This window comes from Scleropages formosus, chromosome 24 (genome assembly GCF_900964775.1).
Source record: "Scleropages formosus chromosome 24, fSclFor1.1, whole genome shotgun sequence".
Lineage (NCBI taxonomy): Eukaryota > Metazoa > Chordata > Actinopteri > Osteoglossiformes > Osteoglossidae > Scleropages > Scleropages formosus.
In genome coordinates this window covers 720,559-792,278 of record NC_041829.1, presented here as the reverse complement: position 1 = coordinate 792,278, position 71,720 = coordinate 720,559, and the positions used below count along the sequence as shown (strand labels likewise).

Genomic DNA, 71,720 nt, shown 5'->3' with positions numbered 1-71,720 from the left:
CACACACACACACCCGGGAGCAGCTCAACGCTTCCCAGAGAGAAGGTCCGGGGCATCACTAAGGTTCAACTTCCACAATTTACACAAAAACTGGGTGTCTTTGTATTCTTTGTATCTCTGTATTTGTGTGTACAACTTCCAACACTATGTTTTTACTGCTTGCTTCTATTATTTATGTGTATGTGTGTGCAGCTGTCTGTTACGTTATGTGTAGCTGTGGTTTAGCTCTTGTTGCGGCTCTACTCTGTGTGTGTGCCTGCATATGTGTGTGTGTTTGTCTTAGGGCTTATCTCCCTGATGGTGTGTGTACACATGTGTGCATGTCGCTGTTCTTTGTTGTGTGGACAGAGTCGGAAAGGAAACATACTGGTTCCTTAATGCTTTTCCAGCTGAAGCCTGGGTGCAGTGCAAACTTGTGGTTCACCACAGGAAGACCAGACCAGGCCCAACAAGACCACACACCAGTTGAGGGCGAGTCAGTTGATGAGCTGGAGGGAGCATTTCTATGCACCGCTTTGAGGAAATCTGTTGTTGCTCTCATGTTGTTTGGACCGAGGAAAGTAGTAGGTTCAAGGCTCACCATCACCATGTGTCTTCTCTTGCTCATATTGGCTTTATTGGCTCTACTGACCTGGTCTGTTGTTAAAAAACAACATTTTGGGAAACAATTATTAATATGATACTAACTATTTAGGGGGGGCGCGGTGGCACAGTGGGTTGGACCGGGTCCTGCTCTTCAGTGGGTCTGCGGTTCGAGTCCCGCTTGGGGTGCCTTGTGGCGGACTGGCGTCCCATCCTGGGTGTGTCCCCTCCCCCTCCGGCCTTACGCCCTGTGTTACTGGGTAGGCTCCGGTTCCCCGCGACCCCGTATGGGACAAGCGGTTCTGAAATGTACTAAATATTTGCCAAAAAATTTGTACAATCACAGTGCAAGACTTCCAACACCAATAACTTTGCTTTGATCACTTCCCGTTGTATTGTCTGTCCACCCTCTTTCAGGTGTAGCCCAGGTAGTGTCAATAAGTTGGCATTTAATGCATGTTAGTCTTTTCATTTGAAAATAAATAAGTCCCGTAAATAAATAAGAAGCTATACACGTGTTTTGCTGTAGATTTCAAACCACTTAATTAAGGCATGTTTTTGTTCTTGGAGTCCCCTATCCTTAAATCACAAAATGTTGCTCATGCGTTTACTAGGTTAATTTTACACAACATTAAAATGAGAAATTGTAGGATGGTTCATTTAACTGGTTTTATATGCAATGGTAGTTATTTCTGGCTAATAAGTATTTCAGCTACTTCTTCCAGTTTAATGCAAACTAGAAAATATTATGTAGCGTCAGTTGCTGACTTGCTGACCAACACAGGAGAAGCAATATTCTAGTGAATTTTACCCACTTACACAGCAGCATATTGGTACCTTATCAATTCAGAGTAAGAACCTGAAGGACCTTGTGTTTGCAAGGTAAGAGCACTAACCATTATGCTACCTGCTTCCCTTTGTGAATAAATATAGTTTTTTCACTGTTCAGTGACTGTCAAACAATAAAATCTATTGTGATACAAGCAATAAAATGGATGTTTCACAATTAAATAAAATCGAGTAATAGGTAGTAATGAAGAGGGTGGGCCAGAGTAGCACAACACATATATGTAAAATATATTTCCCTGTACAAGCACTGCTGCCCATCTAATGGCTGCAAAGACCACCTTGATGTTCCACAATATTACTGGAACAATGTTCAGTGGACAGATGAGGAAAACTTTGTTAACTGTAAAGACAGCTGAAAAAAAACACCTGTACATCAACACCAAAACCTCATCCCAGCTGTGAAGCATGGTGGAGGGAGAATAGTGCTGTGGGGCAGCTTTGCTACCCCAAGGCCTGGATAGCTTGCTGTCATTGAAGGAATAATAAATTCCGAGGTGTATCAGGAAATTCTACAGCAAAATGTCAGGGCATCTGCCTGTGACCTAAAACTGAAAAGAAAATGGTTCATGCGTGACAATGATCCAAAACAGGAGTAAATCCATAACAGAGCAGCTCCAACAAAAGAATTTCTTCATTTAGAAAAATCAAGTCAGAGTCCTGACCTCAGTCGCACTGAAATGCTTTGGCATGATGAGAAGCAAGTTGTTCATAGAAGAAGTCCAAAGAGATCCAAAGATACATGAATTGACCTTTATTTTTTCAACCATTTCTTTGATAAAAATGTGGAAATGTAAAATGCTGTGTGTTTTGTTTGTCAGATAAAATTTATGTGTGTGTGTGTGTGTGTGTGTCAAAATGTCTTGATTTATTTATACAACTTAGAAAAGGGTCAGATGACATTTTAGGAGTCTTCCAGGCAGAAATCCAGATAAGTTTGAAAGATTCACACATTTCAACACAACTGTACTTTATTGATTTAAATCACTTGTGAAGAAACACCAGATACACACACACACACACACACACACACACACACACACACACATACACACACAGTCTGAATCCACTTGTCCCAAGCAGGGTCACAGCGAGCTGGAGCCTAACCTGGCAGCACAGGGCACAAGGCTGGAGGGGGAGGGGACACTCCCAGGACAGGACACTAGTCCATCACAAGGCACCCCAAGCAGGACTCAAACCCTCAACCCACCGGAGAGCAGGCTCTGGCAAAACCCGCCGTGCCACCGCACCCCTCGAAACACCCGATAACTAAATGTAAAAAAATAATACAATGGGCCAATGCAAAATTCAGATTTCTCGAGAAAACAAATTACTTCTGTGTAAGGAAGCCCATGAAGTGCACCAAATTGTCGTTACACTCAAATGCAAATGTTTGTCTTGTTTGTTTGTTCTGGTAAATAATAGAAAAAGCAACTGAAATGGTAATTACTTGCTGCTTGCCCATGTTTTCGGAGATTGCTTTTACAGGTCTCTCAGTCCATATTTGGTCTCAGACGTGTATTTTGAAGTGGTTAATTAGATGTTTCCTGTATCTTCCACTGCAGAGGATGTCAATTCTACAGGGTGAATTAATATAGCAAATAGCAATAAAAAATATTTCCTGCTCTTCGTCCTTCCAAAGCAGCTGTAGCTTGATCCCCGGTCTTCCTCTGCTGTGAACTGGCTGCAACGAAAATATCCCATAATATCATACTTAGGAATCCGCCAGCAATTCCCATATGGTAAGCTGAGCTGTAGAGAAAGGAAACAAGAAGAAATATGCAGCATGACAATCACTAGAACATTCTGCAGCCCTGATCCAGCCCCACCGCAGCGGTGGGTCCTTCTCCGGGGTCTCGGCTGCGCTCTGATGTCATGCTGCAAACATCTCAACCAGGCGCTTCAAAGTCACGGCCACACTCTACCTGGACAGAGGCCACAGGCTCCGGAGTCGAGGCAACGCCGCCACCGCCGCCGCCGCCGCTGCCGCCTTGGACGTTTCGAAAGTCATGTCACCGAACGCAATGATTCATCCCTCATCCTTTCCGCGTTTCAGGGCCAGTTCCGTACCTACCAATGTTTCTGGCGCAAGGCGTCAAAACTTCTCATCCGCTGTGTCTGCAGTACAACGCAAAGTCAAATGTGTTGAAAAAACATCCAAACGGTGCCCTGAAACAGGCCATAGGAGCTCCAGAGTTTGTTTGCTGCGTTGAAGGTTTCCAGTTGCGGGGGTGGAGGGAACCAAGGGAACTGGCCCCTCGGCTGCAGTCACAACAGACACGCTGACAGGATATAAGGCAGGACATATATCAGCCTCCGCTGACAGCAGGTTTTCCCCCAGCGAGGACCTGGCCATGGTAGAGTGGGAAATGTGATCATTCTGCCACAAAACACCTTTGGTAGACCCCAGAATTGAGTTAGATTTCGAGGACCTGCTGTGAGACCAAAAGCCAGTATCTGTTATGCAGAGTTCAGGGAGAACATCAGTGTAATGACAACAACAAGAGTACATTTACATAGCAGACACTTTTCTCCAAAGTGACTTCCAATGAAATCTATGTATTGATATCATCCCACCTTATTCACCAGGGAAACTTGCACTGCTAGATACACTACTTACAATGGGTCACTCATCCACACATCAATGGAACACACACACTCTCTCTGTCACTCAGACACTATGGGTGAACATCAACAGTATGTCTTTGGGGTGTGGGAGGAAACCAGAGCACCTGGAAGTAACCCACACAGCAGCAGGGAGAACATGTAAACTCGATAAGAAACATTCACCAAACTCTTCTGGGGATTTTATATCAGCTGATGTTTGTGAGGAAGGAAAACCATCTGTAGCACAAACTTAGAAAAAACTGGTAACCATAAAGCACCAAAAATGAATCAAAATAATGTTTCTACTCCTAGCTGATATTGACCGTTTGTCCATAAAGCAGGTATTGTACTGGTGAGGGTTGTGGCCTTGCTTCTGGGGTCAAATCCCCCTCTTGCTATATTACCCCCGATGAATACTATTTACCCTGTCTAAGTAGACTAAGGATACTGTGTTTTATCAATGGGCCAATCACTGTAACGGTACTTGATATCTGGTAAATAAAGGCTCACAATAAATCTAAGAGCCACTCATTTCTCTCTGTCGCTGTCATTTATTTGGGTTAAGGTTTCAGGGATTTTTCAGAACTTCCTAATCATGACTTTGCTTTGTGCTAAATAACGCCTCATCATCAATAAATGATGAAGAGACCATTTCCTTGGAGCCCGACGGCAGCTCACGGTTTCCTTTCCAGCCCGGCCTCGGTTCAGCTCTCCGTCTGGCCGTGAGGAAGGTGAGAACTTGCCCATTGTTGTCGCACCTCGGGAAGGGCTAAGGTTACGACCCGCTTCTCTGCTGTGACGTGCGCTCACTCACACACACACACACACACACACACACACACACACACACACACACACACACACACAAGACTTTTTTCCCAAATATTGCAGTTATATGATATGCTTTGACGCAACGGAAGCCAACCTATAAGAAAAAGAAATGACAGTTATGACAATTATTTTTATCGAGTTGCACGCAGCCGCCTGTGTGAGTGGACTTTCTGAGCGGCGTGTCTCCTGTGCTCATGTGGAGACGCTTTCCGCAGGATTCACCTACGTTTCCTCAGTAGCTGCATGAAATCTGCAACCTCCCATCCTTCCTGCAAGGACACACAGTATTTACTCTTCTGCAGTCAAAAAAGTCAACTGTCTGTCCACAGGTCACATGACGGGTGGGACACTCTGGGTTGGGGACACTGCGGGTTGGGGACACTCTGGGTTGAGGACACTCTGGGTTGGGGATACTCTGGGTTGGGGGCACTCTGGGTTGAGGACACTCTGGGTTGGGGATGTGTTTGGAGGACTTACTGACCGAAACAAATCTCTCCAACGGTCTAGTGACACATGTCAGAGATGTGCCCTTTTCAGCTTCATGTAACATTATGATTCAAACAAAGATGTTTTTCTATTCCACTCTTCTACATTTTGCTGTTTCCAAGCTACTTCTTTACATTTCTGCAAACAAACTTGCTCAAAAAAACCAATACCTGCTGGTAACCTTTTTCTGCAGGCCACCAGCAGACCATGTCAGAACTGTAGAGCTGAATATTTTTTTAAAAATGAACGAGGATACATGTATGAGTGGAGATGTGGGTATCTGAGTGTGTCTTCTGGGCTGTGTGTTGAGGAGGTGGAAGACCATACCTGATACCAAGGTGAGCCTCACTGAGCTGTTCCACTGAGCTAGGGGGGTGAGACAGTCGGAGCACTTCCACCGGCCTTACGTGTAGGTCCTGCCTGCTCTTGCCGCCGGTTTGCACAGCTCCAGCAGCGCTGAGGGACCTTCACTACCCCACGAAACGCAGAACTCACGCTGCTCAACGCCTTGCGCTGTTTCCGGAAAGGTAAACACTTGCGTCTGTTTTTGGGATCGACAGGAGGGGCCCTTTGGCATGAGCCTAAAAGCAGTGGGCCCACTGCATGAACCAGCCCTGTCCAGGGACCTGAGAGATGGAGGGACGCCTAAGGCTCCCAAGGTTAGAGCCTTTTAGCAGACATCTCATTTCTTTGACAGACCTTGTGATGTTCCTGTGTGGAGATGTAGTAACTCATCCCTCCACACTGAAGATGCGGTAGAACCTACCTGTGCGATATCGGCGGAGAGCAGTGTGGTGACTCAGTTCACAGGGCTGCTTCCTGTCGAAACCAAACAAGGACTCGAACTCCAGACCCACCAGAGAGCAGGACCCGGCCAAACCCACTGCGCCGCTGCACTCCCCTTTCACCCAAATATAAGTAAATTTAACTTGATTTCATATAATTTAACTTTGTTTATTTTGCTGAAGGGGGGTGCGGTGGTGCAGTGGGTTTTTGGACGGGTGCTGCTCTCTGGTGGGCCTGGGGTTCGAGTCCTGCTTGGGGTGCCTTGCAACAGACTGGCATCCCGTCCTGGGTGTGTCCCCTCCCCCTCCTGCCTTGCACCCTGTGTTGCCGGGTTAGGCTCCGGCTCGCCGTGTCCCCGCTAAGGACAAGCGGTTTCAGACAGTGTGTGTATGTGTGTGTGTGTGTATTTTGCTGAAGAATTTGTTTTCGGGTCAGTATCTTGTCAAGGGTTCTGCAGCTGGAGGTGTGAAGACGGCGGCTATCTGAGGTGATCAGCAAGGGGAAACATAAAGAGCGGCGCATCAGTCTTGTAACATCTGGTAAACTTGACTTGAGGACAATAATTTTCTTTTACAAGTGAGGTCCACATCCTGCTCAGGTCTCAGCAGAGCTCAGCAGTGTCTGAAGGCACCAGCTCTGTTTTGATCTCTTATTGGGTGGAATTAACACGTAGCTTTCACCTTACGCTAATAACAGCCCACGCTCATTGGAGGGCCAGCAGTAGCGCCGACACACATGCGACTCATTACAGTGTGGGGGTGAGGGCCGGGAGCCGAACGCCGCTGGGGGGTGAGGGCAGCTGTGCAGGTGGAGTGTATGGCCGACGCACGCCGGGGCGTTGTGTTACCGACCGCGTCACACGCCGCTCACGCCAGACCTGTCCGGAACACACCACACCGCCTCTCATGGAGGTTTTCGCCGGAGTGCCGGCCTGGGAACATGCTCACAGCCCTTCGTGATGAGCGGGCGATGATGAGAGGAGAGCTGTTCTGAGTGCATCTCATGTCAGTAGCGCCCAACTAAGAATGTCATCGTGAATAGCGAAGAGTCAACATGGTTGAGCTGGAAAACAAGGAGCCGTTGGTTCGCATTCTTTGGAGCTCGATAGTCTTGTTTGCTCCTCCTGCCCGTGTCCAGTAGAGTCCAGTGATGTGTGCAGTGGAGTGTCCAGCAGAGTGTCTAGTGGTGTGTCCAGTGGAGTGTCCAGTGTAGTGTCCAGTGGAGTGAGTCATGTCACAATGCAGTCATGTGACAATAAACATGTCCTGACGCTGGCAGACAGAAGAGTCTCAGGTGTGACCCCCCCCCCCAGGGCTCTGCGGAACCGGTTTAGGGGTGCGAATGGGGGCCCGTGGGTGGCCCGGAAAACTGTGGACAGTGTGAGGGAGGGGCGGGGGTGGGCCGTGCGGGCCAAAAAGGTTCTCCTGTTGACTCGGTGACAGCAGGGAGCTGAGTAATGCTTCTCTGACACTCGAGGGGAAGTGCGGTGGGATAGCTCTGTGACTCACCGTGGAGTCACCGGGGCTGGTGACACGATGACCGACCGCGTGCACCGAGCGGAACAGAGGCACACGCAGCCTTCTCCTCTCTCACTCTGACTCACTTTGGTTTCAGTTTGCTGCCCTCGCAACCCCAACTCCCCGGCCTGTTCCCGTCCCCCAAGGCCCCACCCTCTCCGGAGCCTCGCCGATGACCTCATTTTAATGAGGCACAGACCCACTTGGTACACCGCACTAGATCAGCATGAAAACAAGCTCCAGAGAGAATGTGCCAAAAGCCACAAATGGCTCCTCTTTTGGAACTGGGCAGCAGGTGGCGTAGTGGCTGGAGCTGCTGCCTTGTGCTCGAAGGACTTGGGTTTGCGTTCCACCTCACGCTATGGTAGTCCTGAGCAGGGTCCTTACCCTGGTTTCTTACCGCAAGAACTAGTCTTTATATAAATGTGTAAACATGGTAAGTTATTGCAGATAAAAGTGTGAGCTAAAAAAATAAATCAGATTACAGGAAATAATGGAGAGAAATATAATATTTAATTTAATTATGCATTTCAGTGTATCTACATAGGTCATTTGGAAATTTGTGCTTCAGCTGAATATTTTAAAGACAAGAAACATGTCGGATTGTAGTATTTTCTCGCTGTCTCTTCTGGTTTTATTTTATTTCCAAAATGACTGATCTGTAAAGAGTTTAGTATTTCTGGTGCAGTGCTGGGACCGTCTCTCCCACCTAGGGCCCCAAGTCTTTGCCCACTACCTGTGTACCGCAGTACCTGGCAGCAGCACCCAGAGCCCCCCCCACCTGCACATCTGGAACACACCTCTGTACCTGAGCACACAGTAAGAGCACTGCTGGACTGATCCTCGGTAAAGACTGACAATGTTTTCTTTTGAATACCATTTACATTTCCGTTCATGCATTTGGCAGATGCTTTTTTGTCGCTTTGTCGATGTAAAATTCAGTAAACAAACATGTATTTGCCAACATACAAAGAGCTCACATGCATAAACACGTGATTATTGAAACACAGCTTGCTGTTTTCAGAACCGTCGTGTCATTTTGTAATATTCTAATATCTGCCAATATGTGATATACTGTATGAATACTCAAGAGTTGTATCTGAGTGCATACCGTGTTGGAATATGAATATGAAAGCACCAGGGGGTGAAGGAATAATTTATGGAGACTTCAGGAGCGTCAAAGATGTGGGTGTCTAAAAAACGGGTTTTGACATTCCTTTTGAGTGCTGCTAAGGAATTCAGCAGTTCTGAGGGAGAGAGGGAGCTCAATTCCAGCACATCCGAGCCCAAACTGAGAACCTACGGACTTTGGTTGCTGGATTCCTTATGTGATGACCACCAAGCGGCTGGAGCTGGAGGAGCACAGTGCTCCCGCTGGGCTGTACCAGGGTACAGATCCTGTGACCATCTTGTAGAGCATAACTAGTCTTGCATTCGTCTTGCATTTTTGCACCCTGCACTGCTTGCACTCATAAACAAAAAAAAATGTTTTTTCTCCAATAAATTAGAGGGATAACCATTTTAGTGTCACATGAATGAAAGGGTGGTTCACCTTCATTCTGAGGTCAAGGCTACTATCATAAAATTCTGGAGCACATCCATTTCTTAGGTTGCACACTAGAACTTTCTGCATATTTTAAGGACTCAAATTTGACTTTATGGTCCAGCGGAGCAGCCTTACACGCGGTGTAAAAGCATCCATGTCGACCTCTGTGCGGGACTGGAGTGGACTGGCTGAGATGTTCACCTTGTATTTTCACAGCTGGCCTCAGCACTCCGACAGCCCTGTTTTTTCCCTCAATCGACTGCAGGACATAATCATGAATCATAAATGAAGCATTTAAAATTGTAAAGACAGTTTCACACCCAGCTGCCCAAGTAATATGTACTGGTCCGGTGACTGAGTCCTGGCCTGGTTCTACAGCGACAGTAACAGACCTCCCATTTTGGGGATCTGCACAGCTACCATTTGGATGACCTGGAAGATGCTGCTCCACAGCAATAGCCATTGCTCCATTCCATTCCAGTCCCCGAGCTTCCATCCTGCTGCTGTTACATGTGTGTGCTTCCCGAAGCTCGCGCTACATTTAAATATTTAGCAGATGCTTTCCTCCAAAGTGACTTCCAGTGAACTCTATGTAGTGTTATGAGCCCACACACCTTATTCACCATGGTGACTTACACTGCTAGGTACATTACTTACAATGGGTCACTCATGCATAGATCAGTGGAACACACTATCATCTCTGTCACTCACACACAATGGGTGAACCTGAACTGCATGTCTTCAGACTGTGGGAGGAAACCAGAGCACCCAGAGAACATGCAAACTCCACACAGAATGAGCAGAGATCAAACCCACGTCCTCTCTCACCACCCAGGCACTGTGAGACAGCAGTGCTACTCGCTGTGCCACTCCACTGCCTGGTGAGTGAATGTTTCGCGGGGCTGCTCAGACATCACCATGAGCCTCGGTGGATGAGCAGATTGTGGTCTTCGGGTGGACGGAGAACGGTGCCACAGAGCACAACCGCACTTTCATGCAGAATGAACCTGGCGGTCCCAGGAAGGGAGGGGGGTGGCACCTTCTGCCCTGATCTGTGTGCTCATAAACTGTAAGATATGCCGCTGCCCTCTGCAAGGAACCGCGGCAGCTTCCCCTGGCCTTCGCCCTCCTAGCGGCGTCAGTTAACCTCTCGTTGCCAAGAGTCTGTGTGAGAGGCCATTAGACAGATGGGAGAGAGGCCGTGACGGGGTCACCCCACCTACAGCTCCCCGTTGCTCGCACACTGCGCTACACACTCCGGGAGGGCATTCACACGTCCGCTCTGTGCGCTGCTGCACTGCTCCATTTATTTGTGCTTCGTTTGCCCCACTGGACGAAACGAATGGCCGCTGTTTCCGATTTCAGCCTTTCCCCCCAACGCACTGCTCTTGTTCGAGGCTTATATTAAAATGGAATGAGTCATACCAAATAGCAAATTCAGACCATATGGGGGGGGGGAGGCCCAGGCCAAAATTAGAAAGTGAAATCCTCGGGAGTCACTTTTAAGTGGAATAGGAGCGCATATTATGCATTCTTCCAGGGATGGTTTTAGGAAGAACGACTTTCCTGAGCTAGAGGTGCAAACCAACGCGCTTCATGCTCCTCACGGCTGCTGTTTGCACGTTTTATTATTGTTTACATTCTGCACAGATGTCCGCTGCCTGCCAACTTTCGCAGGATGCACAGATTTACATAAATGCTCCACATAGGAGTTTGCAACTGCAGTGGCGTTTGGGTGTCAGTTCTAGGCACCAACGAATGTTCTGTACATCTCAGTTCTCGAACCTGCATTTTCTTTGTTTGGCCGATGCTTTTCTCCAGAAGCTCGTGATTGCTAGTGCCTTAACCGCTCTGCCACCATGCACTTCCCCCACTGCCTCTATTCAGGGCTTTGAACCTGATGCATTACAAGCAACAATTTCCAACGGTTAAAAAAACAGGCAATTTAGTCTAAATAAATTCCCTTCACATCCTATACAGTCTTACTGTTTAAGGAACAGTACATTATATACAAATAATATGAAAAGTTTAAGAGACAAACTACACACACACACACACAATAACTGAACCGCTTGTCCCATACAGGGTTGCGGGGAACCGGAGCCTAACCCGGCAACACAGGGCGTAAGGCTGGAGGGGGAGGGGACACACCCAGGACGGGACGCAGTCTGTTGCAAGGCACCCCAAACAGGACTTGAACCCCAGACCCACCAAAGAACAGGACCCAGTCCAACCCACTGCGCCAGCGCACACCCTAAAGAGAAAAACTAGAAATACCAAATTTATTGACAGTTTGATTCCATGTAATTATTTTGCATTCTGTTGATGTTTCATAAATCTAGCATTTAATCTTGAAAACAAACACTAAAAAGTAAAACATACAAAAATAAAATTAAAAAAAATGAAATGAAATAAAATAAAATAAAAAAGAGAAATTCATTGATTTTATTGTAGTCCCACCTACTGGACAATAAGGGTACTGCGCGCAATTCACGGTCGCACTCAGAGGTCCTTCTCACCCTCATTCTAGTGTATTATTGTCAGAAGGAACTTTAAAAAGGGGTTAAATACATAAATAAACCTATTTAAAAGAGTAAAAAATTCAGTGCTTCAATAAACCATTTATTCAATATTCAATATTCAATAAACCAATCAATGCCTGGTCATAATGAGCGATTTCACAGGTGAATGTTTTAAAATTAAAGAGTGACAACTGGGGGGTGCAGTGGCACAGTGGATCTGGCCAGGGCCTCCTGTGTGGCAGGTCTGGGGTTCAAGTCCTGCTTGTGGTGGACTGGTGTCCTGTCCTGGGTGTGTCCCCTCCATCTCCACCCTTGTACCCTGCTTTACTGGGTTAGGCTCTGGCTCACTGTGACCCCACTGGGACAAGTGGTTTCAGGCTGTGTGTGTGTGTGTGTGTGTGTTGATTACTGACTTTCATCACATACACGGATAGTCACAAAATGTGACTGTATTCTTAGTGTTAAAAAAAAAAAGTCTTAAGGAGCTAAAGCCAAAGTTTTGTTCTGTGGTATTATTCACTGAACTGTATAAGGAATACACACACACACACACACACACACACACACACACACACACACACACACACATTTTCAGAACCGCTTGTCCCATACGGGGTCACAGGGAACCGGAGCCTACCCGGTAACACAGGGCGTAAGGCCGGAGGGGGAGGGGACACACCCAGAACGGGACGCCAGTCCGTCGCAAGGCACCCCAAGCGGGACTCGAACCCCAGACCCACCGGAGAGCAGGACTGTGGTCCAACCCACTGCACCACCGCGCCCCTGTATAAGGAATATAAATATACAAAAATGTATTGTACTGGACTTGTTCTTCTCTCTCATTATGTTATGACATGGCTAAACATTATAAGCTTTTTTCACTGACAAAAATGCATTTCTACTGTAACATGTCTTGGCTAGGAAGAAAAAAAAATGTTCTGGATAGTCTTTGTGTGAGGTATGACAGACTGAAAGAAATATTTTGTGCAAAATCACTGCCTGCCTTTCGTCTGCCCTTTAGTGTTCAGTCCAAATAAACCGCTGGAATTTTGAGAGGGGGAGAGGGAGATCTCTACACAATTTTATAGATTTGAACTCAGGCTATAAAAAGCTCAAATGTATGGTTTCCATAATATTATGCAGGGTGTCCATGGCAACATGAACACTGGTGGAATGCCTTGGCAACAGCTTTGAGTCCCAGGCCACAATTGTCAGTGAATGGGCTCAATGGTATGCAAGGGAGCGCTTTAAAGCTTATAGGACCAGATGAAAAATCCTTTTTTAGTGATAAACGGGAGCAGACAATACATCCACAGTGTGCCGTCCCAGTGAATCCATGTCTCAGGTATTTACAATACACAACTGGATAGAGTGCGCAAATGAAAACAGACGTGAACTCTGGTACCAGGAGGATGTGCTGTGATTTTAGGATCCCAGGTTCTCATTGCTGGTTACAGATCACAACAGACATCACTGCAAACTAGCAGGTTTGACGTCACTGACCTCTGGGGTGGAGTCCAAAGAGATCCCTCCCAGATGTCCTGCACTCAGCTGCCCAGAAGCGTCTCGTCGCTTTCTGTTGTATCACAATGATTACAGAGGGCAGGAAGGATAAGAGATACTGTGATACATGTCCAAGGTACAATTTGTTTATCTCACACACCACTTCCCATTTATGATCTGCTGTGATTTATTTTTGAGCATGTTCATCACTCAACACTGCTCAGCATTTAAAGGCCTTGCAGATGCTCTGACTGCATCAGTCATATATCTTCTTCTTCATCTTCTTCCTCCGCTTATCCGGGACCGGGTCACGGGGGCAGTAGTCCGAGCAGAGCCCCCAGACTTCCCTCTCCCCGCACACCTCCTCCAGCTCCTATGGGGGAACCCCAAGGTGTTCCCAGGCCAGCTAGGAGACGTAGTCTCTCCAACGTGTCCTGGGTCTGCCCCGAGGCCTCCTCCCAGTGGGACAAGCCCGGAACACCTCACCAGGGAGGCATCCAGGAGGCATCCGGAACAGATGCCCGAGCCACCTCAACTGGCTCCTCTCGATGCGGAGGAGCAGCGGCTCTACTCCGAGCTCCTCCCGGGTGACTGAGCTCCTCACCTTATCCCTAAGGGTGCGCCCAGCCACTCTGCGGAGGAAACTCATTTCTGCCGCTTGTATCTGCGATCTCATTCTTTCGGTCATGATCCAGAGTTCATAACCATAGGTGAGGGTAGGAACGTAGATTGACCGGTAAATTGAGAGCTTCGCCTTACGACTCAGCTCCTTCTTCACCACAACAGACCGGTACAATGACTGCATTACTGCGGACGCCGCACCGATCCGTCTGTCAACCTGCCGCTCCATTTTTCCCTCGCTCGTGAACAAGATCCCGAGATACTTAAACTCCTCCACTTGAGGGAGCAACTCCCCCCTAACCCGGAGGGGGCAATCCACCTTTTTCCGACTGAGAACCATGGCCTCGGATTTGAAGGTGCTGATTCTCATCCCCGCCGCTTCGCACTCGGCTGCAAACCTCCCCAGTGCACGCTGCAAGTCTTGATTTGATGAAGCCAACAGGACCACATCGTCCGTAAAAAGCAGAGACGAGATCCTGCGGCCACCAAAACAGACACCCTCCGTTCCCTGGCTGCGCCTAGAAATTCTGTCCATAAAGATAATGAACAGAATCGGTGACAAAGGGCAGCCCTGGCGGAGTCCAACATGCACCGGGAACAGGTCTGACTTACTGCCGGCAATGCGAACCAAGCTCCTGCTCCGGTCATACAGGGAACGAACAGCCCGTAGCAGCGAGCCCTGAACCCCATAATCCCGAAGTACCTCCCACGGGATGCTACGAGGGACACGGTCGAATGCCTTCTCTAGGTCCACAAAACACATATGGACTGGTTGGGCAAACTCCCATGAACCTTCCAACACCCTAGTGAGGGTATAGAGCTGGTCCAGTGTTCCACGGCCAGGGCGAAAACCGCATTGCTCCTCCTGAATCTGAGGTTCGACTATCGGTCGGATTCTCCTCTCCAGTACCCCGGCATAGACTTTCCCAGGGAGGCTAAGGAGTGTGATCCCCCTATAGTTGGAACACAATCTCCGGTCCCCCTTCTTAAAAAGAGGGACCACCACCCCGGTCTGCCAGTCCAGAGGCACCGTTCCCGAACTCCACGCGATGCTGCAGAGGCGTGTCAGCCAAGACAGCCCCACAACATCCAGAGACTTGAGAAACTCGGGGCGGATCTCATCCACCCCCGGAGCCTTGCCACCGAGGAGTTTTTTGACTACCTCAGCAACTTCAGCCAGGGTAATGGACGAGTCCCCCTCCGAGTCCCCAGCCTCAGCTTCCTCTACGGAAGGCGTGTCGGAGGGATTGAGGAGATCCTCAAAGTACTCCTTCCACTGCCCGAGGACATCCTCAGTTGAGGTCAGCAGCGCACCACTTCCACTGTAAACAGTGTTGGTGGAACACCGCTTCCCCCCTCTGAGTCGCCGGACGGTTTGCCAGAATCTCTTTGAGGCCGACCGAAAGTCTTCTTCCATGGCCTCACCGAACTCCTCCCAAGCCCGAGTTGTTGCCGCGGCGACTGCCAGATCCACGTTCCATCTGGCCCGCCGGTACCTGACAGCTGCTTCAGGAGTCCCATGAGCCAGGCAGGCCCGATAGAACTCCTTCTTCAGCTTGACGGCATCCCTTACCCCCGGTGTCCACCACCGTGTTCGGGGATTGCCGCTGCAACAGGCGCCGGAGACTTTACGGCTGCAGCTCCGAACCGCTGCCCCGACAATGGAGGTGTGGAACACAGTCCATTCGGACTCGATGTCCCCAGTCTCCCTCGGACCTGGTTGCAGCTCTGTCGGAGGTGGGAGTTGAAGACCTCTCTGACAGGGGCCTCCGCCAAACGTTCCCAACAGACCCTCACTATGCGTTTGGGCCTGCCAGGTCTGTCCAGCTTTTTCCCCTGCCATCGAATCCAACTCACCACCAGGTGGTGATCAGCTGACAGCTCAGCCCCTCTCTTCACCCGAGTCTCCAAGACATATGGCCGAAGATCAGAAGAAACGACTACAAAGTCGATCATCGACCTCCGACCTAGGGTGTCCTGGTGCCAAGTGCACTGATGGACACCCTTATGCATGAACATGGTGTTCATTATGGACAAACCGTGACTAGCACAGAAATCCAATAACAACTCACCACTGGGGTTCGGATCAGGGAGGCCGTTCCTCCCAATCACGCCCCTCCAGGTGTCACTGTCGCTGCCCACGTGGGCGTTAAAGTCCCCCAGTAGAACGAGAGTCCCCAGTGGAAGCGCTTTCCAGCACGCCCTTCAGCGACTCTAAAGTCCTCGGTCATATATATGTACATGTTTATATGTACATGTACATATACTATATGTACTGTACTGTACATATTTAGACAGTGGTACAGAAACACGGTGGCGCAGTGGGTTTGAGTCCCACTTGGGGTGCCTTGTGACGGACTGGTGTCCCGTCCTGGATGTGTCCCCTCTCCCTCCAGCCTTGTGCCCTGTGTTGCCGGGTTAGGCTCCGGCTCCCCGCGACCCCGCATGGGACAAGCAGTTTCAGACAATGTGTGTGTGTCTGTGTACATAAACAATGAGCAGTTTATGTTATAGAAGTTACTCAAACGGTCAATGCAACATTGAAAATAACATGGCAATGACTATATACTGCAGTTTTCCCATTTCGTCCATACATCCATCATTAACAACTGTTTAACCCGAGTGGGGTTGTGGCAAGCCAGAGCCTAATCCAGCAACACAGGGCACATGGCTGAAGGGGGAGGGGACATACCCAGGACGGGACACACCCAGGACGAGATGCCAGTCCATGACTAGGCACCCCAAGCAGGGCTCAAACCCCAGATGTGCCACACAACGAGCACCGGCTGAACCCGCTATGTCACCACGCCCCCCTTTTCCCATTTCGGTTCATTTTAATTTGCCCTCTGTGGAAATGGTTATACTTTCAATTTTATCATTTTAGCTTAAATCATACATAAATCAGATCAGAGCCTGCAGCACAATTTTTTAATTTTCTCTCAGTGATTTCAGGGCTTCCGGAAAAGTCCATTTTTTATTTGCAAAGCCATACAGTTAAGCTCAAGGGGTAACTGATCTCTAAACATATGCAGGATTTAACTGTGCCCTTACAGTAATGTTTGCTGATGTGTGAAATGACTGTGTTATAGCAGTCAGTACTGGCACTTATTTCATGCAGTCAGCAAAAATATGAAATATCGAGTTGTGCACTACTACTCTGTCATACTCCTCACTCACATATCACATCTGTCCTGTCCAAGTCTGTCACCCCACATTCATTACTTCTGGCCCCAACCCTCACCCTGCTGGTGACAAACCCATATGGCACACAAAATATGGACAGCATATCAAGTCAGGAAGTCAGGGCTGGAGGATGCCCACAGTGGGGATACCAAGGTTTCCTTGTTGATGTCTGAAGACGATTTGGCTCTCTTGGTGTCATCGCAATGTGATCCTCAGCAGGCACTGAATTAGTATGAGGAGTTCAGCGATCAGGGAGGTCCATGGAGAAGAGTTCTGCTCTTCCACACTCAGGGAGAACAGTTACCATGCTGAAGGCATCTAGCGAGGATACCCTGGATCCAGTCACACAGGAGGTTTAGCAGGGCTACTATAGATTAGTGCTGGTACCTCACAGCTCTTATGCTGTGCATTTGGGTGGAGGTTTAACTTCGGATCGGGGTGCGTGGAGCGTCAATGTCCTCCCTGTGTCCGAAGCCCAAAGACACGTGTGAAAGAAGGCGATGGTAAACCACTTCTGTACCGTCCATTACCTTCAAAACAATGCGAGTGATTGCTGTGAGTCAGATTCAGCTCATCGGCAGTTACCCAGCAGACCCAGTAATGCGTGAGGGTCCCAGCGCCTCAGGAGCAGCTGAAAACTTGCTGTGGAAAGTGAAGCACCGTCTTCCACCACCTCACAAATGTAGTGCTTTCCTGAAAACCCTTAGAAAGGTGAATTGTTATTAATCAGAGATGAAAATTTGTTTCAACAGTAAAAATGTTTACGTTCCCAAGTCCAAAAATGGACTGCCATTTATGCTAAAATGCCACCGAATCCCATGAAAATGGATACAGTTGGTTGACATCAGTTATCATAACACAACAAGGCAGTTTCTCTTCATTAATTACTCTGTAATGCAGCCTGACTCCTTCGGCTCTTTTGTACCTGTTATAAAGCACACACTTAATGTCACACTCAGCACCATGCCTCAGACACCTGATCCTACTCAGCCCAACCAGGTATAAAGGGAGCCAGTCCATCGCCGTCCCTTTGCGGAATCTCATCAGAGACAACCGTCCCCTCTGTGCCTAAGAAACCTGCCACCTTCCATGTCCCATTCCCCTGCGCTCCTGAAGCCAGTTCCACGTCTCCCTGCTCCCAACCGTTCGCCTTGTCTCTCAACTTTGTCTTCGGATCTTCGTTCTCACCCGGATTGCTGATGGCCTGACCGTTTGCCCGTCCCCGACTGCGAATACCATCCTAACTCTTCAGATTCCAGTAAACAAACCTGCATTAGGGTCCATCCCCCTTCATGTTCTCTGTTCGGCCTGACACTTAAACGCTCACAAAAATCAAAACACACAGACATACGTTTGTCGAAAAATATTCACAATATAGCCCAAGCATCATTACTAATGTTGCAAGTGGCTATGACTGCTTGAAACGACTCATTCCTAAATCGCATATGACTGCTAAGTGCCATTTTCGGCAGCCGTCGCTCCAGTGTCCCCATGGCAAACCATAATGATAGAGAAAGCGTGGTAATTGTGTTATCACAGCTTAAAACCCACTTTTCTGCTCAAGAAATCAAGTCAATTGTCTTTCCTTTGGTTGCAAGGTACTGGCATTCCTAAAGTTCATTTCTGGGTCCAAAAACGGCCAAAACGAAAGAGCTCTTTCAAGTAAGGCCTTGAGAAAAGTGTGTTGTACGGAAGATGCCACACAAAGGTGTCCACTGTTGTCCTGAGAGAGGGGGGCAAGCTGGACGTGAGCAGGAGGGAAAAAGAAGTACTTGACAAAGTGTAGTTTGAGAGACAGAGAGAGACACCTGGTGCAGGTGCTCAGTTTGCTGCTTCTGCACACAGACCACACCAAATCCGTCCATAGCGCTCCTTTTCAGTGATCCACCATCCAACATCTGTCTTCTTTTGCCCATTTTAACCTTTTCTTTATATTCCTAATATGGCTTTTTCTGTCAAATTCTAAAGGCAGCAACCTGAAGTGGTCTTTTGGGGGGGGTTGCCAACATTTCAGCACAAAATCATCACAAAATTGACTGTAAAAGCAGAAGTGGTTGACACAGTAGCAGTAAACACAGTAACACGGTAAAGCTCATTCGTGTACCACACTGTCAGTGTTTGCTTGAGAAACTGCCACTACGACAGAGTCTGACCAAACTATGCTGCTCTCATAGATGCCGCCATAAATAATATAAATAATCCAGATTACATCAAAGCAGGTCAAGACCCTGTGAACCATCGTATCTGTGTCACTCTGGCTTCCCATAGCATATTTGTGAACAGCATGGAAGGCGCATACTGTATATACAGTATTATTATTATCATCATAATTATTACGATGCTATTAATTTAACAGCACCACTCGATCACGCGCAACAAAGCGCCGCGTCCGCGGTCTATTAAACACTTCTTATACGTGATTGGTTGATAGCGCCGCGCGCGTGATGTGACATGACGCCGATGACGACACAGTCCGGAAGAGTTTGTCAGTAATGCTCGCAGTGGGTCTTTTGGTGGTTTGCTGTTGACGCACCTTGAGACTCCGTTTTCCACAATGTCCGCAAGAAACCCGGGAACTGAGCTTGGTAAGATACGTCGCCGCCGCATTATTTTGCCCAAAGTACAGCCCCAGGACGCGACCCGTTAGTTCTGAGGCACTTAACACGTGTGCAGCGCTGCGCCTTACGGCGTGTACGGTCAGAAGTGGTCGATGAACGCGCTCCGTGTCACGCCGGTTGCGATACGGTTATACTGACTGCGAAACAGCTAGTAATTCCGTTAGCGCTTACTTCGAGCAGCCCAGTGTCCAGGACCCGGCGTTGTTTGGAACAGTGTATCGTACAGGTTATGTGGAATATATCATGAAATTAATTGTGGAAAAAAAAAAGCGAGTAGAAATCACAGCCCACGGCACTGACTGTCACTCACACTAAGACTAATTTCTCCAGTAGAAAACGGTGTTACTGCGTGGACCGAATGTCGCTAATCTTTCTTTTTCCAGAGAAACAACTTTATGAAAGTATATGCCATATTTTGATGCGCTGCGGATTGGGATGGGACGAAGAGTCAGCGTTCATTTCATATTTTCATTGGAACACTAGCCCCCAGGGAAATAATGAGGAACTTGGTTTGTATTAAGTAACTAAGTACTAGACACAGTCACCCCATCATTTTCCCCAGAAGTGCCCCCAATGGTTGCACACCCACTTTTCACATTTTTCCCACAATGCAATTATTTACACTGAACAGGTTTCCCGTCTAACACAGTAACACGGTCATCACAATATATTTAAGAGAAAGCCCTAAAGTAATTTTTGAATACTGAGATGGTTTTTATAGCGACAAAATATTTGGGATGCAGTGCAATAAAAGATATGCTCCATTGGTGTTCTCTTGAAATACACTTTTCAAAAGACTACAGTATTCTACATGGAAACATGCTTTTTTTTGTTTTTAAAAAAAAATTTTCAGGTTATTTGCTGGGTGAAAGTGTGTTATAGATAGACATGGTCATGGTGTTTCTGCAGAACAAGGCATTTTCTGTACATTCATTCATTCATTCATTTAGATTTTTCTTTTCACCAGATAAGGTTGAAGTTATTTACCCATTTTCTGCAGCTGGGTAATTTTTACTGTGTCAGTTCAGAGTAAGTACCTTGTTCAAGGGTGCTGCAGCAGGGGGTAAAATGACTAACTGTGAGGTGACAGCACCGCCACTACATTATTACCACGTAGGACAGTCCGCCTGTAGTACAGCATGATAATGTGTAACATACAGGCAGCCTTGTTAGACAATCTCTGTAAACCCTCAGAAATGCAGTCAGAGGTTAGTTCAGAACTGCTAGAGCTGTTCTCTACTAGTTAATGTGTTGCACATGACCGACCCCGATGGGATCATGGTGTCCCTGCAGGGAACAGGCTTATTCGTTTAAATACCCTTCTCGTGTTCTTATTTGGAAGGGCCAAAGTACGCAATGAAATGTATTTGCAGATGTTATAGGATTATTATGTGATGCTGTAACCCAAGAGAATTTGTCACTGTCATGTTGCAAGGGCTCAATGAAACCAAGGCCTGATCAAAAACGGCTGTGCCATGCACTCGTTTATATGTGCTCTTGTGCTATGCTAGATCTGGAGTGGGTGTCGAGGGTTCGAGTGAACCACCAGGCTGTTCTGAGACGGGCCCAGCAGATCCAGGGACGCAAACAAGGGAAGAACCAGTGGCAAGTGGGTAGTGCTCACCAGTGTGGTAATGTATGAACTGAGCTGTGCATCAGTTTTAGTTACTATTGCTATGGTTATTTCACTGTTTATCTGACCCTTTATTTCAAACGACTTTCTAGTTTACAGGAACACTTTCAGTTAAATACCTGCTCAAATGTAAGGCAGCACACCTAGAAAGTATTACTGCGCCAATAAAGAACACCTTTTGCAGCATCTCTCTTGGTTTCTGCTATCAGCATTACAGAGTTTTACTCTTGTGCAAACTCTCAGTGGGAGCATCATATCTCATGTTCCATGCTGATCCACTAGGCTGCCTGGCTCCTCAGAGCGGTGACTTGCATTGACCTGACCACCCTTGCTGGCGACGACACACCCTCCAATGTGCACCGCCTGTGTATGAAAGCAATGCAGCCCATTCGCCATGACTTGCTGGAGAGTATGGACATGCAGGACAAAGGTAGCCTTCTGTGCTCCGTTTGTGTACTGCAGCCCATCCTCTGTTGCCCTTAAAGGAAAATTTTTATTCAGTCGTAATGTGATTGGTCCAGTTTAATTGGAACGTTTAAGGTAAGTTTATTAAAAAGCTCTTCTGCAAGAAAACCTAACATACACTGGAGGTGGCTCTGGACCTTCTTTGACATTTCTTGTTTCCTGTAGACAAAACCAAATACACTTTGGTCCATGCTTTTGGTCTTTGCATCATGTTGCAGCACTGTTGTTATTGTTCCGCTGCAGTCAGTGGTCATCACAGTAGTGCTGTCAAAACAAGACAAAACCAAAGACATTTACATTCATGCGTTTGGCAGACGATTTTCTCTAAAGCAGCGTACAAATAAATGTATACAGAAGGGTATCCCACAACAGACTTGGATACGTACACTTTATTATTGAATCCCTGTTTGTTTATTTGATACCTGTGTTGTCATAATTCCTGTATTCTGGTAGGAACTTGTAGAAATTACTTATGAATAAGAAAGACTGTACATAAAAAGTAGCGGGTGCTGAAGGACTATCTTACAAAGGTTTCAAGGACATGAGAGGGAAGTGAGTCTGAAAGTTATGTTTCTTGATTCTTCTTGAATGCTGGAAGGGATTCAGCAGTTTTGAGGCACAGAGGAAGTTTGTTATGCAATAAACATCTGTCTGGGGCCAGACATAACAAAATTCTTAGTCATATCAAGTACAGTTTGGTCAAAACATTAGGTGACAATGTAGTGCTGTTTGCCTGCCAGCAGTGCATAAGTCCTTTCCATTTTTTTTTATTTCCAAACAATGTGTAAGCACTTCACTGGTTTAGGACAGATGGCTGCTATAGATCAAGAGTGTCATTTAAGCAAACTAAACCAATGTCAGGAGGTAGAGGAAGGTAGAGGAAGGACTGGGTTTATGTGGAGTGCATTTAGGCTTTTTTAATGCCATAAAATGTTCTTGCTACCAGAAACTGGACATAAGGTGAAGCATTTAAGTATAAAATGTGCAGTTGTAGCATATTGTATACAGATGCCTAGCAATTATTTCTATATATTCTGTATAATTATAAGTTATACAGTATAATGTAATTATACAGTATAAATGCTGCAAATGACCTGTAGGTGTTCTTCTCAGTTCACAACAAAAATTAGCTCGAAGTATGATAATTTTAATATGGATCGTAATAAACGTAAAGATGTACTACACTGATGCTCTACTCCGACAGTCCTGAGGGTTTTTGAAATCTTTACAAGTGTCTCTCCACTATGTTTAAAATAAAGATCTCTAAGTACCCTTGTCAAGTATTCCCTTGAACACTATCTAACACTTAAATAGCTGACATATAAAATTAGTATCATAGTTCAGTTACGAAGCCTGAGTGGAGATAAAAAGCAAAAACAGTGACTCCTGCCATATATGAAGGACATTTTGTCCAGAAATTGAAAATGAGAGGTAGTATTATAATAGCGTTTGTTGTCACGGTGTTTATTGTAGGCATCACCACAGCTGCTGTGTGTGTCTACCCTGCTCGGGTAACCGATGCTGTGAAGTCACTCAAATTGGCTAATTTCAGCCTCCCAGTTGCCTCAGGTAAGCCAGCTGGCATTGTCCACATTTCTCTAGCCGGTTGTTTTCTACCGCACACTTGCTTTACGTTTACGTTACAGGTAGTCCTTGACTTGCGATGAGTTCCGTTCTGACGAATCCTTGTTGTAAATCCCAACTTGTCTTGTAAGGATGATATAACCAAGCATGAATGCTACGTAGTACGATAGGGCTTCATATTTTTTAAAATAATTTCACACAATATTCATGTTAAAATAACAGTAGAATAACAGTATAAATATAGTACAATGTTATATTTTCATGCTACACTATAGTTTTTACCTTCCTTTCTAAATGTCTCATTCAGTTTTTCTTTACCGCACCACCAGAATACTCACGTTTTCACTGGATAGCTGTTGTATAAAAAAGATCGCAAACAAAGCGTTCTGTAAATAAAGCAATGGATTTGTAAAGAAAATGCAATGACTAATAGACACACTGATCGAGTCAGAGGAAATGTGGTGCCTTGCAACAGTATAGCTTGCCGACGTTATCGTACAGTAAGTGCAGGTGTCATAAGGTTGATGGGATGGCTGTCGTGTGCCCGGGTTGTGGCAAGTCATATATTTCAAAGTTGGGGGCTACCTTTGTGTTGACAGCACACTATAACATATTGCCTGTTCCTTTACAGTACAGTTGAGCACAGTTTCTCGGTGTACAGCAAGCTTGCTGTGCATTTGCAGTACATTTACAACATACTTTCTCCACATTTACATAGAAATTACAATGAACCTCCTGTACATTGAAAGTAAATTCACAGCACTTATAATACATTCACCACCTTTGCGTTCACGGTACATTATAATACTTTGTCTGCAGTTACAGCAAGCATCCTCTGCATTTAAAGCACATTTTTGCAAACCACTCCTCCTTTTTGGGCATAAATGCTGAGCATTTAAAGCACATTTACATTGCGTTTATGTTATATGTACATTTATATCACATTTAAAGGCCGAAGTGCAGGATATTTCTGTGACACACACATCAGCAAACATATACTACATTGCATACAGAGGAGCACAGTACTAGGCTATTAAGCATGCAGCCTCTTGCAGTGGCCACTGGGTTCCCTGCTGGCCAGACGGCTATGAAGACACGACTGGAGGAGGTGCGCATGGCTGTGGAGGACGGGGCTACGGAGGTCGACATCGTCATCAACCGCATGCTGGCTCTTACTGGCCAATGGGAAGGTAACCTGAAGAAGCACCCTGTGGGTTGGGGCACAGCGACAATAGGAGCACGTCGCTGGGTGTCCACCTGCCTTTTTGCGTGTACAGCTTTCCTGCTTGTGAGGATAGTCCGTAGCAGACTGACGTGTTTTTAAGGGCTGCTTCAAGCACTTAAATCTTAGTTAATTTTCATTACTTAAATTGATTAGGCCTTTGTCAGAAGATCCGGTAGTTTATGATGTCACCCCGATTTGTGATGTTGCAAACCCACTTGAGCACTTCCAGCAATAATACCAGACATAGATATAGAGCCGGTGTGGAGTTCTGTCTCTAGTTGTCTGTTCCAAGGTCCTGCCAACCCGTGTGACTCTTGTCTTTCTACAGCGCTGTACCAGGAGATCCGTCAGTTCAGAGAGGCCTGCGGGGAGGCACACATGAAGACCATAATGGCAGTGGGTGAACTCGGCAACTTCACAAACGTATACAAAGCAAGTCTGGTGGCAATGATGGCTGGTAGGCACGTCTGCTCACATTTAGCTGTTATGCTGAAATTATCCTGTCCCATTTACTTTCATTCCCACTTATTTTCCTTATCATTCCTGAATTGGTGCCGGGGGTATTTTTCAGAGGGAGAAATTGGGTGGAATTCATGGTTGTTTGATGGATAGTTTTCATTTTACAACCCTGTCATTTGTCAAAAATGTTTTCTAAAGCTTTCCATCTTATCTCACATTGAGAGATACCCCTGATTCGTGAACATCATGTTTACTTATATCTTATTTTGTCTGATCTGATAATGAAGAGAACTCTTGTACAGATAATGTCACACCAGGAAATCCCTTGTTAATTTTTTTGTGTACAAAAGGAATTAGAAAATTTCCAAAATTTTCTAGCTGGTAGTGTCGTGGTTAGAGCTGCTGCCATTGGACCCAAAGGTCGCAGGTTTGAATCTCATCAAATAGTACCCTTGAGCAAGGTACTTACCCTAAAAATTGCTCCAGTAAAAAAAAAAAAATTCAGCACTGTATAAATGGGTAAATAACTGTAAATAGATTAACATTGTAAGTCACTCTGGAGAAAAATGTCAGCTAAATGAATACATGTAAACTGAAAACAAAAGCACAGTTGGAAGTAGATACAAATAGCTGTGCTACTTTCTGTGCTCCACTGCGTGGCGCTGTTGCTCAGGCCTTGTGATGAGCCCACCCTGCTCGCGTGGGCAAAAATGGGGCCACGCCGAGTGTGACTGTATGCTTAACTAATAATCACGTTTTAAGCCGATTACAGCACCAAATTGTCCGCGGTTCTGATTAAGATCATTATTAAAATGCATTGCTTTTGTCGCTGCACTCACTTCTTAATCTCCTCTTGTTTCTATGAATTCCGGATGAGATTTCTGAAATTGAATAATAATTTGATCCATTAATCTCCGAAGCCAGCAATTTTATTTTGCTCCCCCTGCAGCCTCCCCGGCCGGCGAATGAAAAGAGCTTCATTACGGTTGTGCGCATTTAATAACCATTATCCATTATCATGTAATTAAGACTCCCCATTACGAATCTTAAGGACAATGTGAGTTTGAGGAATAGAAAAAAAACGACAAGGAAAAAACACATGGAACATCTCTTTAATGAACTGGAAAATGTTCATCTTATTCTGTTCGGTAATGAGGTGCCGAACAGCCATTAGACTTGAGATGGAGCAGAAGGGTGATGTTTTTTTTTTTTTTTTTAATAAATCCCCAGTTTGTGGTTAATCTATTAAAACCGCCGTTTCATCTTCTATTTTTGTCGGGAAGCTGATTAAACTTCATTTTTCCCTCTTTGCCTGTGAAGCGGGGAAATAATGGTGGGCTTTATTGATGAACATTTACGCGCCTCCTGTTGCCCGTCATGGACAGCATATGTTCCTGTCGGGCGCTCTTGGACTCTTAGAAATGTCCGTTTCCACGAGTTCTGGCCCGGAGCAGCCCCGAAGTACGATTTCGCACTCACTCAAGCAGAGGACAGAGTAAAACTTTTCTTTGCCCTTTTGACAAAGTAGACTTTGCTTTGGATTCATGCGCGAAAGTTGAAAATGTATAAAATGAGAAATTTCAAGTTTAACGAAAGAACATTTTGAGGTGGAACAGCTGTACAAAGAATTCTTACCTAATTTTTAGACTGCATCCTGCAGCTGATTTCATTAACCATCAGTCATTTGTTATTAGCCAACCAGTAATTGCAGAGTTGGTATGTCCTGAAAAATGTGAGACTGTAGATGGTTTTCCCAGAAACAAAAAGATGAAACGGTAAGTTTTGCCTGTCTGCCACCTCCACCACTGGTCCAGCATCCTCTGAGGACTGAACTCGCCACATTGGTGCACCAGCTAGAGTCAGGCCAGACCAGACTCGGTGTCCTAAACCTTGTGTCCCCTCCACACATAGACATGCACTCAACCAGCACCCCTGTCAGCCTGTCCGCTCAGGCGGCATTGGCCTGCTCCCTCCCGGACCCCTCTCCATTAATGCACTTAGCAGCTCTGATTGAATCTAATTGGCAGCAGGGCTCATTTAACCTGCTGAAATTAAGTAAGCATATAAAGGACACAAGCGCAACAAAGTATGCCACTGTTAATCCCTTTTTACGTCGTTCACACATATATGCACATGCTCACATATACACACGCATGCTGCAGGGGTCTCGGAGGGAGCAGGCAAAGGTAAGGGTGCTTAGCTAACAGGCAAGTTTACAGTCACACGAGCAATGGTCCTCTGGCTCTTAGCTATGCTGTGATATAATACATAGCCAGGCACCTGCTCTGTTCAACTCTGAATAGTCTACATGAATGTTTTATGGGTGGGTACAGAATTACTTCACCAGTGATATGCTTTGAAAACTTACGGGTATGAACTGCTTGGTCTTCACCAACAGTAACTTTCTGTTTGATCTGAGACGAACTACGTCAATTAATTATTAGTAGAGAATTTTTTGTATTATGTAATTGTGTTTGACAAGATACCACAGTGTCTAATGTGAAGTTCGTACTGCAAATGCATTCAGTATGGTTATATAACAGCCATTGTATATATGTCATGTATATATCATTGTAAATGAAAGATGATGGTCACTTTTTTTTTTTTTTCCTTTCCATAAACAGGTTCTGACTTCATAAAGACTTCTACTGGGAAGGAGTCTGTCAATGCCACCTTCCCTGTTGCCATAGTGATGGTGAGGGCCATCCGCAACTTTTTTCTACGGACAGGCCATAAGGTACAACTTTCAGTTTTACAGATCCTAGCTTGTGTCACCTGGAAAGTTAAGACAGTGAGGTGTTTCTAAAAAGAATTATTGTAGGATTTGTTTGCATTAGAGCTTTGAAAGGTAAAGTTTTATTAAGTGGATGATCTTCTGAGTCTCCATCCACGCTTTTGTCTGGTGGGTAAAAGTGAGCAGGGGGGCGCAGTGGGTTGGATCGGGTCCTGCTCTCCGGTGGGTCTGGGGTTCAAGTCCTGCTTAGGGTGCCTTGCGACAGACTGGTGTCCCCTCCCCCTCCAGCCTTACGTCCTGAGTTGCTGGGTTAGGCTCCGGCTCCCCACAATCCTGTATGGGACAAGCGGTTCAGAAAGTGTGTGTGTGTGTGTGTGTGTGTGTGTGTGTGTGTGTGTGTGTGTGTGTGTGTGTGTATATAAAAGTGAGCAGCCCATGATTCCTGCAACTTGTTGGTTGACACTGTGATGTCGGGTTGACGCTGACAACTTGGCCTTTTTGGAGGTGTGTAGGTGGGTTTCAAACCGGCTGGAGGGATCCGTACAGCCAAGGACTCACTGGTATGGTTGACCCTGATGAAGGAAGAGTTGGGCGACGAGTGGCTGAATCCCAGCCTGTTCCGCCTCGGGGCTAGTACCCTGCTGGCCGACATCGAAAGGCAGGTGGGTGGGTCCGGCAGCACAGCTAAAAGCTAGTAAGGCCTATACTTCGACAAAGTTCTGTAGAGCTGCCACTCCTATTACTGCTTTACTGTTTGTCCCACATATTTATGTAGACTAGTACTACTAGTAGACTGCAGCTGTCGACTGCTGTAGACTGCTAGTACTTCGACAACAGTGTTGACCGCAGATCTCACACACTTCTGCCTGGAACTAGTAGAATCCACTGCTAGCAGCAAAAGCTGCTTCTGCTACTACTCCTTCAGCCATTATTAGATCTGACTGGCTTTTTCTTGGCTGCCTTCTGTTTTCTATCACTAGTTCCTGCAGTCCAGGGAGCTCCCACTAGTTTTATGAAATCTGCTACCACTTCTACCACCACTATTCCAGCTGCTCTCTACTCCTCCTGGTACCATTAGTCCAGTAGACGACACAAAAGTTAATGTTTCCATCTGCAATTCATAATCTAGCCCAGTGGCTCTCGAACTCCGCCACAGAGACCCAAATGACAGCCGAGATTAATCACAGGTCCCGAACAAATCCTTTTAATATTCGGTCTTCATCTTTTAATCCATCAGGAAATCAAATTCAGATGATAAACAGCTAGCTCGTTTGTAAAACGTTTTAACACTTACAATAAATCATACAGGCACAACATGACGATAACTATTTACTGATGTGTAGTAAACTTATTTTATTGTTTGAATCTGTTCTTGTGTGTGTGTTTTTTTTTAATGTTTTAAATGGTCACCTGGGACTCACCAGGAATCTTTAGAGAATGTAAATACATCCTGGCCAGTTTTTGCAAAACTTCTCACTACTTCCACTTTTCCCTCAAAAGTTTATGAAAGTGTGATAGTGCTCTGTTTAATTGAGTGCCTTCCATCTTGGACTTGGTGAGAGTTAAGCATGTATTGATCTTCTCATTCGTGTTAATTTCCCTTGGCTAACACACAGACTTCTTCCCACAGATTTACCACTACGTGACCGGGCGCTACGCTGCCTATCATGAGCTGCCCCTTGCCTGAAACCACGGAGAACGAATCGATTCGACCAATCAGCCTTGACCTCATTTTTACCTGCTGTTCACAGCCTATGAAACATTACACAGACCTACAGGGGACCTGGTTGTTTGTACTGGAACTGGTTTCTTTAGGGACATGATTTTAACACAACTTGATTTTGGTGATGAAGAAAACTGATATGAAGCACCTTAAAAGCAGTACTGAGTTAGTGGCTAAGCAGTTCACTGCGTAAAGAACCTATTGTGTCGCTCAGAGTTAGAGTCTGTACATTAAAAATCTTGTGTGGTATTTTAAAGGGTTGAAAAAAACGGAGTGCTTATTCCTCTTTACTGTAAATCATTCTGACTGTTTCAAGACTTGTCATTAAACATTTTATAATCTTAAGTTACAAGATTAATCGTCTACCAAAATGGAATTCTTGCAGAAATCCTAACAATTAAGATAAAACTTTTTTAAAATATTAATGTGTTTGGAGAAATTAATTTGTAACCCTATATCCTGAGGTACTATTCTAACTTCATTTTCCCTCCTGTAATGATCGCAGGATGTCATCTTAAGTTCTCAGCATGTGTTAATCTTTTATTTGACTACAAATGTAACATTCACTTATTCTAGAATATCCGTCTCTATTGATCTAAAGCTCTAAAGCCCGGTGCTATCACTGTTGTTATTGTACCTTTCAGCTGATGCTTTCCTCTAAAGTGACTTGCAGTGCTACCCATGTTAAAGTTGGTTATTAAACTACAGCAATTCAGGTAACGTACACTGCTTTACAGTGCAATGGCGGGGCCCTCCTTGTAACTTAAACGTATAGAGTGAATATTCTTAAACTGGCATTTCTCGGCTTATGGATTTGTGCACTCAGCTTTCATGTGACTCACCATTAATTGTTTTTGAGGCCTGTCCTAATAACATGAACTTTCTAATAAGTTTTACTTTCACCTCAGGCTTTAGAGAGTGCCCTGCCGCAGCTGAGCTGTTGCATCCATTGAAGGAAGAGTTTGTCAGTTGAATTGACTGTAAACTTTACACACCTGGAATTTCACTTGTGCTCTTTGCTGGCTATAGGATGTGCACTGCTTGACACACTTTGTATTTGTACCATTTGCTTATTTTATAGCTAAAATAGGCTTTCAGGGTTCCCCAGTTCTAAGGCTTTTTATGACATCTGTATCTTAGTCAAGAAGGCATGTGTTTGCTGTCTGAGCTCCCGTTCACTGGCAGGGTAGCCAGGACCAGGTTGCTCTTCTCCCAGACTGTGAGCATGGCCTAGGTTGGAGGGGCTGCTCTGCCTGGGGTGGGACTGTCCCCACAGGGCAGAGATGAGAGTGCGTGCTAGTCTTCCGGCCTGCTCCCATGAACCTCTCTGGTTCTCACGGCTCTCTGTGAGGAGTCCCACAGTCCCCTTTCACAACAAGACTTTGGAGGGGATTCACACCTAGATCACTCAGACTTCAGCAAGGGATTCCAGAACCCACACACTTGTATGCTCAGTTAAAGGTACCATTTTGAAACGTCATGGTAATGGATTTAATTTTAACAGATTGAATATTTTTATAATAATTTTCAATGTCAATACAGTGAATATTATGTGATAATGACATTGAGTGTAGCAGGTCTGTACTCCATATATTCTGCATTAAGGGAACTTAGTAGCTAAAATGTGAATGGTAGATTAATTACAGGCTAAATTAATTTAACTGATTTCATGCAACAACTCATGTTTTTGTTTAATTTTGCAACCCTATGTAACAACTTCTGTTCTTCGCTTCTTTAATTAAGATATTGAATGCCTTACCCTTGACTTTCAAAGTCATGGGGGAAAATAGAACGGATTAATTATGGACTCTAATAACTATACTCGGGGTGTTTTGGGACTTAACAGGGTGGGAGATGCAAATAGAGCAGGAGGGGATTGCTGTTTTGGATGTGCACAGGAGGTAGGTGGGATTCTTCCTGTTGAGCCCGAGCAAAGAGATGCCTGGTGCTACACTAATAAATATCACCCCTGGAGGATAATCCTTTGTCACTGGGGACCTGTACAGCAGGAACTCAACTGCGTGTTCAATGTACAAAGTGCAATTTCTCAGTTAAACTGGTCTAAAGTGAATTTTAAACTGCTGAGTGAGAGCAGATTTTGAAAATGTAACCTTTTTTAAAGTTCAATGTATAAGGCAAAAATTGAAAATTTGGTATTTCTTTTTAGTTCTATTAAATATATTTACAGACAGACTTGCTTTGAACTTTTCCAGTATAATACGATATTGGCACAGTTGAACTGCAAAACTTCAGTAAAAGCCTCAATTCTGCCACTTCTGCAGATTGAATGTGCTGAACCTTTGTTACAATGATGCCAGATAGGAGTAAGGACCCAGTTAAAGTCTACTTGACTTTACCCCTTGGCCTTGTCAATAGAACCTGGACTGAAGAGGACCTTGCTGGAAAGGCTTTGTTCAACCTCGTCTACTGCCTTTTTCCTTCTCTTTCCTCACTGTCCTATGAAAGAGGCCGTGTAGAAACTCTCCCAGGAACCGTGCAGAGTTAAGACATACAAAAAGGGAGCCGGTTTTTTTTTTTTTTTTTGGAGCTCCTGCACAAACGTCAGGTCTGAGCTATCCACCCCTTCCTTGATGTAGGCAGAATTTAATCTTTGAACCTTGCCCTCCTGCCTTGCCATGGGTTGACGAGGGGCAAAGACTTAATGCCCCTCTGCTTGCTTTGGGACGAAAGAGTGCCCACCTGCCCAGCTCAACTCGGCTCCTATCGGAGCTCAGAGGAAGTTTCTGCCCTTCCTCTCCACTTCCTTGTGCTTCCACATTGCTCTCTGCTATATGTTTGACCAAGTGTCTCATCCTATATGTTTGCACACATCTTTTAAAAGAATATATAACAAAAACTTACTGAGTCCAGAGATTTCCTCAGGTGTCCCACTGAGATAATTGTTCTTCATCGGTGGAAGTGCAGCAATACCTAATCTATTCATGTCAGCAATTTGGGTCAAAGTATATCTTGCTGTACATTTATAGTGAAATTTAATGTGAATGTAGATGCATAAGTCCATGCAGAGTGTTTAAAAAAAAAAAAAAAAAATACAGCTCATACTGATTTACAGTAATGCTGCTTGGGTAGTATTAATGGATTAATTTAGGAGGATTTAATTTCGAAATGTGGAAAGAAGATGGGATCTGAGAAACGCTTAGGGCAGGAATGGTGGTTATATCAGACTGCTGTATTGGTGATCATGTTTTTTTGTAGAGGAGGTCTGTGCCTGTTGCAGAATAACAGGAAAAATATTGTAGTGTCCAGTCTGAACCTGATGGTTTTTCAAACGTAGACCCACAGTGCACTTTTGTAGTACATCTTGATTATTTCGAGGAGTACCGTAGTACGACACCAGCTGTACCAGAAGTAAGTAAAATACTTTCCAGAAGACACTGAAACAGCCATTAATGCCAAAGGCGAGTGAACATGCAAGGTTTTTTTTTATTTTTTTTTTTGTTTTGTTTTGGAACTCATTTTATTCATTAGTGCACGTGTCGATGACTTTTGGTAGGATAAAGTATATAAGAAACTTATGTATGTCTATATTGTGTTCTTATGTCAAACCTTTATACAAATGTAGAATATATTGTATTTGACTGTCAGGGTGCAGTGGCGCAGTGGGTTGGACCGGATCCTGCTCTCTAGTGGATCTGGAGTTTGAGTCCCGCTTGGGGTGCCTTGCGATGGTCTGGCGTCCTGTCCTGGGTATGTCCACTCCCCCTCTGGCCTTGCGCCCTGTGTTGCCGGGTAGGCTCCGGTTCCCCGCGACCTTGTATGGGACAAGCAGTTCTGAAAATGTGTGTGTGTGTGTGTGTATATGTATGTATTTGACTGTTTGAAGTCACTTTGCTGGCTAAGAAAGTCAGGTGTGGTCAAGTGGGGGGGCTACTTGTCTGGAACAATTGTGACTGAAAGTTTTTGTTAGGTACAAATCTACCTTTCCTTCTCTCTTGATCGTGGCGTGTTAAACTTCAGAAAGCCATGAAATATCGTAACTGGATTGCATGTTTCTTCTGGAGCAATAATATATTTAATATATTTTCATACACCAAGAAGCACCTAATGATAAAATGACTTCATTAACTTAAGGTTTACAGTGCTTTTCGATGCTTAAACGACTTAATTAGCTGACACTCCTCTCCAAAGCCAGTTGCTGTACTTGAAATAATTTACTCCCTTATGTACAGTTGTTGTAATATTATTTTTAACTGGAGCAGCTCAGGATAAGTTCCTTGATCATAGGTACCACAGCAGAAGGGAATTTAACCTGGGTCCTTTGAGCGCAAAGTGGCAGCTCTAACCACTGTGCTACCAGCTGCCCAGGCAGCATTAAAGGTATCAGATAAATGTCCAGTCTACAGCAAAAGGCTACCCTTTGTGGTGGTGACTGTGTCATTCCATTAAGTTCTGCATGAAATGTGTCCTCCTGGAGTTTAGAGTGTCAGAGTGATAGTCTGCTCGAACCCTCCCCCTTGCTGTCTGCAGCTTCCCTTTTACATCTCTTGATAAATTGGACCCTCCCCTGGTGACATGTAGATAAACTGGTATCGGGATCATCGGACACACGAGGCCCAGCTGATAACAGAGAGCAGGAGAGAAGAGAGCAGAAGTTGGTCCTTTCCTCAGAGATCCTTTTTCTTCCCCATCACAATGACCAACGGGAAGCAGTTTCTCACAAGTGATGTACACAAGGAACTTCCACTGGCCTTCCAAAGACAACGTCCTCTGTCAGTGACATCACCTTAAACAACAGATGCTGGAAGTGCTCAAACTGCAAGTTAGTTTGGCTCACACCACCCACGTTCCTCAGTAATACATACACTTGCAGACACAAGTTATGTTTTCAAAATCTCTCATGTAAGTTTGTTTTGTCACATATACTACCATACTTAGTATGACATGCAGTGAAATGCTTTTCTGAATGTCCGTAATACACACTGATAGTGGATAATATCAATAAGGCAATACAAATAAAGTAGAAATTAGAAACATACTACAGAAATATGAGGGATAAGTCCTGTAAATGAAGTTTAAAGAGCTGAATGAAGCTTTTTTTTTTTTTTTTTTCCTTCCCCCCTCTCTTCTCTTCTTATTCATTAAGCTATCAGGATTCCTAAATGATTATATATTTTCCCCAATAGGTGTTTTCCTTTCCATCTTGCGTTATCTGGTTTTCTGCCTTTACATCTTAATTCTCGTTTAGAATTTGGGCACGAAAGCTGGTGCCTCCTGAATTTATATGCTTGTCTTTTCTGACTGTTTTTACTATTCTGAGGTGGAATTTCAGCATGACCTAAGATGACCCGAGTTCTTTTTCAGCATGCAGAGAAAGTGTAAGGTTGATGCCACCCCATTCTGTTGAAAGCTCTCAATGTAATGGAAAATTGATATGTATCTGAGGAACCATGTACAATAGATATGACATTCGCCAACATTCATCTTTGCTTCTGGAACCTTCAAGGGGTCATGGGCTGTGGGTTCAGAACTCCTTGCTCCACTGGCCTTGTGAGTGTCCATCTCTGTGTTCACCGTCACGTTGATACCTCATGGTGAATCTTTGCAGCCGGTCATTTGGCCAGTCCTGTGTAGCTTTTCAATTACTCCAACCCTGTTTCTGAAAGAAAAAAGAGCATTGATGAAGCCAACTGAAGTAAAGATTCACACAGGCTGGTGCACATAGCCTAAATTCCTTAAGACTGAAGCTTTTGAACCCTTTCTGAAATAAGATATTTGAAACCATTTTAAGTTCTGCATCAGCCCTAAAATAGGGTCAAGTCCTGGAAACCCTAACTGAGCTCATAACTATAGTTATTGAGAGCTCTGAAAGTGATTTAGTGTTCAGAAAATGTGGAAAAGGCTGTGAGAGAACAAGAGAATGTCTTGCAAGGTGTGCTCAGAAAAAACACTGCAGCAATCCTACGCCGAATAAGGTACAGTGCGTAGTTTCAAACCTTGGTAGTGCATGTGATGGAACTGGCACTCCGTGACACTCCTGCAGTGTTGGTGCTTAATCTCAGGGCTTCATGGATGCTGTGAGCTCTTCCAGACTGCCAGACAAGTGAGAAACTGACTGTAGCCCTGTAGCGCTACTAGGTTGCGTGTTTAATTTTGAAGGTTTAAATAAAGCTTCATTAATTGGAGTCCTAGTTTGGTTGAAGCCCTACCACCATTTGTTGGGACAGGTGCAACCTACACGTTGTGCTAGTTTTGCACGCACTGTGAGTTGATTGGGGGGTTCAGTTTGTTGCCGAACCAATGAGAGAACAGGGGGGATGGAACGAATGGGAAAAGTTTCGAGACTTTTCTAGAAGGGTCGAGAGAGAGGAGAGCGTGAGACGGAGGTGTTCGAAAGAGTGCTCCAGAGTGTCAGGAGGCGATATTTTTCTGGTTGCCGGACGAGTAACCAGAGAGAAAATATCGCTTCTCCGCAGTTGGATTGTGTTGGCGAGTTTAGTTTCTGCGGTGTCCTCGTCGTGGTCCGACGAGACGTCCAGTTAAACCGGCAAGTTTCAGGCTCAGCCCGGTCTCGTCGAACCGCTACGCTGGTGTGACGGAGGGGGACTGAGGAGAACCCGATAGCGCTTCGTGCTACTGGTAACGCGCGAAGTTCCTCGGGCATTGCTGGAGTTTTCATCCGCCCCGAACGCGAGTGGACGGGGAAGGTAAACTGCGGTTTTTTTTCCTCCTCTTTTGCTCGCAAGAGTGAAGCGACCCATAATTTGGGTCTCAACGCACACGAGCTGCGTCCAGGCCTGCAACGAGGGGTTTTTACGTGTGTTAAATACTCCGGAGTATTTAAAAGTGTGTAGCACCAAGGTTATTCGTGCTTGTTGTAAGATATTGAGTGTACGTGTGTTTTCTGTTTGGTTGTTTTATGTTTGCATTCGTTTTGAGGGGATTTCCAATTTGGGGTTAGTAACTTTGAATATTTGGGGGTTTGGAGAATTTATTAAATTTGTTGTTGAAATACCTGAGTTTGGGTTTTCTATTGGAGTAGAACCCAGGGCACCACCCTCATAATTGGGCGAAATGGAGGGTGGCGCTACATGACCATAAAGCAAAATTCCACCAAAACCTCTACCTGTACACACCCGTGGTCTTGGGCTGCTACAGGTGTTGGCTGGGCTTATATTCAGGGCGTCGGGTAAAGCCGGGAGTCATCATGTATGCAGAAACTAGGGCTGCATTTGTCAAAAGGCCGGAGTGTTGGCCTCTTACCTGACAAATGTACTCGTCCAGATGGATTGGTTTTCTTCTGTTCTTGTCGCCAGCATTTTCCAAGAGCGTATCACTCTTCCACCAGCCGCCACGGGAGGCGACCCAAGGGTGACAAATGATACATTTCGGGGCGCACTGCACGGAACGCACTGTTCATGATGCAGAACAAATGACTGGTGAAATATTGGCAGTGCTAAACGCATTGACTATACATTATGTGATTTTATTTCGTAATGTTGTAGATTCATAACTTAAGGTTCTGGTGTACAGTTGAGTAAATTAGGAAGCGTCCATTTCCCCTGCATGTTGTTCCTAATCCTTCTGTCACCGACCATATGGCATAGAGAAATTTTGTGCATATGCTATGTTTTAGGAGGTTTTCGTAGACGTTACAGGTTAATTCATTTATGATGTAATGTTACTTCCATATGTTATATATATATGACATTGCATCGAAGCTTAGTCGCACTTGACAGGCACAGTGCAAGTTAAAAGTTATGGTTTATGTTTAGGGGGAAGCTGGTAGTGTAGTGGTTAGAGCTGCTGCCTTTGGTCTTGAAGGTTGCTAGTTTGAATCACACCTGTAGTCCCCTTGAGCAAGCTGCTTAACCTAAAATGTTCCACCGAAATTACCCAGCTCTATAGATGAGTAAGTAATTACAAGCAACAACATTGTAAGTTGCTTTGGAGAAGAGTGTTGGCCAAATTTAAAAAAAAAAAAAAAAAAGGCAAATTATGTTGTGTGTTTTTTCTTCAGGGCTATGGTATCAAGTTTTTTCTTTTTTTTAAATAAATCTAAATAACTAGGCAATATACACACACACACACACACACACATTTTCAGAACCGCTCGTCCCTTACGGGGTCACGGGGAACCGGAGCCTACCCGGCAACACAGGGCGTAAGGCCGGAGGGGGAGGGGACACACCCAGAACGGGACGCCAGTCCGTCACAAGGCACCCCAAGCGGGACTCGAACCCCAGACCCACCGGAGAGTAGGACTGCGGTCCAACCCACTGCGCCACCGCACCCCCACAACTAGGCAATATATTCTTGTATTGTTCCTACATTTATCATTATGCATTTATTATTGCTGTGCATGTTATTTAGACCCCACGGGGTGCGGTGGCGCAGTGGGTTGGACCACAGTCCTGCTCTCCGGTGGGTCTGGGGTTCGAGTCCTGCTTGGGGTGCCTTGCGATGGACTGGCTCCCGTCCTGGGTGTGTCCCCTCCCTCTCCGGCCTTACGCCCTGTGTTGCCGGGTAGGCTCCGGTTCCCTGCGACCCCGTATGGGACAAGCGGTTCTGAAAATGTGAAAATGTTATTTAGACCTATTAGCAGAGGAGAAGCACTAAAAAAAAAATGTCAGTTGTACGCAGGCACCTTAAAATGTCCAGGAATTAACTTATGCAAAAATGTCAAAAACTTTAGGAAGTAAATGAGCAGAATACTGTGATCAGAGTATGAGACACTTCTACAATTTACAGTGGAACACTGACATCTGGGATAGCCTTGTATGATGAAGCGTAACCTCTGGGAAGGACAGTCAAGCTTTTAAACCCAAGTTTTCAGGTATCGTCATTGTCTGGCTCCAAAGATCCTGAATTGACCACCACAAAACACCCGAGTCTAACACCCCTAAGTGTAAATGATTGCTTTAGTTATAAATACAGTAAAATAATGTGCCGTGTTTACATATGGTGCCGTGGAAATGGATCATCCTTACAGGTATTCGTTCCAGCTTTAACAAACTTTGATAGATCTCCCGCCAGCCTTCATAAATATATCAGCGGATCCCCTCCGCAGCGCTCTGCGTGTTGTAATGCGAAACGAGGCATGATAAAGTAAATGTTAATGCGAGAGATGGATGACTGCAAATGTATCCATGCCGGTCAACTGTAATGTAAGCATGCCCGCTGTTATTGATGCGCTTCTGCTTATCAGACCCGGGCACATTGATTTGTCTTGTACAGCGAACAGACAGTGCCTTGCGTCGACTTGACAAAGCGCGTTTGATCGGCTGTGCCGGTCTAGAGTGGGAGAAGATGGTGGTGAAAAATTACACAAATTTAGAGATCATCACTGAGTGGTGACAGGATAATGTCATGCTCGGGGAGCCTTGGCACTCATGCTTGCTCTGGAAAAGCAGAAGGCCCATAGTACCTTTGCGCAAGTGAGCAAGTTGTTTTGTGTAAAAATGGCGAAAGGTGTGTTTTTTTTTTTTTTAAAGACAAGTTGTAACATAAGGGATCTAAATTATTGAGCAGCTGAAGGGGTCCCATTCCTAGCATCTGCAGACAGCTATGCTGTCTGTTTAAGGTTGGAAAAAGGTAGAAGAGAGAAGATAAATGGCTTTCTGGCCAAAATGATATTAACGAGGCAATTAGGAGCAGCTTATTTTTTCCACTCCACTGGAAACGGGCAGTGATGGGTTCCACCCAGGGACATGGACAGGGTCGGTCTGGTTCTTCTGGTGCTGGATGCGGGATGCGAGGCCCTGTGGTCCACATGAAAGCACTTGTCTTTGAGAACTGACCTTGGCACGGCACTCCCTAGCGACACACAACACATGGAATTCATGTTTGAGAGATCAAAACTGGATGCCTCACCTGTCTGCCTCACCTGTCTCCCTCATCAGCGCCACTTCTGAAGGAACCCACACAACTCCTCAAGGCAATTAATTATAAACACGGGTGACCTTTAATTTCTTTGAATTTGTCCTCGGAGCAAATATTTGAAATACACTCAAACCACATAAACTTCTGGCCCGGGCTTTGAATACACCCAGCTCATGTTTGATTAGGATCTGTGTGTCGCAGTATTATTTCATTATTGTACTTCATATAATCTCTATAGCGACAAATATTCCCATGAGAGTGATGAGCATTCCGGCCTGGTGTGTGTGTGTGTGTGTGTGTGTGTGTGTGTGTTTTTAAAAAAAAAAAAAAAACACAATTTTGTGTTATTGGCAAAAACAAATTATTGTGCTGTACATTCCCTGGTGTAAATAAGTTTATATACACACACACATACATACGTAGTATGTACACAGTGCTGCTTGGAAGTATGTGAACCCCTTATGTCATTTAAAGAGCATCAGTTTTTCTTGTGACGTAGCGGGTGTGTAATGACCAATTCTGTACATTGCTTTAGAGGAAATCGTGTGTGTGTGTGTGTGTGTGTATGTGTGTGTGTGTGTGGCAGAAACAGGGAGGTAGTGCAGGTGTAAAAATAAGTGAAGCCAAAATTGAATTGGTAAAACCAAGTAGGTTAGCTGAATGAGGTGTGTAAATTATAATCATATATTTTATTTTAATATTTTATACAAATATATTTAGGGTTTACATACTTTCAAGCAGAACTTTGTTTCTGTCTCTCTCTCTCTCTCTCTCTCTCTATATATATATATATATATATATCTGTATATATGGCCAAATAATGTGAAGAAACTCAGCATACAATATATTTTTATAACAACTGGTTGTTGTTTACTTTTGATTTTAAACTGGGATCTGATACACCCTTCAAATGGTAGCAAAAAAAACCACTACAAATTGCCAAAAAGCATTATGTCTGCAAACTACCTCACAGAGAATGCCAGGTTTGAGGGAAATTCTTATTGATTCAGGTAGGATGACAAGTAAATATCTCAGTGTGTTGTCTTGTCTTGTACATCTCATGTAATATCAGCAATGAAAGAGAATTTTTTTTTTCTCCTTTTCTTGGTGCCGTCAGTTGTGTGTTCATTCTAAAATCTGAAATGCTTTATGGACAGTGTAAACCTTTTAAGGTCTTACAGCTGTAAATCCAATGTGTTAGAATTTGTGACAAATTGTAGTGCATTTTTTTCCCATTCTGTTTCAACTGTATAGTGGTAAAATAAGACAAAAACTGTTTCAGTGCATTTCTATTTATTTTATACAGTAATAAGCTATATAAGCTATTTACAGAATTAAATATTTACATTGGGTATTTTACAGATATTTAGACACATGGGAATTGTGAATATGTACTATGATGCATAGACTTAATTTTACATAATAAATATTAAGAGCCATATTAATGGACTAATGGGTCATTCAGTGTATGACATCAAAGTTACTAGGGCTATGGGGTCACAAGGCTGTCTCCATGGATGCTAAGGTGTAGGAGCATTCCATGGTGTCATAGAAGCGCAGCCACTTCTTGTGCTGGAGGAGCTTATCATCCAAGGGGCTGCTCCTCGCACCCTCACCCAGCTTCTCGTTCTGGTCTTTGTACCTATGGGCAGTCATAAGTCAGCCACGGCGTGGCCCAGGATCCATAGCAATGCTGTCCCTGAGAGCAAGGTCAACTACAGCAACGATGCAAAATGACATTTAATCATTTAGCTGATGCTTTTCTCCAAAGCAACTTGCAACCATTTACCCACTTATTCAGCCGAACAATTTTTACTGGAGCAGGTCAGGGTAAGTACCTTACCCAGGGGTGCTGCACCGTGAGGCAGAATTTAAACCTGGGTCCTTCGAGTCCAAAGGGAGTGGCTCTAACCCCTTTGCCACCTGCTGTCCCCATTTTCAGACACAGAAAAGTTTCAGCCAAAATTTGTCATTGATAAAATGTCACAATTATATAATTTGCAGCTGAAAGAATATAAACTGCAATCAGTTTGGAACTGGTTTTAACAAAGCACAGCACTAAAAAAGTGGATCCGGTTTGTGTTTCTCAGTGATTATTTACATTTACTCATTTCGCTGACGGTTTTCTTCAAAGTGACATACTGTGCTAACCTACTTACAATTATTTACCCATTCATATAGGTGGGTCATTTTACTGGAGCAATTTAGTGTAAGTAACTTGCGCAACAGTAACACATCTGGAGGTGAGATTTGAACCTACAACCTTTGAGTCCAAAGGCAGCAGCTGTAACCACTACATCCCGAGCTGCAATACAAGGCTCATTTAACCCTTCCTCTTCTGTGAACTCATAATACAATGTTTTGGAGTGTAATTTACTGTAACAAAAATACAACTCGGTAAAATTTGTTCTAAACACTCACGAACATAATCGTTCACAAAGACTGAATGTGAAAATGATGTAAAAACAACCAAGTTGAGAACATCAGGATCTCTCGAGGCAGTTCACTCCAGCTGTTTTAAGGCCATTTCAATGGAAGCAGTATTATGCCCCTTGCAGACCCATGAATAAATACTCATCAATATGCAAATTGAGCTGCGTAACCTTTCCAAATGAAAAACTGGCCACAGCGAGAGGCACTACATACAGAGGCAGACGTCAGAAACCCGTTGATGTACAGTTTGATGGGCGCACATGTACATGCACTGCATGTATCCTGTATTGACTCTCATTTTACCAATGATTAAAGCAATGATGTGTTTGAGCGGCTGGAGGAGAGGCTTGGTTTCCTGCATGCTGAGAGAGGTGTACCTGTGGGAGATCCTCCAGAACACCAGCGTGTTCATGGCCATCAGCACGGCCAGCAGGAAGAAGAACCTCTCCAGGTTGCCGTCACTCAAGTTGCTCGGGTAGATGTTGCCTACAACCACAAATCAAAAGACTCATATTACATGGGGTGTGATGAAAGGCTGGAATTAACAGAGCAATAAAACTCTGAACAAGTCGCCGGTTCTCTAAGGGGTCTTGTTCTACACGTACACATGCATATCCTACATTTTGTGGCTTTAAACCACAGTAACTATGCTACCCCACCAGTACTGTTCAACTTCTTAAAACTAGCGGCTCCCTGACCTTTTTACTGAACATCTGAAGGTACATGGGCTGTAACCTGGGAACCACAGTATGTCACACTTTGCAGCAGCACTCCCTTCCCACAATGCCCTGCCAGGCTGTGCAAGCCACTCCCATTGGCTTTGCTGTACTGTGCGTGCATTGTGCATGAAACGACGCCGGTGTTCTTTCCCGTGGCCAATGCCCACTGCCCTCATCCATTTTGGATGACCCCCGCACCATGAAAGGCCCATGGAACAGCCTTTGAACGAGGCATAGGTGTCCCGGGGCATCCTGCAGAGGAAGGGTGGGGGGGGGCAAGGGGCGGGTAGGAAGGAGAGGCGAAGAGCTGGAGCTGGGCCTACCCCCAGAGAGCAGGTAGAGTAGCTGGATAATGAGTGCCCCCAGGAAGCATCCGCCCCCGTAGGAGAGTGCCAGGAAGTGTAGGGAGATGCCTCGCACGTTGCCGGGGGCCAGGCGGAACGAGATGAGCGAGCCTGCCAGGGGGGTGGGGATACAGGAGAGGAAAAATGGGGAGGGGGCTTGGGGTCAGAGAGCAGTCTCCAGGGCATCAGGGCTTTCGCTATCTGTGTCTCCCCCCAGGGCTGTGGAGGAGGTGAACTGGTCTGCTTGTACATCACCCTCCCACCCCAGGCCAAAGAGCTTAGGGCAGATGGCTTCTGCAGAGCAGAGGTGGAACACGGCTTCTGGAAGATGTCTTTGTGTTTGTGTTTTCTGGAATAATGGTATATGAAAAACATGTTCTAAATTAATTCTTTATTCCTCTCAGTTCACTTAATTTATGTACGCTATCATGGAAATGTAAGGTTGATATCAGTCCTGTGAACTCCTAACCCAAGTATTTCTTTGATTTTATTTGTAAATTAAGACAATAATAACCATTTAATTAAATACGATCGAACAGTATAAGTGAAGACAAAATACTCATTCGAGAGAGGACAGAAGAATTTGCAGACAGATTTAAAAAAAATCTTCACAAGTTAAACTTTTTCCATTTTCACCGACTCTTGCAAGATGGTATTTCTAAGTTCTCAGAAACGCATGCAGAGTTTGACTTCTAAGAGTCATTGACTTCTAAAGTCATTAGACAAGCCACATCCGCTATGACAGGCAGATTAAATATAGAATCATAATTATAACCATTAATACAATCCTTTGATAGGAATATATGAAAAATAGATAAGACGAACGTATTGTGAACAAGATGGTACGGTGCTAGACTTCTCAATTGACACTCTCTGCCAATACGTAATGCTTGAACATACATTATGCGTCGTTAAAATTGCATAACTGTAATTCGGATCACTGCGAAGATCGTGAATACGGAACAGCGAGCAACAGAAGAGAAGTAAACAAAAACAATAAAAATCGTGTCACAGCACACGAAGACCAAAGCCATGAGGAATGAAGGCATCGTGCAAAATGTTTGTGTTTGAGAGAGTCTGGTGAACAGGAGTGGATTCGCACTTAAGGGAGAGGTCAGGCGGAGGGCCAGGACGTCCTGCGGGATGTGCGTTCTTACAGGTGGGGGTGACGAGCGCTTCTGCCACACCCAGCAGGATGTACTGAGGTGTCAGCTGGAAACAGGCCATGGAGGAGACGTGCAGCACGTTGCCCGAGAAGGCCTGCTCCACCGGGGGGTAGCCCTTCCTCCGGAGTTCGGAGAGACCCGCAAGCAGCGCAGACAGAGCTGCACACGCATGTCCAGCCACTGCCGGGGAAACACATAGTAGCCCATATGATCACCACCTCCTTCTCCATCTCCACCACCAAAACAGAGCACGGGGAGGGCAGCCTTGGGACAAGGACAGCGACCCGTGTCACTCTCTTTAAGTCTCCCAGGAGTTATACGTGGTTGCAGCCTTCCAGCGTTTGCGTGCCCCACACATGGACATACACACATCCGAAAGCAGGTGTTCAACTACTCTACAACAGGGTCCACTTTGTGTGGAAGAGCAGGAATAACAGTATATTTCTGAGCTCACATGCTTTGGGATCAAATCAGCAGAACCTTCAGCACACTGCGCTCCTAAGGAAACCTTGTATAACAAGGTTATTTCCCTGGGTACAGTCATTGGCTGGGATTAAAAAAGAAAAAAGAAAAACTTCCAGTAGAAAAATGAACGAAAACACAAATTGTATGCCTGGGGCAGGCGTCTTCCTGGAATGCCACCCTCTTCATTTTCGAGGCCTCTCTAAACAGCACAAAACAAGAGCACTATGAGCATCCTGTCACCTGCATTCATGTAGGGTAATAATTAGAGTCGTTACATATTATCGCGAGTTTCAACAGCGCAAACAGCACAAACGTCTGTGGCACTTGAGGCTCTCTGCTTTGCCTGACCCTGACGGGCAGTAAGTAAACAGTTTCAATAATAGCAGCCTTTCATCACTCTCACAGCACCTTGGCGCATGTGCTTGTGGTGCTGCTATTACACAGGGCCCCGCACAAACCCGCTTCGCCTGGAAATGAGAACTATCAAAGAGACTGTGGAACACACACTGAGGTACGGCACGCCTGTCAATGAGACGGAGAGTGAGAGAGTGAGAGAGAGAGAGAGGGAGAGAGAGAGAGAGAGAGAGAGAAACAACTCCCGAAAGGCCCAGTGACCCCTCGGGGTCATATAATGAACAGAGTATGCAATTAATAATCTCCGGGGCAGAGCGACCCACTTTTTTTTCCATCTTCAACGTATGGGGAAGGAAACAGGAAGGTGTTCATGATGGCGAAAAGTGTGATGTCATATTGCTGCTCAGGCTCTATAGCCATGTGAGTTTCCTTTGACAAAGGCATCCACTAAATAAAAAACAATAACAACAGATCATCGTGATTATGCCATTAATCTCTTAATAGTTGGGACAAGGGTTCATACACACACATTGTCTGAAACTGTTTGTCCTGAGTGGGGAGCAAGGCTGGACACCCAAGACAGGACGCCAGTCCATCTCAAAGCACCCCAAGCGGGACTCGAATCCCAGACCCGCCACACTGCAGGACCCAGCCAAACCCGCTGTGCTACTGCACCCCCCCAGGCTTCATACGGTTCCTTCTAATGCACCTGGCATATATATGTGTTACATTACCTGCTGCCTTCAAAACTAGTCTTATGCTCCGGGGTTCAAACCAGCAACCTCATGATTACCCCCATGATGTGAATTACGCTTGCCCACACAATGCTTTTTATAGTTTAAACAGACTGTATCTGACTTCTTATGATTCCTGAGCACTGCTGATGTCAGTTATAATTGCTTTATGAATCCATTTTCACAATTTTCTTGAAAATACAAAAGAAAAAGAGGAAAAGAGGGAGAGAGGACTCACAATTTACTCCTTTGTCTCCATTCAGCCAGCTGTCAGATGCACAAACTGAATTTCATTTACATTTAATTATATTTCCATTACAATTTGTTTTTTGAAAAAGAATACTTCAGAATATTCAAAATATCCTGCACGGCATGCCCTGGGCCCACCCGGTTGCACACCCCAGCAGCACAGACCCTTGAGGACCAACCTCACCTACGAGAGTGGTGGCAGATGGTGGTGTCCTGTCCCACGACAGGAAGCAGGAGCTCATGCACTCCAGCAGGGGGACCATCACGAGCACGGGCAGGATCGCCACCACATTCAAAGCTGCCATGGGCAGGAGGAACCCATTCACGTTGAGGTTGGAATTCATGGTCTGGATGTAATAACCTGAGGGAATCTGTCACAGAGGAACAGGCAAAGGTGCTGGAACTGCTTAGTGACATAGGAGATTTCGGCTGGCAGCACAGAGGTTAAAGGCCTGAGCTCGGGGGCCGAATGGAGAGGTGGCGAATCCCATGAAGGAACCTGTTGTACTCCCTTATGCAACTGAAACCCTGAATTCTTCCGTTAATAATATCCACAATAATATGCATTGCTTCGATAGATAGATAGATAGATAGATAGATAGATAGATAGAGATGGGTTGCATGCATTAAACAGTTCTTCACGCAACATATATGTAAATATAAACATACATAGATACAGATATTTATATAGTGTATATAGGGTTTAATTACAGAAGGGCAGTTACACATGTAACACATACTGACACATGAATAACTACAGAGTAACAGGAATAATGGATAGTACCATTATGTGTAAATTTTGTAAGCTGTATAGGATGAAAGTTTCTATACATCAATTAAGGATCTAAGGAGTGCAATTACAATTATGGCATAAAAAAGTATGTGGTTTTTGAAGGTGACATATTTTGTACTTCCCCTTTAAGTATATAACCATGGGTCTTGATGTCATTTACATTTCTTCATATAACAGATACTTTTCTCCAAAGCGACGAACATCTCATAGAAAATACAATGTGTTCATCACATTAGTAGAAAGAGACACTTGGGGCAGATGTGTGATTCTTAAGTGTAGTTAGTTTGTTACTTTCCACCATATGAAGCGATGTTCATTTCACGAGTAGCTGCGTTAAACTTTATCAGAATATCGACGATTCCTGATCACTTTCCTAGTAATTGTTTTTTTTTTTGGTGATACATATAAACATTTATGTTACATTACAGGAGTAGCTGTGTTAAGGTTTATCCGGGCATGATCTTGATGAGATGATGGGTGCTGTGAGTCTGGAAGAGGTGACTTTTCGGACCCTTTTTAAATGTGGACAGAGATTCAGCAGTTCTGAGTGAGAACTCACCTCTCTATGTCATGGTATGAGTAGAGTGTTTAGCTTTATACCTAAATTTGTACAACTTGTTAAAATTAATGGCTTCTTTTTAGATTATTATTATACTAATAACACCCAATATGAAAGAGAACTCTGAGGAAATTTTGACATTGAGATGCATACTGGTTTTACTAATTGAAAAACAAAACCGTTTCTACCCAGCTGCACATTAAAAAACTTGAAATAATTACTAAACCCTGTAGTGCCTTCTGGACCCCCCACAGTATGGTGTACACTGTGACTGATCTGAATATGCTTATTAAATGTTTGAGAGAAGGCTTCTCTAATATACTAGCTGAGCATGTTGGTGGGGGACCTGATTAGTGCTAGACTACCCTCAGCTCGGAGTAAAACTCTCTTTCTCCCTGATTCATCTCTACCTTGAGCGGGGTTGTACTACCAGGATGTTTGACAAATCTCAGCGAAAGTATCATAGTACATGTCTTATGGAAGAGAGCTTACAAAGTGGCTGTCAAAATATGTTGTTAACCAGGAATAACTACCAAGATGAAGAAACGTGTAAGGTAATGAATACAAGTGTGGTGAGATCACCGAAAGTAATGTGTATGGTATGTATCTTGGTCATCAGAGACAGTGACAAATTAATATTTTTCACTCTTGTGTTTCATCACTGCTGCCAGTGTGTTGATTTAGGACAGAAGCTATTCTGCTGGGTTGTGTTGCTTGCCTGGGTGACGCAGACACGGTACAGCAGCTGCAGGCCGAAGAGCGGGAAAAGCCGCATCAGGACCTTGACGTTCTCCACACATGCCTCACTGTAGCGTCCCCCATTGTTTTCTTTGGCACGGTCCAGCCAGCTGGCCACATCGCCACTCAGGTGCCGATGCCGCAGGCAACACATCTTCAGGGAGTTGAGGAACACTCCAAGAGTGGTGAGCAGGGAGTTGCCTGGGGAAGACCAGCAGTACAGATGTTACTGTGATACTGTTCTCCACGGGCTGGTGCCAAAACATCTACCAACATGAGTTGCTGGACCCAATGGCATCTGTAAGTTGCCCTGATAGTCGGCTAGCACACCCCCCTGGCACGCCAAAAGTCCATGGTGCAAAACGACCACGCTTATTGAACGTTTACTGGCGCAATGACTGGCAACAGCTAAATTACATAATCACATATCGTAAAACTGGATCTCAGAAGTGATTCCATGTAGGAAGGACAAACACTTATTTCACAGCAATCCAGTAATTCCACATATTTCCTACCATCTCTTTCACCGAACTCTGAATATTTCTTTACTCTGGAAAAAGAGAAGAACGCAGATAAAAGAGTTATGCTAAGAATTTCATCAGTTATACTGAGAACTCCTATCAAATAAACATTACACAAGGGTATAAGGACCACTCGGTTGAGCCTACATGGATCCAGCCATTAACATTGAATTCAAGCAAACCTGAATTCACTATGCTGACTGTACCTTGGGAAACAGAATGAGAACCACAGTGAGGAACAGCAGTTTGCAATTCACGTGGTAAAATGCACAGTCACTGTGATTTGCCTGGTCCCCAATCGAAACTGGTCCGACTGGTTGGATGACAGAAGCGTGCAGCAGTTACCTTTCTTAGGGAGGAAGGTGAGGTTGTTGCGCACCATGTGGATGGCAATGAGGCCCAGCAGAACAGAGGTGAATGGGATGAGGAATCCCAGGTTTTTGGCCACAGACTGCTGGATGTAGGCAATTCCCAAAAACACCACAATGGAGTTCAGGTTCACCAGCCAATAAAACCTGTGAGAACCACAACAAAGCCAAAGGAAGAACGGGAAGAACTAAAGGTCTTGCAAAGAGGCTATTCAGGCAATTAAAAAAACGAGGCCAGAAAACAAACATCCCCACGCAAAACAACATTAAGAGCATAAGACTGTAATGCTCCTGGCAATAAAGACAAAGGACTGTCTGAGAATCTCAAAATTTCCACTTCTTATTTTTCTTGTGTAATCTAAAGCAGTCATCATAGTCACCATTCCTGTCTCATTCCATCAACAGAGTTATCCTCTTGGTTATATCACTGGACTTCAGTGCCCCCGCAGGATGCACATCTACTGGTCCAGGGCATTGTTGAATAAACACACTTTGGCCCCTCCACACTCCAGGGCCATTTCTGAATAAGTGTGTGCATGTATGTGTGTGTGCCCTACAGGCACACCCAGCCGTGTTGCTCACCAGTTGAAGAAAGACCGGAGCCGTTGGTGGTCATAGCCCTGCAGGCTGTAGGCCCCCATGGGGCAGAGGATGGCGCGGATGCCCCCGGCACCCAGGGCAGCTGCCGCTAGTCCAGTGTAGAAGAGGATGTGCTGCTGCCGCCATGCCAGCGTGTGTGCAATGTGGTGTGTATCCATGTAGAAGTCCTCGAAGGGAAATGCCACCACGGGCAGCAGAGAGGTGCCTGCAGACAGGAGCCAAGGCTTGTCAGAATGGCGCTTAGGGTGAGCTCTCAGCAAACCCACAAGTGTACTCCAGCTCCAGAGTAGATAGGGGTTGCCACATACACTCCATCCACTAATGGCTCTGCTGGTGTGTAAATAGAGGTCATAGGATCACCACAAAGAAGTCACCGCTCTCTATGATGTCAAATGGCCCTATGCAGACAGGCAGCTCATAGGGGTCAGTCATAGTCTCACACTTCAGCTGCTCTTTGTGGTGACACAGAGAAGCCCTTTCTAGCGGGTAGGAAACTCATGGCTTTAGGCCTTCAGACTCAAACACGTGGTGTGAGCGACTGTTACCCTTCAACCTAGGCAGAACTGTGCTCGATGTTTCCCAACATACACACATGTATAATGTATACTGCACAATATGAAAACTGTGACTTATTCTAGGCACATGCTGTCATACAGAAAACAAGTTTTTCAGCTGAAACTTTCCATTTTTTTTTGTGAATTAAGCTACTTAATTATTTACCCATTTAAACAGCTGGGTAATTTTACCGTGTTAGTTTATTGGCACAGGCACAACAGCAGGCGGTGGGATTTAAACCCAGGTCTTCTGAGTGTGAGACAGTAGCACTAACCACTACGCCACCCGCTGCCCTGAAACAAATCTGCTGGTCCTAACTTATTATTCACTGCAAAGAAAACATGTGGTAGACAAACAATAGATTCCGGAATCAAATAGTAAATAAAAATATTGCAAAAAAAAGCTTACAATTTCAAGATCTTAACATAGCGTTTTAAAAAGAAACAATCGCCGACATGTAAGATTTTCTGAAATATTCAACACTTGATGAATTCAAACTGTTAATAGAGGAACATACTGGCAGACACAGACAGACATATAAATAATAGAGAGAACGTGTTATTCTTACTTTGATACAAAAATGCCAAACATCTCTTTCTTTTGATGTGATCCAATCAGGGCACAATAAAGACAAATAAGGCTGAAAAAAGTCGCAGAGAGTATTGCGAAGACTAATCACAAATTAATGTTTGATAACATGTAAAAATCAGAGCGCGTTCGGAGCAGCTGTGAGCCGAAGACAGAGAGCAGTAGTGTAAAGTTCACTTAGATACATTATTTAAAATCCACTGGAAAGCACAAAATGGCACTCTCGAAATGAGGACAAGCCACAAGACAAGGGACACAGAAAGTCATGAAGAAATCATGACACTTGGCAAAAAAAAAAGAAAGAAAGAAAAGGAAAAAAACTAATGAAGAAAGAAAGTTTTAACTGAAACCGATTAAACAAATTCGAACTGGTAAATACATGTGGGGGGAATATAATAAAATCCTTTATCAATGAGGGACGTGACAGATTGTCACAGACGCTTTGATGTGTGCTGATGGAGCCACTGAGGAGCCCAAAGGAGTAAATAAAACATTACTCTTTACTCAGGCTTTGCTGGTTAACAGGGCGTCCCCGCCGATCAAAAGAACATTAGCTTTGATTAATCAATCAATACCCCGGTGGCCAAATCCTGTCCACTGATCTTCCTGGCAGTAAGATCGCTGTATGGAGGTCAGTGCTCCAATAAGCTCCTCGGCATGTGAAATGTTTCACCGAATTTTCGCATCACATCATGTCTTGCATCAGAAGTAGGCACTGGCAAAGCTGCCGGTGCACCATACACTGACTGTGTGACTGGTTCAACGATACGCTTTGCGACTTGCTGCTGCTGCTGCTGGATTCGATGTGGACAGGAACATGGCAAGAGGTTGGAAAATATTTGTACACATCAGAACAGGTATACCGTGTGATCCGCTGTGCATTTACCTGCTTTATACTGTCTTCCAAATGTACTTCCTCCACACACTCCCTTACGTGGAATAAACCTGTAACCTGTCAGCTGTGTAGGACCTTATAACCAGGCATGTCACTGTGAATCTGAGAAGGTGAAACAGTAATAATGTAACGACCCGCGTTACTGTTTAAATGTAGATAGTTGCATTATGGGAAATAATGTTAAATGGTGTGTAACCGCTGGGGCCACTTCGGGGGGAAATGGTGAATTGACTGTGTCTGCCACTGTGTTGGGAGAGTTGAGAGGCGCTAAAGCAGACTGACTGTAAGTGCAGGTCCTGGAGGAAAGGGGTCCTCGGACCGAGAGCATTATTCCTTTTGTGCTGGTGTTCAAATAAACCGTTCGTTATGAACGCTGTCTCCGCGTCCTTCTTCACCCCATCCAAACCCACGGCGCTGCACGCCACAATAACATAAGCAGCAAAACCATGAAACCAAAAGAGTAGAACAGTTGACCCCTGTCACAGGAAGTTAAAAATAAATACAATAAAACAACTGGCATGAAGCAATCATGGAATATCAAGTAGTGTAACACTTCGAACATCAACTGGAAGTTAAAGTAGCCCTCAGAATCATGAAAGCTGCTCTCTGATGCATCATCACAGAAGCAACTGCGCAACCCTTGGCTGGCAATGTGAATCAGAAATGATGGCTCCTGCTCTACATCTCTCACTTCCATGCTGCACCATGCTGTGTTGGTTCTGCTCCAACACGTCTAATCAACAGGGGGCATTAAGAGTGTCCATTTTTTTGTGATCTGCTACAAGAAATTGTTTCACCGAAACCATAACCCACAGATTTTTCTTGAAAACTCAACAATGAAAATATCGACAAAAGCAAAAAACCTTTTTGGGTTTATTCTTGGGCCTTCAGAAACCTGTAAGGTCCTTCCGCTACAGAAACCAGAAATTCTGGGGCCTCTTTGGGTCAGCATTGCCCATGAACACGTTGTCAAATTTATGTTCAAGTGTGGTCTACTGATTTGCTGCCTTCCTCACTTTCCTTCCAGTAGTACACTAGATGTTGTGTGCTCATACCTGGCCATGATACGTAATCTTGTAAGTTTCAGATACGGCGTGTTCTAAACGGGCTAGGAGGCCCCTGAGTACTGCTCAAGACGAGAGAGAAAAGTGAGGTGTTGTAGGCAAGTAGTTAAATTGTTGTAGAGCCCCTGTACGTTGTGTTCAGTCCTGTGTTTAATGTTATGTTTATGTTTGGACATGTAAATACTGCAAATACAGTAGCTAGCACTCCTCACAAGAACATTAAAGTCTTCCAGTGACACTGCGCTTCTGTGTTCACGATGTTACCGTTCATGAAATCACTGGGCCTAATGCTCTCTCATCTAGCAAAACTACCCTCACTGAGACACTCTGGTCTGACAGTTGGTGCCAGAAGTGGAATAGGAATCTACGCCCCCAAAGAGACCGTGTTCAACCACACAGTTGATCCTGTGCAACAGAACAGATGACAACTCTATAATGTACCAGTAATGACTCTGTATATGTCATACAGTCCATCTCTCCTGGTGTCTTCATACTTTGACACCACATGCTGTCCTTACCAGTAATATAGCAGTTGAAAAAGCCACCTGTGTAATATGGGTTACAGAACGAACACCAAGACGTACGGCGAGAAACTGTACGCTTTGTCACCCTGAATGAGGATGTCTGCTGAGTGCTAAGTGGTGTGCTCTACATAGACTGGCACCTCTTACCCTTTATTGTCAAATCTTGTTATATTCCATGTGGTCGCATTCATCCAGCAGATGCAAATGAGCGTTATTTCATATGACGGGGAAAGTAAACTTCGCAAGTTGGGCTCGGCGGGCTCCCAGCGGAGGGAAGGCGCGGAAAAGCGTGCTCTAATTCTGTCATTGTCTCACACGCACATTTCAAAGTTTGACTTAAGCAATCCTTCAGTCGCCTTTGTTGAATGACATTAAGCATTACAGGTTTCCCAATTCGTTCCCATTCGTTTTTTAAAGCACAAAAAACATCTATTCCTAAAAGGAAACTTTGGCGTTAGTTATGCTAAGTACTATAACATTTCTACAGTGATTGTTTTTGTAGTTTCCTTTCATTCCTTGAAATTCACTGGAGTGCTTTACCTTTGGCATTTCATGGAGTAGCGGCATCTCTAGACTAATTTGATTCGCTTTTTGAAAACTAAGGCGAGTCAAGATCCTTCATAAACTCAATGATCAAAGCAAATTGTCTTATTGCCACTGGGGCATGGGCTCATTCTCGTGTTTTGTCTCTGCATTTTATGCTATGTGGTCCAATTTTATTCCTTGCTTAAAGCATGTCCTCCTGGCCCAATAAACATCTGGGCAAAGCTGAAATATACCAGCTTATGGCTGTCAGTCGCCAACATGTCATGCCAGATTTTATAGACTGATGGGGACACCTTGTCAATACCATATTTATGATATATTTATAAGCTATATTTCAAACCAGACTGTCTCAGCTCTCTTTCAAAGAGCAAAAATATGATATGAAACACAGCAAAATCTTTGTAAAGAAACTCACTGAGAACTTCTTAATTACATCAGCATCCCTGAGTGACAGGCCCCATTATAGTGGAAATTATCTTGGTAATTATCTTCCTGACGGGAGATTTATATTCATATATTAAGGGATGTACAAGACCCACACATGTTACTCATCATTGCAGCAGTGATTTTTTTTATAAAATGCTCAAATCAGAAGAATTAAAGCTGTTTGGGAAAACAGTACAGATGTCAGTTTCTGAAAGAGCAGGCTCTCGGGTTAACACATGTGGCCAACTGACATACTGTAGACAGAAAAAAGTTTTAATATAACATTTAACGGTGTTAAACTTACAAAAATTTAAGCTGTGAAAAAAAATCATTGACTCTTCTTGAAAATCACTTGTCTGCAACCAAATCTCTCCTTCTGTTGGTGTAATAAACTTTGTTATTCTTCTCAGAGATGTATGTTGCTTTGGAGAAAAACATCTGATAAATAATAATAATAATAATAGTAATAATAATAATAATAATAAGAGGAGGAAGAAGAAGAATTTAGTAGCTCAAGTCATTCTTATTATCTTTTAAGGTTAAACAATGTTGCATGGTCACCAAACACACACACACACACACATTTTCAGAACCGCTTGTCCCTTACGGGGTCACGGGGAACCGGAGCCAACCCGGCAACACAGGGCGTAAGGCCGGAGGGGGAAGGGGACACACCCAGGACGGGACGCCAGTCCATCACAAGGCACCCCAAGCGGGACTCGAACTCCAGACCCACCGGAGAGTAGGACTGCGGTCCAACCCACTGCGCCACCGCACCCCCTCGGTCACCAAACAATCAAAAATAAAAGCTGACATTTTGTTATCAAAAATGAAAACTGACATTTTAACAGTTTAAGTTGCCTGAGTATATGGTATAAAATGCATGGAGCTTGAAGATTAATCACTTAGAACTCACACACACACACATTTTCTGAACCGCTTGTCCCATATGGGGTCGCGGGGAACCGGAGCCTACCCGCTAACACAGGGCGGAAGGCCGGAGGGGGAGGGGACACACCCAGGACGGGACGCCAGTCCGCCGCAAGGCACCCCAAGCGGGACTCGAACCCCAGACCCACCAGAGAGCAGGACCCAGTCCAACCCACTGCGCCACCTGCGTCCCCCCTCACTTAGAACTCCATCTGAGTAAATCTGAATTGCTTTTCACATTCATCAACCTTTTATAAATTATGCTGTGGCAAGTTCATGGTCTTATCAATGTATATTTTTACCATACATTATATTCACAGCGCATTTCAGTCATCATTGTATTAAATACTTAAAGGACAGTTAAAGCATTTGCACTGCCCGAGATATTGTGTTCAATTATGTCCACCATCATATTGCCTTCATTGCAGTATTTTTCTCTCAGGAATGATTTTCCTTCAATGTTATCTCTGCAAATCTTTCCAGAAATCAGGATTAACAGTGAGGAAGAAAAAGCACAGAGTCATCAGTTGCAAACATTCAAGGTAAATAAGCTGGCTATCCAAATTTGCTGATGAGGCTTGCTACAGGACCTCTGTAGTATGTCGTTATATTGACCTTCGACCTTTTACATAAATGTTGCAACAGTTGAAACTATAACAGCAAAAGTAGCCCACAAAGTGCCGTTTATTTTACAGTAAGTTCAACTGCTTAAAATAATTTACAATTTCAAAAGAGTGGTATAAAATAGAAACAGGGAAAACATGGAGATTATAACCCTAACCCTAAGTCATACCAATCATGGATTTTCATTAGGCTGCTATTAGAAGACAGATATTGCACAGAATAGAGGATAACATTTGGAAAAACTGAAAAGCTAGCATAGCCTAACAGGATTCGTGCCTGTCAACCAGTAAAAAGAGCATCATTCTGAGCGCATTTTTTCTGTGTATGGACTCAAAGTGATGCCAGGAGATGCACGAGTGTCAACAAACACATGCAGAGACTGATAGGAAAACCTTACCAAGGAAGTGGAGAAGAGAGCAGAGGTACAGCACCTTGGTCCTCCCCAGACACATGTCAGCGAACCAGCCTAGCAGGACAGGCGTGAGAGTACTCGCCCCCACAAAGGCCAAGTTGACCATGGCAGCCTGGTAGTTGTCGTAGCCCAACTTGACCGTGCAGAAGAGGATCATGTTGCAGACGATGCCGAAGAAGGTGAATCTTTCACAGAGCTCAAGCAGCAAGATGCAGACGATAATGCGGAGTTTCCTGTGCCCACACTGAGGCCTGTCTGCAAACTTCCTCCCGCCCAGCCATTGAAGCCTGGGGAGCCAGTCCAGCTGGTGCTCCTCCGGGAGTCCATGCAGGTCTACCACAGCCATGTGTGGCTGTTGCAGTGTAGCTCGGGCTCCAGCCATAGGGAAAGTGGAGCCAGGCACATTTCCCTGTCCACGTTGGAGCGTAGGTCGGCATTCCACACTCCGCTGTGATTAATTTGGACCAAACCCCCACCATCTCAGTGTGATAACAGTACTGGTAAAACAACCTCCCGTGAACACGTGTGTGATTAACCTGCTTTTATTTTTATCACTCTCACTACATGCAGTCAGAATAATAAATACAATGTCACATTAAAGGAATCCTGTATTAACTCAGTGAATTTGCCTCACCAAAGGTAATATTAATGCATGAAGGACTGGGAGCATTGTGGCAAAACTCACATTTTTTCAATGCCTGACAAACTTTTCCAAGTAGATGAAAATAGTAATTTCATTACGTACTCCTCTGGATGACTTGCTAGCGGTTTAGTACAGAGTGACTTATGAAAACTGGAAAACAGCTCTTGAAGTGAACGAGCTGCAAGTCTCCAGCTAATGCTCTAATTGACCAAGGGAGTTTTTATCCCACAAAATGCAGTTCAACAATGAAATTTATAGCTAGACATAATACACTTCAGGGGCATGTTCAATGTGTGCGTAAATGAACTAAATTACACCACACTATGTAAAAACGCTGAGTTAAATGTAGCCCAGTGATTGATCTGTATGGCATAAAACAAGCAAGGCTATTTCAGCACAGCTTGCAAGTTTCATCTCTTTATGCCACTATTATGCAACTCATTTCCACTCAGATTTAAAATAATCACTTACAAGTGTACTACACTGCAGTGTTTTCTTTATGATCCAGTACATCAGTTAAGACCGTACCCTATAGTCCAGAGTCATCTCTGTAACCCAATAGACAGACGACTATTACAGAGGCAGGGACCTCTGTAGAGTTAGGAACATAATTGTTAAGTATGTGATGGCCGACGGTATTTGGGAAGCTCCTGAATTCCAGTTTATATCACAAAATGTCTATTTATCTATACTGTGGGCAGAGGGGGGCCAAAAATACTAGCCGCAGTACTCAAAGTGTTATACATAAATGTTGTGGGAGACATCAGACTTTCTTGAACATTGGAGCAGCATGTCCCCTGCTTTGACACTTTGCTGTGAGCCTGTAGCACAAGATGAGAAAGTAGAAAGTAGCTTTGATAGAAGCTGATCCCTTAGTTGCTGTTCATTCCAAATGTTGTGTTACAGGCTTATTTATTCCTCTGTTTTTCTTGTAGCATTTAAAGATGATGAAATATATGCTTTTTTCTACGACAGCTGTGCTCATTGTTAATACTGACTCGTGGACTCAACTCAGTTTTGGATAAGTGACGTTTGTATGAATAAAGCATTGCACACACTCGCCTTGATGTGTGGTACTCGCAGGGCCCAAGTGGGAAGGAGAATCAGGGAGGAGGGAAAGACATTGTCAGTGAAGAGACTTACTGAAGGTGTGTGATGGTACTTTACAATAATGAATGACACATATGAGCACGACGCACAGAGAAGCCCATCATATTGAGTCCCTATTATTAATCAGTGGGGAGTTTAAGGCAATAGTGTAAGAACTTGTCAGATCTAAGGGGAGACCAAAAATATTAGTAATGCTAGTATTCGGTAGAGTTATACACAGGTCTGCTTAGCTTTTTGCTGTGATGGAGAATGTGCCTCTCATCACTACCATCCACAAATACACGGGGCGTGTCTCCTCCATTAGGGGGAGGCTATGAAAACAACGAGAGAGTGTCGCACCCTGTCGTGAAAACAGAATACCAAGGCAGTATCTCCATCTCACAACAGTTTTCCAGAATGTTTTTTTGTAACCATCTTTTGAAGAAACACATCACTGTGGAGTACAATTAGTTATTGACCATTGTCTTTTGTGAAGAAAACTAAATTAAATGATGTTTGAATGAAACAAGTCCAGGTGGTGGGTCAACACCTGGGCAGAAATCTGATCGCTGGAATCTCTGTTTAATTAGCAAGGGGGTGTCATTTTGCATTGAAATGGAACTCACGTTTTGGAATCTGCGCACACCAAGATCCAAGAGCATCACTTACTTTGGAGTTGAAAAGTAACACAGTCACTTGCATATTTAGCCTGGTTGTTGATATCTGGGGGGTGTAGTGGTGCAGTGGGTTGGACCACAGTCCTGCTCTCTGGGGTTCAAGTCCTGCTTGGGGTGCCTTGCGATGGACTGGCGTCCTGTCCTGGGTGTGTCCCCTTCCCCCTCTGGCCTTATGCCCTATGTTACCGGGTAGGCTCTGGTTCCCTGCAACCCTGTATGGGACAAGCAGTTCTGAAAGTGTGTGTGTGTGTGTGTGTGTGTGTGTGTGTGTGTGTGTGTGTGTGTGTTGATATCTGCATCAAGGCATTACCAGAAAGGAGCCAAGCTGTTATTAATGTGGTAAATAATATCCAAATTTCCCAGACAGTCAGTGAATGTTTCTATATAATTCCTGAACCTTCAGCAGAACTACAGTATGTCCATTAAGTCTCCATGTCCTAAATACAGTGATTGCATAATGCTAAATGTATGCATGGAGGTAAATGTGGACACACTGGAGCATTCTGGAGACCACCGTGCACCTTTCCTTTCTTGCCCCCAAAAACGGCGTAGACGCCAGTTTCAATCAATAAAAAAACGTATGGAGCCTGGAACCTGTTTAGGAGGCTTTCAGTAATGAAATCAATACAAGCACTGGGCTTCTGGCATAGTGATCATTGGGAAGGCCGTAATTTAGTCAGCGCTGCCTTACACCCAGGGTATAAGCCCACTGCCATACAAAATCAATGGGAGGGTGTTGCATCCAGCATCCCAATTACTGTTGAAATGGTAGAGAAATCGATGCAAGTGTCTGCCATCACAATTCCTGGTGGGAAAGCGTGTTGCTGTTAATATGATTTTATCTTTCTTCAGTTTTGCCCCCCCCTTTGCAAAACATGTAAAATCACAGATTTTGGCAAAAGACTGATTAAAGCAGGGTGATCGAAAAGAACTGTGTGGAGGACTGGGGACAGCACAGCCTCCCATGCTGCGGACAGGTTTGCGTGAGTTAATTTGTAAACTGTTACCATGCGCCTCATGCATTACACATGAGCAGCCCCTGCAGCTAAGGCAGGGGGAATGGATGTAATGATGCATCTAGTATTCATTTGTGTAGTAGCCCCTCATATGCATATGTTACAGGCGACGATGTACTCCTTTGTTAGCCACAGGCCTTGTTCCCCAATTGTGTAGCTGGGCATGGCGATTAGGCATTGGCCTTATGATCTTCCAGAAAAGAAAGGGGGTAGTTGGGTGTTAATCAAACACTTTCCTGTCCACTTACAAACTAGATCATTCTTCTGTGCAGGCCTCACTATAACAAGGTTAAAATAACTTAAAATTAATCACAGTGCATGCTAACATGCTATATGCTCCTATTACAGAGCAAAAGAGTGTTTGGGTTTAATTAAAACAATTTTTAAATCAGCCTATTATTAATTGAGTCTACATGGTGTATGAAATTGTAACATTTAATTACAGCTAGTGTTTTATTACTAAGATAATTTTGCCCTTGCTGCACAATAAATAACAGTAGCACCAATGTTTTGATGTATTTCTGGTGCTGTTTTTATTAAAAATTCATAAGGTGCTTGATGTCTTGATTACAAAGAATTTCTGACCGGGAGGTTCTCAGTTCGCATGTAAGGACAGCCCAGAAACTCAGCCAGTACTGCTTTGGTTAATTTTACTTGTTTTCTATTTTCTTTTCATTTTTAATAATAATAAAAAAGATCACTTCTCATAATACCCAAAAGGAAAGTGAAAGGGACTAATAGGAAACTCAGAAGTGACAGAATGCTTTGTCTTCAGTCTTCCTGACACATACAAGTCTAATTTGGGTGCATCGACTGTTAATCGCTTCAAAGGAACAAAAAAAAGTGGAACTTTCCTGACCTTAGTAGAGACGCATGCCTTTCCAAATGATATAATTACAGCAGAGAATATGCCACTGCTTTGTGAGCTCAGGGTGCGACGAGACACTGGCATAAAGCGTGGCTCCGCACACGTGCACTCCATTTAATCTGACAGAGTTCTGCAAAACAAACTTCAAGGTGCACCCGCATGCCTCTCCTGTCACCCGCATCACATTTTAAACACACTGTCATGTCGAATCACTCATTTTCAAGACTGCATGCAAAATTCAGACATCCTGAACCTCAGCTCACACATAGCAGACACATTTTGGAATTCCACTTGACAAGATGGCACTTAGAGTCAGTTTGACACTCTGTACCTGGTGGTTTAATGCAGAGTAAAAATATATTAGTAAGTGAACACAAATGCATACAAATTGTCAAAATGTGGACATTTCTTTTGCAGCTAACAAATTCAGTTCACTGCATTTCATACAAGATGTCCTCATAAAGAGAGTGGAATGTATTATTTTTATTATGGTTATCATTGTTTAGTGGGTGCCTTTGTCAAGTTAGGTTTATGGAACAACAAGTTGTTTCCAGTTATTTGTCATTATTTTCTTAGTAGCTATGTTTGTGGGCATCCTAAAAAAAAAGGTCAAATTTTATTTTGGTTATTGGTCATGACGACTGAAATGACTGCACAGTGTGTTGCAGTTTACTGTACATTTTTGAAGTTTTACCAGGGTTATAAACACATTACTACTTTGATATAAACAAAATGAATAATGACATGTACATTTTCCTTTAACTAAACTAAAGTCTGGGATTTGGGATTTAAAGTCTGTGGAGAAAACGACATAGATAGAGTTCTAGTGTATTACTTTTCCAATTCACAGTAACACATTTGAATCAGTATGAAAACCAGGTAATGATTCACATGTGCAGAAATAAGGGAAACAGGACCTTACACACACAGCAATGATAAATATTTACACAGTCGCTACAGTCAGTAGTACTGTACTATACACTACAGTGCTGTACCACACTTTCACGTGTCACGAAATCATGTCTAAAGAAATCTGCGGTTTGTGTGTTCATGTTCTCTTATCTTGTACTAGTAGTTTTACTTCAACTTGCTGTAAGGGCAGTTAAACGTGCTTTTCCTGTTGCGAAAGACCTTTCTCCCTCCCCAAAGTTCAAAGTTGAAACTGCCTGGGGAATGAGTTTAAAACCTAAACCAAACCGAAGCAAAGCGTTTCACTGCTGCTGCCCGCAAGGAAAAAAGAAGTAGATTACGGTCTGTAAGTATTTTCAACAGTTCAAGTTTTCAAGAAACTAGTAAGAAATGCGAGCGGAGCTAGCAGAGCCTGTAACGAACCCCAGGATTTAGCTACTCAGTATCTGCAGGTTCTGCTGATGACCTAGCCACATCTCGTTTAAAATAATGTTGTCTGAGGGAGTATGACCTCTGTGTAGTACGGGGCTCTCTCTTACACACCTCAAATTGACAAATGTGTCTTTTTAATTACAGCAAATATTTAAAGTGGTTTGTCGTGAACAGTTCCCGTTCGGGCTCTGCCTTTAAAATTCCATTTTCTTCCCTCACTCCCTTGTATTATTTAGTTAAAAGAACCAGTACCACATAGTTTTTTCATGACGTGCACCGAATGCGTCAATATCACTTAGTGGTATTGATACGCGATGGCTTGGCACCTTTACCTTACAAAAGTAACTAGAATTTATAGCTGTATTGTTTAAAGTGAGGCAAATCGGAATGACGAGCGAAAAGTGCAGAGCAGTGTTAATACTCGTGTTTGGCCATTTGTGCAAGTGCTCGACCTGTGCTGTGGCGCGAAACTTCGGTCGCGAGCGTTCGGTCTGGCGCCAAAATTCGTTGTTTTTGTTCCACACAATGACTACTGCAAACAGCAGGACTGTGGCTTAAGAATCATGTAGGCAGGAACTCCAGGCCCTGGAGAGATGGACTCCGTGTAGCTGACTTCTTAAAATGCCATTGAACAGTAGGTCCAAACAAACCCGGCAATAATTTGAGTTGAGGAAATAAGAGCGGAGTTACAAACTGGGATGGCCTGGTCTCTCAGTTGGCCCCTGTGTGGTATGAGGATGTGTTGTTGTTATTCAGGCCCAGAGCCCTTGAGCCCTTCACCATGTGGCCAACTAACCTTTTGTAATTTGTTTTGTGCTTCAGGAACTTGAAGACAGAGAGATTGCAGGGATGTCACAGTTGGCAGAAAGTGAGGTTTTCCTGGCTTTCTGTACGTACGCCACCATCGTCATCCTCAAAATGTTGCTCATGGCTCCGCTGACAGCCTACTTTCGGATCACAAAAAAGGTATTGCATGTGGTGCCCGGTTTTGGTTAGCACTTTACAATTGTCCCTTGCAGCTCAGAAACAATTTCAACATGTTTCCTACAGAGCTTCCTAAGGACCTAAACAACATTTACATGTATTCAATCAGCTAACACTTTTCTCCAAAGGAACTTCCAATGTTAAGCTACTTGCAGTGATTTACCCATTTATTCAACAGGGTAATTTTTACCGGAGCAACGTTGGGTAAGTGCCTTGCTCAAGGCTGCTACAGCTGGAGGTGGGATTCAAATCTGGGTCCTTCAAGTGGAAGGGACAGTTGTAATCGCTGTGCCACCAGCTGCTACTTAAATGTCCTTGTTGATTATATAACTGCTCCTGAGGACAGGTACCCATAAGGCAGTAAATGCCTTAATAGCAGCTTTCCAAGATGCTGCCCTCCTGTGTGCCAGTACAACTGAAAAGGAAATTTTTGTGTGTTTGAAAGCTGAAGTATAGAATCCAGCAGGAGTTTTGGTTTAAAGAACTGGCGCCAGCTCTGTGAGGCTAATTTTCTGCAAGGTTTTTACTTTTACACACTTGTGCAAAGTGTGTGATGTAAATGCGGTGGCGCAGCGGGTTTGGCCGGGGCCTGCTCTGTGGTGGGTCTGGGGTTCGAGTCCTGCTTGCAACGACCTGGTGACCTGGTGTCCTGTCCAGGGTGTGTCCCGTCTCCCTGTCGCCCTGCGCCCTCCATTGTCAGGCTAGGCTCCGGTTTACTGCAGCCCTGCTCGGGACAAGTGGTTGTAGATGTGTGTGTGCCTGTGTGTGATGTAAATGTACAGAGGTGATATGGTCATTTTAGCTGTAGCCTTGCAATCAAAAAAACTGAGTTTAATCCCCAGTCCTGCAGTTGTACCCTTGCTGCCTAAATTAATGAATTATCAGTAGCTTACTGTACAAAACTCACCTTGTGAGTCATTTTGGTGAAAACTGTAAGTTACATGAATAAATGAAGGTGTAAAAACAATAAGCCATGTTAATTGCTATGCATAAAATAACTTGCTAAATTCCTGTTTTTCTGCACTGAATGAGAGGCATTTATACTTAAATGAAGAACTGATGGTGTGGCTATGTGTTTTGTTCTGTGAAGGTGTTTTCCAACCCAGAGGACACGTGGCTGGCTGCCAATGCAGAGGAGAAGAAGAAAATGCTATGTACAGATGAAGATGTTGAGCGGGTTAGAAGGTAGGGAGTCTCAGAGCACGTGGCACGATGTGTTTGAGAGGTGCGTGCACGTGCGTTTCTAGTATGTATCTCTTCTTTTGTACAAGTGGTGTACTTCAGTAGCATTTGTATTCTTACTGCTGCTTTGAGCAAAGCACTAACTTGTGTGTTCAAAGGAAGGCCTTCTGTACATGTCCTGGGTGATGAGAAATTTGTCATGACCAATCGTTTACAATTGCCACATACCTGCTGTTTGTAAAACACAATTTTATCAATAAGATGATTATGAATTAATTAGAATTATATACCGTATATTAGAATTAATTAGGAATTTATTGTTTAGCATTTATGAGAAGTTTTTTTTTTTTTTTTTTTTACATTGATTGTTCTTGATTATTAGTGTTGTATACATTTATTTATTTCGCAGACACTTTTCTCCAAAGCAACTTCCAGTGAACTCTATGTAGTGTTATCAGCCCACACACCTTATTCACCAAGGTGACTTGCACTGCGCACGAGGGTGCGGTGGCGCAGTGGGTTGGACTGGGCCCTGCTCTCCGGTGGATCTGGGGTTCAAGTCCCGCTTGGGGTGCCTTGCGACGGGCTGGCATCCAGTCCTGGGTGTGTCCCCTCCCCCTCCAGCCTTTTGCCCTGTCTTGCTGGGTTAGGCTCTGGCTCCCTGCGACCCTGTATGGGACAAGCAGTTTCAGATGATGGTGATGGATGGTGACTTGCACTGCTAGATACACTACTTACAATGGGTCACTCATCCATACATCAGTGAAACACACTCCCTCTGTCACTCAGACACTACGGTGGAACCTGAACAGCATGTCTTTGGACTGTGGGAGGAAACCCACGCAGGCACGGGGAGAACATGCAAATGCCACACAGACTGAGTAGGGATCAAACCCATGTCCTCTTGCATAACCCAGCTGCTGTGAGACAGCAGCACAACTTGCTGTGCCACCTGTAAATATACTCATTTGTTCAGTGATTGAGTAGTTTGTAATATTACTGTTGCTTACAAGGAAGTGTCATTTAGACCTGTTTGCAATTAACCAATTTCATTCTATACACTCGCTGAAGATGCCACCTGAACGACTTGGAGAACATCGTTCCCTTCCTCATGATTGGGCTGCTGTACTCCATCACTGGACCGGACCTCAGTACGGCACTCCTGCACTTCCGGGTCTTTGTGGATTCTCGAATTTTTCACACTGTTGCCTATCTGGCATGTCTCCCCCAGCCAAGTAGGGGTCTGTCGTAGATGGTGGGTATGGCTACGACCTTCTCCATGGCATACAGGGTCCTCACCAGCGTGCTGTACCTCTGAGTGGCTGAGGTGGAGGCCGTCCGCTTCATATCTGACTGCCACTTTGACGTGCGGCGCGCCTCCAACTAAAACATTTTGAACGTTGTCGGATAGGGAGGTGTTGATTGCAGGAATAAGAGTTGCACCTGGCAGAATCTACTGCAACTAATAAATATGTGGGGAAATTATTAATCAGGCTTAAGAGTTTTCCTTAACTGAAACCCCCCCTCCTATTGTGTCAACATCCGATTCTTCAAAACACGGTGGCCATTTCACAAACCTGCCTAACGTGTACTTCAAGGTCCTTCATCTGTTGAGGTGACCACCTTGGGATCCCGGCGTGTCAATACCTTGGTCAGATCTAATCAGGACCAGCACATCAGTTTCCCAACTGCAAGGTGGACATTGACTTTTCCATAAAACGGTGGTGTCAGTGAGTCTTCAGGTCCTGTTCTTCAGCCACCACAGGGCAGGTTCTTAATGTCCATGTTTAATTAGAGATGTAAACACAGGGGGTAAACAAATGGGTTTTTCTTTGAGTGTGGTGTGCTCAGCTCTCGCTGTTGTCTTCCAGCCTGAGAAATGGTGGCACTAATTGGGTTATTGTTAATCTTGCAGTTGTTGCTGTAGCTGAGCTGCACAATGATGTTTAAATGTCCCTTTAAATGTGATACATCTACTCCCCCTTAATAATACCACTGCCTTTTTCCTCTGATGTGCATGAGGTGACTCTCCACAACGGCATCTTGAATTTAAATAACAATGTATCGTTCTGTATCCTTTTCATTTTACTGAAATGGCTTTTTGGCATATTTCTGAATATTATACCTTTGTTTCTTCTTAAGGCATAATAATAAGATATTTTAAATGGGTTAGCAGCACAAATTAATATTAACTGTGACTAGTCCTCTTGGATGTCTTTAGCTATCCTGCGTTTGTAATGCCGGTAGAGTTTACTTTTTTGGGCGATTAGTTGGATGTACCCTAAATATGTCACAATTTTAGGTTTCATTTCTTTCACATAATGTTTAAATTATTTATTAATCTCCACTAATAAATAATCTCCTGTTACCTAGAAGAAATTTTACTTAATCTGGTCTGGTAATTACATGTATTCTTGTCGTGAAATTCTGTCCCACTGCACTTGAACAGGTTATTTTTGTCCAGTAGGGGGAGACATATTAAAACCCAAAATTTTCCCTTTATTGGACAGTAACAAATAAGCAGTAGGTACTGCAAATTAATGTACTTTTAAATGTAATGTTTTGCACCATGATCTTCCTAATTTATGTAGATACATTTACACTACATTTCATTTGATATTGGTCAAAATTCATTTGATTATTAAATTCTGCTATCTAATTTCCATGAAATACATGAGTGGTTTCTTTGAGTCGAATTTGACTGAACAGCACTTCCTTAGCTTACTAGTCAACAGAAATTTACACGGATCCAAATCGATAATGATTTTTGTCATATATTCCTTTGCATGTTGTGCATTTGCATTCATATCGAAAGAGCAGCTTTGGGAAGTATGTTCATATTACTTGACAAACAGTTACAGCTACGCTGCAGTTACACTGGTCAGGATGTTTCAGAGTGTGATCAGCGGGTGTCTTGTACTGGCATCGAAGTGATGAATGATCAATGCCACCTCGGTGATGGCGGTTGACAACATCTAAGTTCTGCCTCCCTCAGAAATGACCCGGACGGTAGACTACTATACGCCATTGTTGGCCTGTACCTACTGAACATGCTGCCTGTATGAGGCAATGCTAGGGGCACGCAAACTTAAGCAACTTGCTTTTAGGATCATATTTCTGGGGTGTGGGCTTGCTCAAGGATGTGCTATTTCTCAGCTAGTCAAGCATGTGAAGGCATGAGAGAAGCTCTACTCTGCACTCTAATCAGTCGTCTCCATCACCCTGCTGCACTGTTGCGTCAAACTCACCCCCCATACCCATCCCCATTTTGTGAAGAATCCTTTAAATGGAGGATAAATGAAAGAGTCATTAATTCTCCTCCCTAGCTAAATTATGACACTGATTTTTGAAGTATTAACTGGCTTTTCCATCCTGTGATAACTGAAATCATGTCTGCCGGTAGACACCGGATGTGGTTACTTATTCGTTGGAGCTATATTTTACTTTAGTTTATCGTGTAAAATAAATGTAACTAAACTAGGCTAGAAGAGACTGTTTATATGTTTTCTCCACACTGTTAGCTACACTTCTCAAACCTGAATGTAAGAGCTGAATTGTAGCTTAAAAGTGACTTCATAAGCTGCTTCTTATCTATCAATAATGGTAGATTTATGGCTCACTGCTCCACTTCAGATCTATGTGTTTCTCCTTTCCACGAATTCTGTCTGTGCCCTTGCGACGTCATTCCTTGCATCAGATCCCACATCTTCTATGTTCCATCAGTCCTGCTATTATATGCATTCTGGCTCCTTCCCCTCTAAGGTACCAGCTTTGATATCAGCATTAATTAGTGCAATGGGAGCGTAGTTTCGTTTGACCCGAGAAGTTGAAAGACCGAAGACCCATCAGACATGACTGCTGCATGTTACACAAATGCAGATGGAAAGCAGGGCACAGCAATTATGTATTAATAAATCCCATTAAAGCACTATTGAAGGCTATTGAATGCGTTTCCCTTGGTTACTAGGGCTTGATTATGTATAATGCGTTTGCGGGGGATAATGAAGCCAGTTAATTCTGAACTGATTAGTTTGGATAGTTCCTTATGCAGCAGCATTGCAAAATGGAGGCAAGTTGTTGTTGCACACTGTGGGGTGAAAGCTGGATATACATTCCTCAGATGTGCTCAGTACATTATTGTAAGGCTTGTTAGCTGGACAAGGACTTAATTAGGCAAAACTCCAAAGTCACTCCCTGCTGGCGCTGAGGTAGGGTGCAGATTTATATTGCGCGATTATTCCTGGCTTGTGTAAAATTAATGAGTGGTTTACAGGAATCCAATGCTCGGGTGGCAGAGTAAATGATAAATCAATTGGAGATTGAGTTAATATGTTTGCTACTCACAACGTTAATTTCACTGGTAGTCTTTGGTGGAGGTCTTGGCACCTCACTCTCAAACAGTTCCGCGGGAAACACTCATTTCAGCCGGCGCTCAAACCTCAGTCACGCAACTTGCTCTACTTGCTTTGGTCTGCAATATAATATGACTGACATGAATGTGTGAAGTATATATTTGCACAAGTTTAAACTTAAGTGGGCCTCGTAATAAAGCCAAAACCCAGACATACCTGGAAGTAATGCATTTATCGACTTCTGGAAACTGCTTGGAGTATTTGAGGGGAAAAAAAGTTTCTCTGGCTACAGCTATGAATTATACTGGCTATAATAATTTCCTGGCATGATTAATTAGTGTATAGCTTAATGCCTGTTAGTCTTTGCAATGTAGAACTATATATACATATACCTATGCATGTGCATAAACATACATACAGTAAATAAAGGGAAGTGAAAAGATGTCTGCAATAATTTAAAAAAATGTTCAGAAAAACATTGTGGATACTTTTTGACTTAAGGTACCCTTGTATATGACTGTCTCTTGCTTTCTCTCTACATATATATGTGTGTGCATGTGTGTATATGACAATGAATGCTGTAGAGAGTTAAAAACTGCTTTTACATTTTCCAGTTTTCCATTCAGTAAAGTATATGGTTTTCTTATGTCTCTTTAGCAAAATCTTTCATCAGTTTCTCTGGCTTTTCATTTTGCCTCCTGTGAAACTAGAGCCACAGAGGCAAACCACGCTCATGTAAGTTCAGTATTAGTGCCACACAAAGTCATGCTGTACAAGGGTCTTCTGTTTACCACACTGCATGAACCTGTGCAGCTCACCTTGTCTTACATTGGACTTCATATGTTTAGGTCATTCGCTGAACCACAGTTTCCTCGTGTCATCATTGACATTAACGTATTCTCAAGTGCTGCAATGAATACATTCGAACACACAACCATCAGGTGCACATTCATAACTGACCAGAGGTACAGTGGATGAACATGGATGAACATGCACCTGGAAACCTTCAGTGGAGAAGCAAGGGTTCCAGCCCATCCCTTCTGTTGAGCTAGTCCTCTTGTGTTGTGATTTTGCTCTCCTTGGTCCTGATGTAAGGCCTACAGGCTGTCTGCTCTGTATGGGGTGCTACCCTTCTCAGTCTTTTTATCCAACTACCAAGGCCCTGTAAAATAACATGGATGGATCCCATCCCAGTGACCGCTCATCATACATTTCAGTTTCAGTCTTGTGAGAACAGATTGCTTATGCTGACCCCAGTGATTTGAGCCTGGTGATTACGGTAGGCAATTTAAATGCTATTGATTTAACCTTCTCGCAGTTGTAATTGAACCCGGAAAACCAGGGCCTTGTCTCCCTGCTGAACTAGATTGCACTGCCAGCCATGGCACCTTGGATTGCATGGGTGGGCGAGGGGGTAACAGAGGCAGGGGACAATCAATAAGCAGTTTGTCATGGTAACTGTGGAACTGTTCAATTAACATCCATGGCTGGATGAGGGGGAATTTATGTAGGAGCGAAGGCATTATTTATTTTACAGTATTATAAATGAGCTGTCCTAAACACTCTGTGGCGAGTTCCGTACAGAGGTTTCTGAAACTTTGCCAGGAGCATTTCACCCGTACATTTCACAGGAAAAATGTGGTAGCGTATTTTCTCGTAGTGTTATGAAAGCATGCACTGCATTTTTGCATTGTACATCATTATAGCCCCGTTTCGCAAAAGACCTTGACACACCCTCAAAAGCTGCGTATAATTTTCATTAAAAAAGTAATACTTTTTTATGAGTATTATTGTGGATGCTTTTTCACTTGCTCTCATATAAGCTAATTTAACACTTATATTGGCTACAGTAAGTCTTGTTAGGTATCTCTGGCTGTTCTTGACATTTCTGAATGATTATGCATTATGTAAGATAATGATTACTACTTTTTTAAGCTACCAGGTACTCAATAGCACATGAAGGTGCCGGAGAGGTCCTCCATTAGTGTTTCCTTTCAACGTTAACAGATGATGTAATATAACTGTAATGAATTAATAATTTGCATTTGAGTTTTGCCTGTATTCATAGCAATTGCTATGAATAACTCAAAATCAACTGAAAGACACGAGCTGTACTTATATCTTTCATGCTCCATCTGTATAAACCATCCTTCCTGAAGATGGGAATTTTTGTAATTTAATATTTTAGAGATCTAATTGAAGCCACACTTCCTCTCCAGGTAGTTCACTATATCTTCCCGACATATTCAAAAAGAGCAGAACCTTTAGAATAAAGTGTTTTCTTATTAAATTTTATTATCATAATTTGTGCATGTCAAAGCCTCCACTCTCTTTGTCTCTGAGGAGATCATTCAGTGGAGCAGATCACTCTTGTTTCACTGGTGTTCATAACTGGACATGCAATGAGATACAGTATGTTTTCTTACAATCATGTGCAGTTTAAAGTAGGAATAATCTGGGTTCACAGTCCGTAGCAGTTAACTAGTTGGCCTAACTAGAACAGGGTACCTGTTTTTTCTTGATTTGTGAAACGATGACTCGAGGTAATTTTTAGTCTAAACAAAGTCATGTGTAACCACAAAACAAAGAGAAACTTGGAAGCATCACACATACTTTGTTCCTAATTACGTAAATGGCTGTTCTACCAGCAGGTACCAATTTATTCCTTGCTTTTGAAAACAAAGCAGAATCTTTTCCTGTATATTAGATTCACGTACTCAGACAGAAAGTCTTTCAAACAATGCACACAACTGTAAAAGCTGTAAGCTGTGCCTACATTTACGTTTATTCATTTGCTGTTCCTGGCATCACTAAGTGCCTTCATTCCTACGTCAACTCTTGGCTACCATATAAATAAAGTTTTTCCAGAAATTTCTGCCCTCCACATGTGTCCTCAGCATTAAAAGGGGTGTGTCCATTGTCACTGCGATTGAGTCCGTCCATCTGATTGCTAGTTGTCCTCATCTTCTTTTTCTTACAGCTTTCCAAAGCGTTACGGTCTTTGTGAGAGAATGTGATCTTCTCATGATGTATCCAAAGAGCGACAACCTTGCTTTCATCATTAGGACTTCTAATGAGAGTTCAGCCCTCATGTGACCCACTATCAAGCTGTTTGTTTTCCTGGCTCTCCGCAATGTTCTGAACTAATTTCAAGACCTTCTTCCAACACCACCGTTTAAAGGATTCCATCTTTTCTCATGTGAAACTCCTCACACATTGACACATCCAGGTGTGATTCAAATTTATGGAGATGTTTGGAGATTGAGGGAAAAGCTGGTTTAGAAGAGATGCTTTTTATGACTGTTTTTCAATGCTGAACCGAATTCGGCATATCTGAGGGGGAAAGGAAGCTCATTCCACCACATCAGAGCCAAAACCAAGAGCCTATGAAATTTCAGAGCATTTCTGTAGATTTTAGTAACAGCAGGTGGTGAAGTCATTGAGGACTGACTTCTATCCAAAAAAGTCCACTGAAGTGCCAGGACTAGGAATAGCCCTGCTGAATTGCTCCAGTAAAACACCAAGTTGTACTCCTGTAAAATGAGGGTAATTGTATGCTGCATTGAACAAAAGCATCATTGTGCAGAGAGGCATTGAGAAATGTGAGGTGCCTGTGTGAACAAATAAAGAACCAAGATTAAAGGTGTCAG

The 71,720-nt window shown here is 44.1% G+C and overlaps 3 protein-coding genes across 4 annotated transcripts; 2 read left to right on the top strand and 1 right to left on the bottom strand.

Annotated features, from left to right (window-relative positions):
- Positions 1-19,491: 19,491 nt before the first annotated feature.
- Positions 19,492-29,855, top strand: dera (deoxyribose-phosphate aldolase (putative)). Of its 2 annotated transcripts, none has more exons than XR_001966266.1 (9): positions 19,492-19,615; positions 21,160-21,257; positions 21,564-21,711; positions 23,220-23,315; positions 24,386-24,520; positions 24,884-25,012; positions 27,639-27,751; positions 28,253-28,410; positions 29,379-29,855. XR_001966266.1 is itself a non-coding variant. In XM_018755645.1 (9 exons), exons 1-9 carry the CDS (start codon positions 19,585-19,587, stop codon positions 29,433-29,435), a joined length of 957 nt encoding a protein of 318 aa, XP_018611161.1. In that variant the 5' UTR covers positions 19,492-19,584; the 3' UTR covers positions 29,436-29,855. The 2 variants fall into 2 exon arrangements, 1 of the variants encoding a protein (XP_018611161.1); XM_018755645.1 differs by having other exon boundaries at positions 28,261-28,410.
- Positions 29,856-40,808: 10,953 nt separating this feature from the next.
- On the bottom strand, positions 40,809-56,264 carry slc15a5 (solute carrier family 15 member 5). Its single transcript, XM_018755691.1, has 9 exons — positions 55,904-56,264; positions 49,337-49,559; positions 48,732-48,901; positions 47,846-48,066; positions 45,960-46,146; positions 43,965-44,153; positions 42,787-42,918; positions 42,122-42,230; positions 40,809-40,953 (listed from the first exon to the last, which is right to left on the bottom strand). The coding sequence occupies exons 1-9, from the start codon at positions 56,262-56,264 to the stop codon at positions 40,809-40,811; spliced, it is 1,737 nt and encodes a 578-aa protein (XP_018611207.1).
- A 5,074-nt stretch (positions 56,265-61,338) lies between these two features.
- Positions 61,339-66,282, top strand: LOC108936439 (microsomal glutathione S-transferase 1-like). Its single transcript, XM_018755786.1, has 4 exons — positions 61,339-61,466; positions 62,375-62,518; positions 63,627-63,721; positions 64,790-66,282. The coding sequence occupies exons 2-4, from the start codon at positions 62,402-62,404 to the stop codon at positions 64,968-64,970; spliced, it is 393 nt and encodes a 130-aa protein (XP_018611302.1). The 5' UTR covers positions 61,339-61,466; positions 62,375-62,401; the 3' UTR covers positions 64,971-66,282.
- Positions 66,283-71,720: the final 5,438 nt, after the last annotated feature.

Bases quoted from the DNA above. Each gene is read 5' to 3' on its own strand.
- LOC108936439 (XM_018755786.1), top strand. From the start codon at position 62,402: ATGTCACAGTTGGCAGAAAGTGAGGTTTTCCTGGCTTTCTGTACGTAC. The intron at 62,519-63,626 runs GTATTGCATGTG...TGTTCTGTGAAG, and splicing joins ACTTTCGGATCACAAAAAAG to GTGTTTTCCAACCCAGAGGA. The intron at 63,722-64,789 runs GTAGGGAGTCTC...CACTCGCTGAAG, and splicing joins GATGTTGAGCGGGTTAGAAG to ATGCCACCTGAACGACTTGG.
- slc15a5 (XM_018755691.1), bottom strand. From the start codon at position 56,264: ATGGCTGTGGTAGACCTGCATGGACTCCCGGAGGAGCACCAGCTGGAC. The intron at 44,154-45,959 runs GTGAGGTTGGTC...TTTCCCCGGCAG, and splicing joins ATCTGCCACCACTCTCGTAG to TGGCTGGACATGCGTGTGCA. The intron at 42,231-42,786 runs GTAGGCCCAGCT...TTGTGGTTGTAG, and splicing joins ACTCTACCTGCTCTCTGGGG to GCAACATCTACCCGAGCAAC.
- dera (XM_018755645.1), top strand. From the start codon at position 19,585: ATGTCCGCAAGAAACCCGGGAACTGAGCTTG. The intron at 19,616-21,159 runs GTAAGATACGTC...GTGCTATGCTAG, and splicing joins AAACCCGGGAACTGAGCTTG to ATCTGGAGTGGGTGTCGAGG. The intron at 25,013-27,638 runs GTAGGCACGTCT...TTCCATAAACAG, and splicing joins TCTGGTGGCAATGATGGCTG to GTTCTGACTTCATAAAGACT.